General features: G+C 39.8%; 3 protein-coding genes and 1 pseudogene across 4 annotated transcripts; 2 read left to right on the top strand and 2 right to left on the bottom strand.

Annotated features, from left to right (window-relative positions):
• Nucleotides 1-6,850: 6,850 nt before the first annotated feature.
• On the bottom strand, nt 6,851-12,006 carry LOC143888038 (uncharacterized). The gene is made up of 2 exons (XM_077392324.1): nt 7,947-12,006; nt 6,851-7,806 (listed from the first exon to the last, which is right to left on the bottom strand). The coding sequence occupies exons 1-2, from the start codon at nt 10,987-10,989 to the stop codon at nt 7,481-7,483; spliced, it is 3,369 nt and encodes a 1,122-aa protein (XP_077248439.1). The 5' UTR covers nt 10,990-12,006; the 3' UTR covers nt 6,851-7,480.
• A 145-nt stretch (nt 12,007-12,151) lies between these two features.
• LOC143888039 (heterogeneous nuclear ribonucleoprotein Q-like) lies at nt 12,152-25,278 on the bottom strand. 2 transcript variants are annotated; one of them, XM_077392325.1, is made up of 9 exons: nt 25,154-25,278; nt 23,353-23,802; nt 23,141-23,257; nt 22,914-23,054; nt 22,644-22,820; nt 13,133-13,340; nt 12,868-13,016; nt 12,613-12,698; nt 12,152-12,526 (listed from the first exon to the last, which is right to left on the bottom strand). In XM_077392325.1, exons 2-9 carry the CDS (start codon nt 23,749-23,751, stop codon nt 12,400-12,402), a joined length of 1,404 nt encoding a protein of 467 aa, XP_077248440.1. In that variant the 5' UTR covers nt 23,752-23,802; nt 25,154-25,278; the 3' UTR covers nt 12,152-12,399. The 2 variants fall into 2 exon arrangements, with proteins under 2 accessions (XP_077248440.1, XP_077248441.1); XM_077392326.1 differs by lacking the exon at nt 25,154-25,278 and adding an exon at nt 24,893-25,147.
• Nucleotides 25,279-31,432: 6,154 nt separating this feature from the next.
• LOC143888036 (protein CANDIDATE G-PROTEIN COUPLED RECEPTOR 7 pseudogene) lies at nt 31,433-33,249 on the top strand (annotated as a pseudogene).
• Nucleotides 33,250-57,652: 24,403 nt separating this feature from the next.
• On the top strand, nt 57,653-58,923 carry LOC143887281 (protein BRANCHLESS TRICHOME-like). Its single transcript, XM_077391392.1, has one exon. The coding sequence runs from the start codon at nt 57,931-57,933 to the stop codon at nt 58,849-58,851; it is 921 nt and encodes a 306-aa protein (XP_077247507.1). The 5' UTR covers nt 57,653-57,930; the 3' UTR covers nt 58,852-58,923.
• The last annotated feature ends 4,970 nt before the right edge of the window (nt 58,924-63,893 follow it).

The raw sequence follows: 63,893 nt of genomic DNA, 5'->3' as shown, positions 1-63,893 counted from the left end.
AGAGCGACATTCTCCACCTTGTGTTTCGTTCTTTTCCGATCAGCTGCAGCCGCTTCGGAAATTCTGCAAAAAAAAAATTAAAATTAATTTTTTGGGGTTTTCCTTTAGGAAATGTTATCAGCACTACCATATTTTGATGATCGCACTCGTCACTTTATTAAAATGTACAGTATGACCCGCACCATAGGATGATCCAAACTGTTCATTAGATGGGCCACCACCTAAATAGGTTGTGCCCCAAAAATCATTTCCATAGGTTGATCCTAACTCTCCGATCTATAGAGGGACTGAATCTTAGACGGTTGATAAAAACCCTCTATAAATCTTTGGGTTAGGATCAACCTATGGAAATGATTTTTGGCGCACAACCTATTCAGGTTGTGGCCCATCTAATGGACGGTTTGGATCATCCTATGGTGCTGGCCATACGTTATTTTTTAATAAAGTGAATAGTGTGATCATCAAAATATGATAGTACTGATAACATTTGACTTTTTTTTTTACCCCTTTTATGGTCGTTTGGGGGGCATTTGATGTTGTAGAAAACCGACGGACAAAACAGATCAAAAGTCAATAGAAAATAACCACACAAAGAGTGTACACACAAAAAGTGTACACACAATTTAAGTGGTTTAGCACAAAGGCCAACGCCCTTGGGTGTTATCACGATCTTCCCCTCTTAGAAATTGTTACGGTCTTGAGTGGGAGAGGTTTAAAGGGCCTTGCCTAAACCCACTAACCGTAACACGTTTGTGAGTAGAAAATGGAGGCCAATAGGATGTCATTCGACCCACTTTGGATCATATCCACATATGTCATGGTCACAATCACTTTTAGGAGTGCTTTTTAGATCCTACTTTTTTAGCCGGGATCGCATTATATTTTGAATCGGATCTCCTATGGGATTGCACTGGATCCTACTTAAAGTGTTAAGATCATAGTTAGCAAACTTTGGCGGGGTTGGGGGGACACGTTTTGTAGGTTCACCGTTTAATACTTCGTTTGAAACTTTTATGCCAAAAAATTCTTTTCTTAGGGAAACGTAAAAAAAAAAACTGTTTTTTAGGAAGAGGAAAGTGTTGGTGCGTTCGAGCACACTAACCTTATGGTGCGCTCGAGTGCCCATTCACATGTGTACCCACTTTGTTAGGATGATCCAAAGCATTCATTTGAAAGGCCCTTACATAGATGGGGTGTGTACCAAAAATCAGTTCCAGAGGATCATCCTAACCCATCCATTTGTCGAGGTCAAAATGGACAGACACTGTTTTAAACATGTTAAATGATGTCTTTTATAGTTAAGAAAATGACCCTTGGGAAAGAGAGATGAAATAAAAAATGAAGGATATTTTGGTACATTGGCACTCTCTATTAAAATCTGAGACCCTCCATTGTACATTGTGGTCACGGTTCAAAATAATTTCGGATCTTAGCATATGGATCCAGTGGCACAGTTGTAGTATCCAAATTAGGGGTGCAACTGGGGTCGAGCGGGTCGAATTTTCCAAAACCCTACCCTACCCGAGAATCAACTGGGGTCGAGCGGGTCGGACTTTAAACGATTTGGATCGCCAAACATTTATTTCCTTTGCCTTGGCCCCACAAATTCCACCAAATCCCCTAAACTTATCCTAAGGCTATGTTTGGGAAACATGTCATAATTTATGTTTACATTAACATGCACTTTTCGAACTACCGTTTACTTTTAGTAGTTATAATTTTATCCAAGAACACTAAGCCTAGAAGAAAAATGGATTCATCTACACTAGTGAGCATTTCATTTTAGTTTCTGTTCTATATCCCTGCACTGTGTTTGTTTTTGTTTTCGTGTAATTATTTGGCTCTACGTCTACGGTGTCATTTGCATTTCTGCATGCTTCAGGCTTGTGTTTTAGCAATTCGTTTAAAGTCCCAAGGAAGAAGTGCCGTTCCCTCTTCTTCTCAGTCACTAAAATCCAATGCCAGGGGACGAATGACTAGCCCGCGAATTGAATTTTGGAAATTAATTCGACTCTTTGGCATGCCCTCCACATCATACCTTCCCGTTCCGATTAAGTCTCTGAGTCAAACAACTTTATATATTTTTGGATAAAATGAACGGATCAGATTTCTACAGATCTTATAAACAAATAATGAAGAAATGATATGACTTAGTTGAACCAAAAAACAAAAAATCGAAATCAAAACAAGTTTTTCGAACCCAAAACAGGTTACTTGAAGCGAAAACATGTGTACCCGACCTCAAAAGTGCAACTCGAAGCAAAAAGCCATGCACTATAAATCAAATCATAATTGAAATAAAACATGAAAAAAAGATTGCACTTATCTCTTTTGATTAAAACCGTTTTGGAAAAAACCAGATTCGAAGAGAGAAGGCCGAGTCGTGCCACATGGTCACTTTTCTTAAGAATCGTATCCGCCCCCACCAATGCAGCCAGGATCCGTGAATCGACGCTCCAAGATAAAACAGCCAAATATGGCTCAAGTCTACGTGCACTCGCTGACTGGTCCACCCAGAACCACCTTAGAACTGTGCTCAGACACAGGAGGAAGGAGATAAAGCAACATAAAAAAACAGAACCCAATGATAAACTATGATAGGCATGTACTTGTTTCAAATTTATTTCCTAAGACGGATCCAAGTACTGTTTTTCTCAAAATGATGCGGGTTGCAGAATGACTACCAGGGACGTTTTTAGAAATCGCCGGAACATACCCCCGGGAGGTTCTCAATTGTCGGATTTTCGCTGCGTATGCGGTACAAACCTTGAGTGACTTTCAACACCTTATCTGGCATGCTTAGATGGAGGCTACTCTACCATGGAAGTCTTTGAATCCCTCGGGATTTTTAACCTTTGTTGCAGAACATCTCTTTTCACTTGGGCAAGGAGCCGTAGCAGAAAGACCTCTTTGGCCTCATTGGCCCTCACCGCATTTGCATGGCAGCTCTCTGGGGAGTTTGGAAGATTGGGACACAAGGGGGAGAAGGTTGGAGTTTGGAGCTAAGAAAACTCCTGGTCGTAGAGCAGTGGAATCAAATCGAAGACCATTATCGAATGGAAGTAATTGGATGTGCTTAAAATGCAATTACAAAAACTTTGGTTCTCGCACCTTGTGCAGGAAGTGCGCCGAACCTCGACAAAGAGAGAACTCTAACTTAGTTTGGAGACCTAAAAAGATCCAAGTTGCAACTTGTGATGATGATCGATGTTTGGATGTACCAGGTTCTGTAGTGAAAGATAGAAAGAAAAACCTTAAGAGTTGTCTTATCGGATCCTTAAAATCTGGTTCTTGGCTTTTGAAAGATGTTTGGGCTTGAGCTGAACATTTCTGGGGCCTTCCAGAGTTGGAAAAACCATTTGCCATTAGCACAGTGGATATTTTATTCCGGTTCGACTCCAAACTTCAGGCCACCTCTATCTTCGTCGTGGAGGTGAAGCTTTTGGGGCCTATCTTTCTTCCCTCCAGCCCTGGTTCGCTGCTTACAATACGGGTGCTAGATTGGTTCGGTTGAGGTTTTATGATATTCCACTTCATGCCTGGTCTACTACTACGGTGGAGATTCTAGGATCACATCTGGGCCAGGTCCTAGAAATCCAGCTTTTTTGGAATCATCCTCATTGTTTGGCTTTTGCTTCTGCCATGGTTATATACCCTTTGTGGAAATCCATTCCTCAGTCCATTAACTTAAGGGTAGATTCTAACATTTATTCGGTGGGAGTTAAGGTGGTGTCAGAGAATAGTGTAAATTCTTTGGCAATGTCGATGGTGGGAGAGGCATGTAATAAAGACAATTTGCCACTTTTTGAGGGATCCGTTCAGATTCATGCTGATATAGACTCACCGGCGGCAGTTTCTCCACCGAAAAAGGTGGCAGAGGCCACTGGATGTGGAACGGAGCCGGCGGTGGTCCCCAGTTCAAATTTTGAATTCCCCACCTACCCACCTGTCCCCTCTGTGATCGTTCCTGTTTCGTCAGAAAGTAGGGAGGCTAGGGTTAGGGTCCTGCGAGTCTGCCAACTGTAAGGAAATCAGCTTTGGTCACTCCACTTAGCACAGAAAGGAAGGCTGGTAGAAAAGAGGCTGTCGAGACTTGTGGCATAAAGTCGGCAAAGGATTTAAACGCTTAAAATTAAAAAATAGGTTTCTCACAGATGGGAAAACTAATGATTTGAAAAGCACTCGCTCGAGTAAAGGTAATTTCAGGAGAGGCCTTGGGAAGGATGTTCATCTCTTTGCGACACGTGGAGGATTATCAGTACTTAATAGATTATCAGTACTTAATAGAAAGATTAAGTGCCTGTATAGAAAAAAAGAAATTAGAAAGAAGAAACGTGGTTCTGACAGTCAACACTACCCTCGAACCCTTCAAAAATTGCCTAGTCCAAGTATGTCTAGCAGCGATCATCTTGAGGACACAAGCAATGTAGCCAATGGGGTAATTACCCTGGTAAATGAAGATTCAGAGCTTCTAAAAAAGCTCAAATATAACGAGAAGTTGGCAAGGAAAGAATCGCCTACACCGGCTGAGGTTTTGCTCTCCCCTCTTAAGAAAGAATGGATGAAAGAAAGTGTAGCAGGTGCTCGAAGTTCGGGGTTGTCTCCTTCCCAGACCACCTTGAATAGTGAGGAGGAACTTCACACCCCCCTTCGTAATCTGCCCATCTTTAATAAGATCCTAGAAAATGAGAGACAAATTCGAAGGCACCTGTGAGAAGAGGAAAAATAATCGGCGATCTCATGTTTGGAAATTAGGCGTGAATCTCTGGGCTCTGGCTAGGATCGGGAGCGAGGGTCCCCAGTAATGGAAGACAAACTGTGAATAATGCAGCTTAATGATTGCAGTAATCATGCTAAGGGTAAGGGTATTTTGTTACCGCCAGCTTCTGACGAACCTGGGCGCCTAGAACTGGAGGGCTTTAACGATTTCTTAGCGATGGGAGACGTCCTTGGGATCTCTTATCAGGGAGATTTATACAAGACCAGAGAGATGTTCTGGATCACAATCCAGAGTCGCAGAGGAAAAAGCAAACAGAGAAAAGGCGGAGGAAACAGAACCTAAATTGTGAAGCATTAGAGAAATTATTTCGAGATGTTGCTACGATCTGATGCTCTATGTAGCCTACATTGCCCAGTAAAGATCCCAAGTAAGGCTAACCTATAAGTTGTGGATTTGTCTATCTGATGTCTAAGGGAACGTATCTACTCATGAAACTTCTATTTGATATAAGTATTAGAGCCGGGTTGGAAGAAGTGGGCCACAGGAAGCTGGATATTTAGTATCGGGGTAGAACGTACGATGTTGGTACCAGTCTTATAGATTCGGGGAAAGGTAGCTTGCTGTAAGGATTATGGTGCATGGGCTAATTTGGGTGGTATGTAATCCTAGACCCTATGTGTATTGAGAGTAGTCTTAGTCTTTCCATAGCTTGAGAGACCATGGTCTTTCGCTAGTTGAGGTTCTTTGGGCAGGTAGATCTTCATATTGTTTTTACTCAAGAAGGAATAGATGAGGGACCAGAGGGATGATTTAGGGCCAGAATAGAGCCAGGGGTTGCTCTAGAATCGGTTGCTCCAGAATCATCTGTAGTAGAATTGACGAGAGGAATAGTTGGTTCATGTAACTTATTTTCCACTTTATACTAGGTCTAGGAATGCCCAGCCCAGTACAAACTAATATTTTGTATCGCAGAATAGGACGGCTGGTTCCGAATGCTTTATGGATATTAATGAAACTTATTACCTTTCAAAAAAAAAAAAAAAAACAGAACTCTTTTCTGTGTTAATCTCTTTCTTTTTCTGTTGGCAAAAGCCACCCCAAAACGTCTGGCCAGATTCCTTAGCTTCTCCAAAACGTGTTCTCTTTTGAAAAGAGCCACCATTTATGTAATCCTAGACCCTATGTGTATTGAGAGTAGTCTTAGTCTTTCCATAGCTTGAGAGACCATGGTCTTTCGCTAGTTGAGGTTCTTTGGGCAGGTAGATCTTCATATTGTTTTTACTCAAGAAGGAATAGATGAGGGACCAGAGGGATGATTTAGGGCCAGAATAGAGCCAGGGGTTGCTCTAGAATCGGTTGCTCCAGAATCATCTGTAGTAGAATTGACGAGAGGAATAGTTGGTTCATGTAACTTATTTTCCACTTTATACTAGGTCTAGGAATGCCCAGCCCAGTACAAACTAATATTTTGTATCGCAGAATAGGACGGCTGGTTCCGAATGCTTTATGGATATTAATGAAATTTATTACCTTTCAAACAAAAAAAAAAAAACAGAACTCTTTTCTGTGTTAATCTCTTTCTTTTTCTGTTGGCAAAAGCCACCCCAAAACGTCTGGCCAGATTCCTTAGCTTCTCCAAAACGTGTTCTCTTTTGAAAAGAGCCACCATTTATGGGTATGACTGTTGAGAAAAGCCACCATTAAGAGCCTTGAACGTTTCTCTATTTGTGATTGTTGGAGATGAAACGGTTTTGCAACTTAAAAAGATCCTTTTTATCCAAACCCGGGCCTCAGACCACGGCCCGGCGCGTGCATGTGTGTGTTTTACACATGGGCTTGTGCTCTTCTAAAAGCCTAGGATCCAAGAAATTCAAAAGCCCCTTGAAGGCCCAAGCCTTTCTCCAACTCTCCATCTTATATGGATGAGAAGCATTTTCTTCCAAAACAATGTGGGACTATTTGTTTTTGCTTGTAGTTGAGAGCTCACTTCACACACACCAAGGTCTTGGGTTCATGCCCCCAAAAAAGCACTCAAAAGTCACTAGCTTTTGAAATAAGAGGGAAACTAAATTTTGAATCTCTCCATCTAAATTTTAAAAACTAGGCAAAAAGCACTTTTGACTTTTCAAATTCTTTAAAATTTCCAATATATATTCAAGTGTGGAGCAACCTACAAATTATCTTTTACGTACATGTATACATACAGTAGTATACAAATGAGTACATGTATATGAAGGTGTATGCACGCTAAAAAGAAGAAAGTCTATGGCTTACATGTCATCCAGTGACACCAACTCGAACAATAAATTTGTGCAACAAATCTGATCTTTTTGCAGCCAAGTTGGTTGGCAGAAAAGGTGCAGTTCATGGCTTCAAGTACTGCCTTTTCTTTCTATCGCAAGTGTTTTGGCTTGGGGGAGAGTAATGCAGGTGGGAGATCCTTGCATGGATCACCAGTGCTGGGGTCGGCCTGAGGACATGGACACAGCTCCTAATGTTCAAAGTGTCAGTACAAAACCCAGGTTCTGACGTTGCGTGATTCTTCCACCGCATACTCTGCCAAATTACTTCGACCCAGGTTCTGACGTTGCGTGATTCTTCCACCGCATACTCTGCCAAATTACTTCGAACCGCCATGAAAGTAATACCTGCTAGCTAGTGATTCTTTCATCATTAGTTGACTCATTTTTTCATCTGGTTGGATTTTGCTGACCACCACAGAGGAGCTTAAAAAATCATAAGGTCGTTCTGCACATTTGTTTAAGAGTTCAACTTGATAAGGCTATCTACTAATTCTCTCATGGAAGGCCTTGCATCACATGAAAATTGGGTGCACGAGAGTGCCAATCTGAGCAGTTTCAGTGCTTTAGATTTATCAGCATCCTCCCAATAGCTTATCTCCTCATCAAGGAAAGAGAAAGGGCTTTCACCAGCCGTCTGCAAATTATTATTTGTCCAGATGACGATATCATGCCCGTCTTCAAAGCTTGGATCCACTGGCATTTTTCTGCAAAGGAGCTCTAGTAGAATAATTCCATAGCTGTAAACGTCGCATTTCTCATTCAGTCGGGTCGAATGTCCATATTCTAAATTGAAAAACCAAAACAGCCAAGAATCAGAAACAAAAATAATAATCGAAGCACATTTATGTTGTGAACTTTTATAAGATAATTTGTAATTTCACAACAAAAAACAACTGGGCTGAAAGAAATCAACGAGCTATTACCTGGAGCAATGTATCCGAGTGTTCCAACAATGGAAGACATTGTCAAACTTTCATCTGAATCGCTAACCAATTTGGCAATCCCAAAATCTCCAATCTTGGGCTCTAGTTCAGAATCCATTAGAACATTGCTCGTCTTAACATCTCTATGAATGATCTGTGGCACACAGTCATGGTGAAGATATGACAGCCCTTGAGCAACACCCAGAGCAATACGATGGCGAACCTTCCAATCCAATACCTGCTGTGGCTTTTTTCTGTGTAGGACTTCAAACAGGGTCCCACCAGGCATATACTCGTAAACTATCAAGCCAAATCCACCTCTGATGCAGTACCCGGCCTTTCTTAGTATATTTCGGTGTCTCACCAAATTCATAGTCCTCATCTCTTGGGTGAAGCTGACTCCAGACAAATCCATCTTTTTAACAGCCCAACATTTTCCAGTTTCAAACTCTGCACGGTAAACAGTCCCATCCCTGCCACTCCCTATCACATACTTCTCGTTCAAGCCTTCGGTAGCTCGCATTATATCTTCAAAACTCAAGTCTTGAGGAAGGTCTTCAGTTGATTCGATATCATGGAGCGGAAATTGAAGAGGAGCCCATAGATGACGAAATCGGACTAAGAATAAGTAAATTACCAAACACAATCCTACTGCAAAGAAAATACTCCCGACTATGATCGCAGCCAGCACCATTCTTCTAGTTTTGCTGCTACGTATTTTTCCTACTTGCCGGCAATCGGCCTCACTAACTTCCACACATAGTTCTGGGTTTCCCAGGAAAGAACTTGGGGATGAAACCAGTAATTTCTTCCAAGACGCAGGCAACGTGCCAGATAGCTGATTGAATGATAAATTTACAGACGAAAGAGCGAGCATGTTACCTAGTTGTGATGGTATCTCACCAGAAAAATTGTTATTTGAGAGATCCAGAATCTGCAGCTGGTTTAGGTTGCCAAGGCTCCCTGGGAGTCCACCACTCATCCTATTATTGCTCAGGTTCAGAAGCAAAGAGAAATGGCGAAGATTTCCCACGCTGTAAGGAATAGAACCCTCCAACATGTTGCCTCCAAGCTGCAATTCAAAGAGTGTTTGGAGGGATGTAAATGAATCTGGGATTACTCCTGTAAGTTTGTTTTCCTGAAGGAGCATGCTTTGCAATTTCACCAAAGTTGTAATGGGTGTGGGAATGCTTCCTGATAAACGATTATTACTGAGATCCAGTATTAACAGCTTTGTGAAATTACCCAATTCAGGTGGTATGGTTCCTGACAATTGGTTTGAAGAAATCCGTAGAATAGTCAGATTCTTGAGCTTACCAAGCTCGGGAGGTATAGGCCCAGAAAACAGATTATCTGAAATATCAAGCATTGAAAGGTTGCTCCAGAGACCAAGACGTGCTGGTATCGATCCTCTGAGTAAGTTTCCTTTCAGGTCCAAGAATGAAATTCCTTTGTTTTGATTCAAATTTTCTGGCAAAATCCCTTGGAGGAGATTGTTACTAAGGATCACCCTCGTAAGAGACGCACAGTCTGCAATCTCAACAGGGAAACTACCATTGAAATAGTTGTTCCCAAGGACCAACACATCAAGCATATTGGAAGCACAAAGATCAGAAGGGATTGGTCCATAGAGATTATTCCCAGTCAAATCCAATATCTCTAGACCAGGATACGTGTTTTTCCCGAGATCAGAAGGCAACTCTCCTGTAAGATGGTTTTGAGCTAACAACAGAGAGGTCAGATTCCTTAGTCGAGAGATCTCTGCTGGAATTCGACCACTCAAGCTGTTATTGTAAAGGGCCAACTGAGCAAGGCTACTCATTTCCCCTATCTGTGGAGGAATACTCCCCTCTAGACCATTGTTGAACAGTAAAAGCACCTCGAGGTTCTTTAGCGTACAGATTTCTGGAGGAATCAGTCCTTCAACAAAGTTATTCTGAAGCTGAAGGTCAATCAATGAACTAAGGTTCCCTAGTTGGGGAGGCAATGTGCCTACAAGCATGTTATCCGAGATGCGTAAATAGTTCAGGTTCTCTAGATCTCCAATCCATCGAGGAATGCTTCCAGTCAGACGACTCCCAAAAAGGAAAAGACCAGTCAATTGACGACACCTTCTGATCCCTTCTGGTATTGTGCCATTGAGATCATTGCTCGATAGATCAAGCTCTATCAAGTTCTCAAGATTCCCCAGAGTCTCAGGAATTGATCCTACAAGCTTGTTATCTCCAAGATAAAGAATCTCAAGATTAGTAAGATTTCCGAGGATCTCTGGAATAGTTCCTTGGAAACCATTTTGCCAAGCATAGAATCTCGTAAGGTTACGACAATTACTCAAGCTACTAGGCAAAGATCCAGACAGCATGTTTTCACTAATCCAGAGATCAGATATCACACAAAAGGGGGAGAAATCTGGTAAATTCCCGGTGAGATTGTTGGTGTTCAAGTACAAATACTTTAGATCAGGTAAAAGGAAAAGCTTTCTTGGAATCTCTCCGGTCAAAAAATTATTATAAAATCCAAGATATTCAAGCCGGCCGCAGAGACTTACCTCTGTTGGGATTCTACCAGTGAGGGAATTAGCGCCAACATCAAGCCACACTAGACGTCCAGGCCGGAAAAGCTCCGGCTGTAACGACCCATCAAAGAGATTGCCATTGAGAAGGAGGGTGTCGATGTTGCCGCAGTCTCCAAGCTGAGGAGGAATGGGACCAGAAAAAAGGTTGGCACTAAGATCAAGAGAGACTAATCTGTTGAGATTGCAGAGGTGGGAAACAGAGTTGTTTAAGCTTCCTGAGAGTCCAAATGCCGAAAAGTTTAGAGATTTAACTGAAAATTTATCCCCGACGGAGTGACAGGAAACACCGAGCCAGCGGCAAGGGGAAGAAGGGTCGGTTTGGTTCCAAGGGAGGAGCTGCCGAGAAGGTTCCGGAAGCCCATCGCGAAACGCCAGAAGAGAAACCGCAGAGGGAGGCAATGAGGCTGAGAGTGGAGAAATGATGGTGAGGAGTGAAAAGGCTATGCAGAGAAGAAATTTTGGAAACATGGTTTGATCAGTTGATGTGGGAAGGAAGAGAAAGCATCATTTGTTTTAGTTTTGTTCTGGTGTTTGGTCTGAAAATGAAAATGATGTGGGTAGTTGATGAACAGGGTCATGTCATAGTATTTTATAAACAAGCATGTGGGGAAAACCAGGGTCTCGAAGGGGGGGAGGAATGTTATTATTAAAAAGAAGGTGCAAAGGAAGACCGGGAAGGAACGCAAGGTTGGGGACCAAGGCCACCAAATTGAAATTAGTTTAATAGGGGACAAAAATGTGTAGTTTATTTGGGGCTTTTGGACCGAGGCATTTTAATAAACAGTTTGACGCACGAGATGCCATGGACGCGGTTGGGTGTGGGGTTGTCTCTGTCTTTGGCTTTCCAGAGTATACAGCACATGGAAAAGAAAGTTTGACACAGCAACACACAGATTCTTCTTTGTTTGACCAACGGGCGCACTAAGCCACTAATATGGACCCCTCTATCTTTTTCAAGAAACTTTCAAAAGAAAGCCCCAGTTTGTTCAACGGTAAAAATAATGGCCACTTGCACAAGATCATTGAAATCGAGGCACTTTTTTTGTTGTGACTGCGGCCGTAAGATAAAAGCATAGAATGAAAATGACATTTCCACGCCTTTCTGTTTGGCTTTTTCCAAAAAATTTGAGGTGGAAATATGCCTCTTTTTCGAATTTTTTTGTTTTGGCAATAGATACACAAGCTTGATTTTCATTCTTATTGTGCACAACCCTGTATATCTTCTTGGTAACCATGCCTATGTCACTAATCACTTGTATTTTTTTGAAAATTAACGAAAAATTTATTGATAATGAGGGAGAAGGGGTCCCAATACAATATTCCAAAGAAAAGATGCCTACAGAGGAGAGGCCAGAGAATCAATACAAGTGATATTAGTTTCCACAAGGCGGATACCCTCCTTGGCCAATCGATCAGCGTGAGAGTTGGCCGTTCTCTTTCGATGCACCAGAGTTGGATGAATTCGCCGCACTAGGTCTCGAATTTCATCACTGTATTTTCAACATCATGTAAATAATATCCAGGCCCATTATTTGTCCATGACTGAATGTGCTTGCTAACTTTTTGAGAGATTGTAAGTTTGTAACGCCTTCAACAGCTAAATTAGAAAAGTGGAAATAAAGAGAAAAGATGAAAAAGCTATACGATTTTTGCATGTAATGAAATTCAGTAACTTCTTAAGTTCAATACAACCACCTTCCAACTGTGCAATTAATCTGGGTGGTTGCAACAAAAGTCAAAAAAAAAGAAAAAAAAAAGAAGAGATGCCTCAGTTTCTTCTGCTAGAGGTAGGAAGGTTAATGATAAATTATAAGATATCTAATTCTCATTTCTTGTTAGGATGATTATCCAACTACAAGACCACCATCTCACTGCAAATTAGTAAGGCCGGTACCTTCGACGATCCCGATTGTCATCTCCACGTCCTTCTCGTCCGCTTGAACCACTGCCACGGTCACTCCGACGAGCAGGTGGTGGTGATGAAGCTCGTGCGCCAGGCGGCTGTCTGTACATTTTTTTTACAAGGGAACAAAAATAAATAAAAGGCATTTGAAATTGAAATGATCTTGCAAAAGTAATCAAACTACTTACAAGACATAACCAATGCGACCATCTGGCAGGACCATAGGCACCATTTGCATCCCAGCTGGCATCGGTCCTCTACCGTATATCATGGGCTGTTCACAAATAAGATACCCAATTTTTTTATGGTAAGCAAATAGTTGTGCCAGATGCATAAAGGGATTTAGTCGTGACAATCAATCTTTTTTTTTCGAATGATTTTTAGTCATGACAATCATTTTTAGTCATGATAATCATAACAAAAGAGAAATAAGTAAAATAAACCTGTCCATATCTGGCAGCACCATAAGCTCCATACGGATCTCCACCAAAACCATAACCAGAATGTGGAACAGACCCACCGTTGTAGAAATTTGAAGCTGTGTCTAGCTTCCTTTCATGAGGCTTTGCAAGGAAGACCTCCAAAACGTGGCCTGTAATCGACCAAAGATGAAAAATGATCACACTAGAATCCACTAACAATCTCAAGATATCAATTAATCACAAATCCTTCTTTTACGAGTGATGTAGTAGAGAATAAATGGCATACCATCAATTTCATATTTTTCAGTTTCCTTTACTGCCTTCAATGCACTAGATCTTTCTGCAAAATGAATGTATCCAAAATCCCGCTTGTTCTGCCCAAGTTTGCCGGGTGGAAGGACAACTTTCGTCACCTCTCCATGGCATTGAAAGAGTTCTTTCAACTGTTCTGGAGTTGTGTTGTCGGGCAAATTTTTCACATAAAGAGCCTTCACCTGGAAAATTACAGGTAAGTTGGTATACTGTATCTATAGCCCTAAAAGGCACTGATCAGTGGCTTTCTCTTCAGAAAGCTAAGTGAAATTTTCCACATAAAGCAAGATTTGATTCTGAATCCAGAAAACAATACATTCACTAGACAGTAAGGCCATGTTTGGCAACTATCAAAAATTATTTCATGGAGGATTCCTGGGCCCAATTGTGTGAGAGGGAAGGAGGGATGAGGAGAGACTTGAGTTGGTGGGAATGGAGAGAGCATCAGAAATGCCTAAAAATGGAGAAAAAATCCTACTTAAAATTGATTTTCTGTTTTCCTGATTTTTAGGAGACTTGAGTTTGTGGGAGTGGATGTTAACCACTGAATTGAAGAGAATGTTAACCACAAAATAAGCACAGGTTGGTTGAAGTGGAAGCATGCTTTAGGAGTTCTGTGCAACTGTAAAATACCTAACAAATTGAAGGGAAAGTTTTATAAGACATCTGTTGGGCCACCAAGAAGCAGCATGTGCAGAAGATGTGTGTAGCGGAGATGTGAATACTTAGATGGATGTGCGGCCACACAAGGTTAGATCGAATTGAAAATGAAGACACCCGTAAAAACGTAGGGGTGGCACCAATTGAGGAGAAGATGAGAGAGCACCGCTTAAGATGGTTTGGGCATATCCAACGTAGGCCTTTGAATGCTCCAGTGAGAAGAAGTGACTCGTGCCAAGTTGATGGAGGAAAAAGAGATAGGGGCAGACCGAAAACAACTTGCATAGAAACAGTGAGGAAAGATTTAAGGGCTAGGAACATAGCAGAGAACATGACCTTGGATAGGAGAGAATAGAAGAAAATAACCTAATTAGCGTCAGCATTAGACTTTGTCAATTTGAGCCGAGTAGATCCTTTCACCTTCTTCATGAAAATTTTCTAAAGGATTCATTAGCCGACCCCAACTAGTTTGGGACAAAGGCTTAGTTGAGTTGAGTTGAGTTTGTGGGAGTGGACAGAGCATCAAAAGTATTTAAATGCATAAATTACCTCTAGTAACAGAACCAACAAAACCAACTTAAAAGTACCTAATGGCTTAAATTCCTTCCATAATCAAAACAAGTATTTGATATGGTCAGTGTGCCTTCTCTGTTTCTCTTCCTCATACGATTGCAGTCCGAATAATAATGCCTTAGCCTCTTCCTCGATAGCATCATATATCCCAACAGGTCCCGAATAAGTCATTACAGTATTTCCTTCTTCATCCCGAATGATTCCACCCATTCCCGCTCTGCCCGGATTGTGAAATGAGCTTCCGTCGAAGTTCAACTTAAACCAGCCCACAAGCGGTGGTTCCCATCTTGGTGCGACAATTCAAACAACTCTTCTTTCCGTAATGACAGCATTCCAGTTTCAAAGGGTCACTCCCATCGGATACGGGATTCCCCCTTTGGACTGCGCCCATGATATAATCGACAGTTTGTTGTCCAATACAATATATTGCCAAGTCCGAGCCTTTTGTTTTGGAAGATTCTGCAATTGTGTTCCTTCCAAATGTGCATAGAATCGCATAAGGGGTTGCTGTCCACATCGATTGGCCGAGGCACCCCAAGAATGCTCCACCCCAGTTGATCAAAATTTTGTATATTTGATTATGGAGAACCCATTCTATACCGAAAGACCTGAAGATGGACATCCACATCTGAAATGCAAAAGGGCAAACAACAAAGAGATGGTACGGTGTTTCCCAATCATTACGGCACATAACGCACCAGTTGACCATTTCGGAATCCCCTCCGCATGACTCTGTCGTTGGTATTGATACATTGATGTGCGACCGTCCATGCCAAAGTCGCTATGCATGGTGGTACGATAGGGCGCCAAACACGTGCCTTTTTGGATTTTGAACCAAAGCCTTCATTCTGTGAAAGAACGATCGAACTGAAAATTCTCCCTGAGAGTCGGGACACTATGTCCACTCGTCTTCAACATTAGGGGATAGATAATATTCCAACAAGATTTGAATGAGCACCAAAGGTGTCAATCTCCTCTTCTTACAAGTCACGACGAAGTCTAATATCCCAAAAGATATTGCCGTGGTTCTCGGTCCTCATTGCGCAATCCGAAATTCTAGCTTCTGGGTTAGAGGCGATGTGAAGCAATTCTGGGAACTTTTCCTTTAGGATGCAGCTACCAAACCATAGATCCGACCAAAATCGAATTTGATTCCCTTTACCCGCTTTGAATCTTAGGTGTGGTAGAAATGATGTCTTTGTCGTGCAAACCGATTTCTAAACCCCCGAACCCTTGCCGGACGATGGGTTGCAACATTCCCATTCTCCCCAACCACATCCGTGTCTATCGTGAATGATTTGATGCCATAACGCATTCTTCTCTGTTCCGAACCTCCATAACCATTTACCCAACAGAGCTTTATTACAAATTCGAATCTTCCTGATGCCCAGCCCCCTCTTTTGCGCCCCCTACTAACTTTTTCCATTTAAGCAAATTTTTTATCTTTTTACTTTGCTCTCTTCCCTCCCATAAAAAATCTCGCTGAATCTTCTCATCACATAAAAGTTATTTTCTATTAAATGACTAAAATGCACTATAAGCAAATCTCATTTCTGTCTCATCCTCTTCTCAGTTCTCGCTATCAGTTCCCTCTCTTGTCCCTTCACGCAACCAATGGGTGTGTGTGTTTGCATGTGTGTGTGTGTGTGTGTGTGTGTGTGTGTGTGTGAGAGAGAGAGAGAGAGAGAGAGAGAGAGAGAGAGAGAGGTTGTGAGTGGCCTCTCTCTCTCTCTCTCTCTCTCTCTCTCTCTCTCTCTCTCTTCTTGTTTTAGTTTTATGATCTCCAAAATCAAAACAATTGCTTAACGAGCAGCACAATAAGTATTACTTGCTTCTGTAGATCTCATCAAATGAGCTCCGTTTTCTTCGATCTTTGTCAATGATCGAGCTCTAGTATAAAATTGAAACATGAACAGCAATTGCCAAAGCACTTCAAAGCTTCTAGCACCAAAATCCCATTTTTTTTCTCTACTGCAATGTGTTAAAGAACCATCAGGAGAACAGACCAAATTTCCTTTTCTTTTGAATTTAACATGTTTGATGATCTCTCTTAACAATTTTTTTCTTTGAAAGAAGGAAAACTTATTGAAACATAAGAGCGATAAGGAAAAGGAGTCTTTGTCTACAATCTGGTCACAGAAAAAGCAAAAACAACAAGGATAGAAACTTGTAGAATATGGCAGCTGTTAGAAACTATCCCCCTAACCAAACGAGATTTGAAGAAAAAAATTAGAACTTCAATAAAAGAAAGGATAGGAGTTAGGGCATCACACCACTAACAAACCAGAGGCATCGCACCAATGGCTACGACATGAGCATCACACCCATGCTAAGAACAGTGGGAGTCACAATCACGCAAGAGCAAAAGTTTCAAAAAAAAAATTCATTCCATCTTTCAAAAATATACAAGGCTTTCTCTTTTAAGAGATGGAAGGCTCTGGCAGTTACATAACTACCTGGGGCTCAAAAGAAAGAGTGACATATGACAATTTGTGGTTTTGGTAGGACATAACTACCTTGATTCTCTCTTTAAACGAGAGAATGACACATGGCAATTGGTGGTTTTTCTAATACATAACTACTTGGGGCTCTCTCCTTAAAAGAGAGAGTAACACGCATCCTAAATTGTCTCGATACAATATTATAAATTTACAACATAAATAAACACAAGATTCATAAAAAACATTGCCCACATGGTGTCCTAGACTCCTAGTAGTAACCTAGGAGGTTAGCACAAAATAACTAACAATTTAACGATCTCTGAAACTTAGGACAATCAGTGCTGTGGAGTTCGGAGCCATCTCGATCAAAGCTGGGAAATCTGTCATCGAATCAAATGGAGGTGATGGCAGGTTGTTGGTGCCCCTATCTACGTTCGTATACTCGAAGTCCTGGTTGGATGTCCTCATCAATGGTTCCCCATCATCTTGTTTATCTCTATTAGTGTTTCAAGACGCAGATGCAGATCAAAATAGAGCAAAAGCAAATCCCAGTTGGCTTGGCATGGCGTAGTCGAATAGTTGGTTGATGTGGCTGGGTACTCAGTTGATGTAGTCATAACTCGAGAGAGTCAAAGGAGTTTTGATTGATTTTATAGGGCAAAACAAGGACTCGGACAAGATTGCAACCAAGGTAATAGGGAGTCGAGTCGGAGGAGTCAATGATTACACGAGGGAGTTTTGAAACTATGATCTCTATTAACAATTTTCAAGTTATTTTGTTCATCTTTCTACCTTTAGACTTTTAGTTTTCAGTCCACTTATCATCTAGGACTGTTCTTATTATTTTTTCAACCTACGGCCTGTTTACAAGCCTTTCAAACTCTATGATCACTTCACAAACCTGAATTTATTTCTTTGCTATAAAATCTCCACGAAATCCAGTCATGTTGTGTCAAAATTCTGATTCTTTAGGTCAGTTCCTATTGCATCCTAACCATATAGGTGACCTCATTCCAATATTTATGTGGAATGGGGTCACCTATCTCAAGAAAGCCGAGTCCAGCAAGCCTAAGTCTTACATTTTTTAAATCCTACAAAAACTTAACCTAATCATTTGCTCGGATTATTGCCCACGACCAGTTTGTGCGCTGAGTTTCAAACCCTGCAATTTTAGATTAGATTTTTTTCCTTCCTTGTGATCATACATCACCATACTATTTAATGATTTTGATTCAATACACAGTCGTGTGATTTTGACAACACTAATCAGGGATCTATGACTACATTAACAGCGAGACCGATAGATTAACTAATGAAGGGGTATCGTGTCCTGAACTGATTATTTAATTACATGCCTGAGTAGTGACTAGAAAAATCCTAATAGCATTTTGAGTGGGTATCATGATGTGACACGGCCCACTTGAGGGTCTTATTTCTCTTTCAGTTAGGTGAGACAATTAAGATTAGGTTTCATTTCTATTTTTTAGCTATGTATTTATTTCTATTTTTGATAATTTATTCTCCTAGATGTTGGGGTTATCCACATCACCTATGCCCCACACATCACGTACCCCTTATTCCTTTTTATCTCACTCATATCATAGCCCCAAAGTTATAAAATTCGGTTAAGGTTTCAGTTTTGGTAGCCACGAAAAATGGAAACCTTTTGGTTTCAGTTGGACATTTTGGTGGAAATACTGTAAAATGAAGGAAACATGAGCAAATGATAGAATTTAAAGACGAAACTTCAGGAGATGCTAGAATAAGCACAAATATACACTGAGAAATCATCATATAAGCAAGACAACCAGCAATAATGGTTTAAAAACATCAAACACCTAGTTACATGCAGTTGTGCATGTCTGATAATTTAGTACAAACTACAAACCAAATGTCACAAGTAATTCATATAAATAATTTTACATGATACATGCACCACATTTCACATGCAATTCATAAAATTATAATTATTTAACACATACTCATATATTATACAACTAACAAACTTACAATTGTTGTTTACGCATCTCAGTCATTTTGGTTCCGGTTTCAACAAGGATGAAAGAACAGAAACATTTCAGTCGTTCCGTGTCGGTTTCAGTGGAAATTTAAAAACATGCATAGCCCACATGCATTCTTTTAAGTCATTTAAATGACTTAAGGGTTTCTTATAACCTCATTGGTGGCCAACATGGCCCACCACTTAAAGCTTCAACTCTCCCTTCTTCTTCTTCTTTTTGAATGGCTTCAACTCTCCCTTATAAACCCCCAAAAAGGAAGAGTTACATGCATGAGTGCCCTAGCAGAGCTTTGGACACACATGTGTGGTAATTTAGTACATACCAAATCTCACATGTAATTCATATAAATATTTTTACATAATACATGCACCACGTTTCGCATGCAATTATATAAATATAATTATTTAGCACATACACATATATTACACAACTATTACACTTACAATTCTGGTTTATGCATTTCAGTTGTTTTGGTTTCGGTTTCAACAAGGATGAAAACAAAAAAAATTAAGTCGTTTCGAGTTAGTTTCGGTGGAAATTAAAACCATGCATGACCCACATGCATTCTTTTAAGTCACTTAAATGACTTAAGGGTTTTGTTATAACCTCATTGGTGGCCAACATGGCCCACCGCTTAAAGCTCTCTCTCTCTCTCTCTCTCTCTCTCTCTCTCTCTCTCTCTCTCTCTCTCTCTCTCTCCATGTTACATAGATTCCTCTAAATGGGCGAAGAATCCTTGTCAGACACATCTCGGATTCCAATACTTCAGGAATTTCTAAGACACTTCTAGATCTCTTTTATCTGTTTTTTTCTACATACCACTACCACAACTTTACAACCAAGGTTTAAAATTTCAGTTTCGGAATGCGTTTCGGTCCTCACTGAAACCGAAATTTCGAACGAAATCAGACGAAACCACTAAATCAATATTTTATCTAGTCCTAAAATTTCAGCTGAAATTGGAAATTTCGCCAGAAATTTCGGGAGAACATTAAAAATGTTGAAATTCCAGATTTTATGGGATTTTCCTAAAATTTCAGACTGAAATTTCGGGAAAAATGAAATTTCGCTCGAAATTTTGTAACATTTCTACTTTACACCATTTCGGTTCAGTTCTCCACCAAAACCCGAAATTTAAAACCTTGTTTACAACTACATCCCGTTTTGATTTTTACGCATCCTACTAGTAAGTTTCGTAAATACTCAATTCAACTCAACTCAACTCAACTAAGCCTTTGTCCCAAACTAGAAAATTTTCATGAAGAAGGTGAAAGAGTCTACCCGGCTCAAATTGACCAAGTCTAATCCCAACACTAGTTGGGTTCGTCTACATGGATCATTTTCTTCCATTCTCTCCTACTCGTAAGTTTCGTAAATAGTTAACCGATTAAATTTTTTTCAATATATTTCTTGTTATAACCATATTATAATGTTAGAAAACAAATTTTGAAAGTTGATTAAAATATTTTGGCAAATCCACGAATCTCTCTCTCTCTCTCTCTCTCTCTCTCTCTCTCTCTCTCTCTCTCTCTATATATATATATATATATATATATATATATATATATATATATATATATATATGAGTGAAGGGTTCCTGTGCTCGAGCACAGAAACAAGAGTGGGCCACATTGGTGGGTGGGTGGGGGGGTGGGGGATCCAAAGCATTCATTTGATGGGCCCTTTCATGGATTAGGTGTCCACCAAAAATCAGCTCCATTGGATCACCAAGGGTGTCCATTTGTGGGGTGGAAAATGGGCAGATTTGTGGACAAACAGTATCTGTTCATTTTCTCCCCCACAAATGGACACCCTAAGAGGGTCCAATGGAGCTGATTTTTGGTACCCACCCCCCGCGGCCAACCCCCAAATCCATGATGGGGCCGTGTCAAATGAATGCTTAGGATCACCCCCCCCCCCCCCCCAATGTGGCCCCACCCCTGTTTCCAGCACTCGAGCACAAATAAGCTATCTGCGCTCGAGCGCAGGAACCCTTCTCTCTCTCTCTCTCTCTCTCTCTCTCTCTCTCTCTCTCTCTCTCTCTCTCTCTCTCTCTCTATATATATATATATATATATATATATATATATATATAGTAGGAGAGAAAAGAAGAGAATTATTTGAATTTCTCCCAAAATTCTATGAGAATTACACATCACTTTTTTTGACTTTTTTTAACAAAGGCACCCATTCAACCCACATATTTTCAATCCTACCCCCTCCTTTATGCTTTTTAACAAAGGCACCCATTAAAGCCACATAATTTCAATCCTACCCCCCCCCTCCTTTATGCTTTTTTAATTATGGAAACCTCTATAGATTGGAGGGCTAGGATCAACCTATGGAAATGATCTTACGGGCACAACTTATTGATGTTGCGTTCCATCACATGGACGGTTTGGATCAACTGATGATGTGGTCCGTACAGTTATTTGTAAAAAAAACCACGTGCGGTACGGACCACATCATCAGTTCATCCAAAACGTCCATGTGATGGAACGCAACATCAATAGGTTGTGCCCGTAAGATCATTTCCATAGGCTGATCCTAGCCCTCCAATCTATAAAGGTTTCCATAATTAAAAAAGCATAAAGGAGGGGGGTAGGATTGAAATTATGTGGCTTTAATGGGTGCCTTTGTTAAAAAGCATAAAGGAGGGGGAAGGATTGAAAATATGTCGGTTGAATGGGTGCCTTTGTTAAAAAAAGTCAAAAAAAAGTGATGTGTAATTCTCTTAGAATTTTGGGAGAAATTCAAATAATTCTCTCCTTCTCCCTTCTGCTATATATATATATATATATATATATATATATATATATATATATAGCAGAGAGAGAGAGAGAGAGAGAGAGGAAAAGGATTGTACGCTCGAGTGTACCTAACCTTAGGTACGCTCGAGTGCCAAATCACATGGGTCCCACATTTTTTGTGGTCATCTAAACCATTCATTTGCAAGGCCCCATCATAGATAGGGTGTGTACCAAAAATCAGCTCCATTGAATCATCCTAACCCCTCCAAAACTGGAGGGCAAAATGGGCAGATTTGTGGACAAACAGTGTCTGTCCATTTTTACCTCCACAAATGGATGGGTTAGGATGATCCTATGGAGCTGATTTTTGGTACGCACCCTATCTATGATGGGGCCTTGCAAATGAATGATTTAGATGACCACAAAAAATGTGGGACCCATGTGATTTGGCACTCGAGCGTACCTAAGGTTAGGTACACTCGAGCGTACAATCCTTTTCCTCATATATATATATATATATATATATATATATATATGTGTGTGTGTGTGTGTGTGTGTGTGTGTGTGTGTGTGTTTGTGTGTGTGTGCATAGGGATTTACTAGATAATTTCGTGGAAAGCCATTTCGCGGCTGACTTTTGAATGATAGAACAGCCTCCTCAGATGAATAAAATGAATAAGACAAAATCTTTGAAAAGTGAGCATGTGTGGCTGTTCTCTCATGCAAAGGGCAGCCACAAAATGACTTTCCGTGAAATTGCCTAGCAAATCCCATATATGTATTGTACAAAAGCACATCCATAGGTGATGCAGCAGGTGAAGAAGAGATTAGTTGTGTTTTAAAACAACAATAAAACTGCACGGACTTTTCTTTCCCTTAGGCCCTGTTCGTTTTAGATTATAACAACCGATTGACAGCCCTATACCTATTATTGGACTCAAATTTAAACGTAATTTTGAGCCCAATAATAGGTTTGGGGCTCACAATCAGTTTGTCATAATCTCAAATAAACAAGGCCTTAAAATATATTTGTCTATTACCTGAGCAAGGGCAGCCGGATCAGGTGCATTCTTAGGTTCAGCCCAGCGGATGGTGGGAGTGTTATCCTCCAGCTTAAAGTCCGTGCCTGACATTTTCTCTCTAGCATAATCAGCACATGCATGGTTGTAGTATTCAACAAAAGCAAAACCACGGTTACGGCCTTGATTTGCTGGATCCTGTAATTACCAACACAAAATAACTACTGCGATAAGGAGTCGGACTATTGCTGACATAAGCACCACCATTTTAGTTCACCAAGATTACTCCACCTTTAAAAGTTCAATATTTTCAACTCCAGGACCATTCTCCTCAATCACTCTTCTAAAATCTTCCTCTGTCCAGCTCTTTGGTATATTTCCAATAAACAGCCTGTGTTTAACTTGAGAAAGGGAACACCTTAATGTCTTTCCCTAAAAGCACAGAAATACGAATAATCACACGATAGAAATTAAAAGGTAGAGTACAAAGACAAACAGATAATAAGCATCAGAGCTACCTTAAATTCTTTATTGTGGACGTCTTCAATGGCCTGTTGTGCCGACTCCTTCGTTTTAAATGTTATGAAAGCATGACCCTTGTTGTCACCAGTGTCCTTATCTTTCGCAAGCCTTATCTGCCACCAGCAGCAAAAGAAATTTAAAAAAAAAATTGCATAATATTCACGATGTAGCAAATGCAGAAGTCACAATAAGCAATGGCGGTTTTCACCTCGGCAATGCCACCAATTGGTTCACAGAGTCCTCGTAAATCATCTTCCGCGGTATCTCGAGGAAGACCTCCAATGAAAATTTCAGACCCATGAGGAGGAAGAGCAAGCAGTTCAGCACGTTTCTCACTGCCCTCATCCTTTGGGGCAGGCAGCTTCTCTTGATCTCTCATAGGGCTATCGGGGTCGTCAGCTCCGTCAGCCACCAAAGTTTTTTCATGCTCCTCGCCTTTGGAGACCTGTTCTTCTTCTCCATGTTTATCTTCCACGGTAATTTTGACTTCTTCTTGGGAATCCTCCTCTAGTGCTTCTTCAATGTCTTCATCCAGCATCTCTTCAATTTCATTGTCTCCATCAAGGTCCACCTGCTCCTCAGGTTCCACTGGCGCGTTCTCTGCCATTACTTGGGTTCTGGTTATTGTCACCGGCCTTCAGCCTTTGACCTAGACCACCTGCAAGCTTGCACGGCAGCGGTGAAGAAAGCACAGAAGCCAGGAGCATTTTCAGAGCAAATAAATACACATGCGTTGGGAGAACAAGCGAAAGGCCAACCGGATTCACAGAGTGAGAATGTTGATGGAATTTGGGCCATAAGATATGCTTTCAGAGTTAAAATTGACAGATTCCTTTAAAAGCATGATAAAAATTTATCTAAACAGTGATAGGCATGAACTGAACAGGCATTTTTTAACAGATGAAAACTAACTAATCTAAGAACCCATAAGCATTCAAGAGGGAAAAAAAGAATTTCTCACAGTTTGGACAGCATCAAAAATTTAAACACATTACAATTCTAATAATTGAAGCATAAGTAATGTGTGTGGGCAATGACATAGTGCTCTTGAGTGCACAATATGTAGGGTATTCTTGAACAGCATGTTATGCATGTTGTAGATTTGTAGGAAACCTAGACCCATCAATTGAAGGGTCCCAACCATTCAAAAAAATCAATTGAAGGGTCCCACCATGAAAGAGACATTGCCAAAAATTTGCAAAGAAACGATAATTATAAATATTCAATCAGTTGAAAACGGGAAATTGTCCACATTTGAACAATTCAAAATCAATTGATTGGAGGGTTAGGATCATCCAATCAGTGCAATTTCCTGACTACATCCTATCGAAGTTGAAACCGACAATGTGGATCTGTATTGACCAGTCAGAACAAGTTACGTATGATCCAGTGTTCCCAAAAGCAGTACAATATTTCCCTAATGTATGCTACTCATCAGGTATAACTCGACAAACCAATTACTTACATTACAACAAACCCTAAATATGGAAAAAAATTCAACAGATTTATTGCAAAAACGCACCCATATTAGAATCGAGACTTAATCTAACACCATCGTCGACAAGCATGCTCAAAGATGCGTATCAGATAGATATCATGGATAACCCAAATAAAATAAAATAAAAACCCAGAATCTTATTTCTGATAAAGAAATAGCATGTGCGTATATAAACAGAGAGAGAGAGAGAGAGAGGAAAGATTAGAAGAAGAAGACAAGAATACAGAGACATCAAAGCAGAGAGGATTACATTAAAAAAATTAATTCGATCCTAAGAAACTTTAAACCTTCATCGCTATGAGGAAACAACGAGAAACAACAGGGGAAAACAAAGCCCAAAGCCCTAAGAAAGGAATCGTCATGAAAATCAAAGGTTAGACGAAACCCTAGAAATGTTGTCAACACAAACTCAATAAGAAGGATTTTAAGTGGAAAAGGGAGAGAAAAGTGCAGCATGTTTCTGAGCAGATATGCAAGAGAAGAGGAGATGAAATGGGAGGGGTTTGCTTACCAGCTTTTGATCTTGGGATAGTTTTCCTCGGCCTATTCCTTTCTCCTCACTTACCAGTTTTGGGTCATTTCACTGTTCCACCCTTTCTGTCTCTGTCTTTTATCCGACAGAAGAAAGGATTTCCTTTGGGATGGGTCCCACCCCATGCATTACATCTGTTGGGTCCTACTTGATCAGAACCGCTCATCCTACTTTTGTTTCTTTGTCCTTTGAAAATTAGAACTTTTGTGAGTGTGCCATAGCCCATGGGTGTTATTATTGTTAACAGGGCATTGCTAGCGTCCATCGCAGAAGGCATTTCGCGGCTGTTGTCTCCATTCACGAGGTGGCTGGTCTGACATGCAACGGCCACCTCGTGAATGGAGACAACAGCCTCAAAATGCCTTCTGCGATGGACCCTAGCAAATCCAAGATAAAAACTGGTCACTGATGTTGGCACTACCATGTTTTGATAATTACACTAACTTATCTTGTCTTTTACTATTTAAGGAGTTGTCAGTGGTTATTACAATTCCGAGAAATATTTCAAGAGCCTATTAAATAAGAACATACAAGCTGAGCTTGTGCAATTATCAAAACATGGAAGTGCCAATATCAGTAGCCTAAAAATCTTCAATACTGCACTTCGAGGAACACAATCACACAACATTGAACGGAGATGGAACACATACGTAGAGAGAGACTATTTCGTTTGATTTGATTCATTCAAATGACATCCGTACCTGAATCTTGGGCAAGCGTTGTAGCCGAACTCGAATGCTTAGGATGGCCTATGCCGAAAGAAGATGGTGTTAGAGGGCCCCGGAGTGTGGACTCCGGGGGCACCCTCCAACGCTCAAGTCAGCGATCGGCATCAAAGAGCATGTGGGCAAGACTAGTTTATGGAGAAAGAGAGATTGAGCATGATAATTGGGTAGAAGAAGACGCATACCTTTGAGTGTGGGGGTACTTTTTATGAACTTGGAGTCTTTTGCAGCTTATGAAGCTTGCCTTTCTTAGACTCTTTCTTTATTGGATGATTTTCCCATGAAGTCAGTTCCCATGTTTATCTTTGAGATTTTGGAGTCTCCTTAGGGCCCGTTTGGATACCTCCCATTTTGTATTTGGATTTGGAATTGAGTTTTGAATACAAGTTTAATAGATCCGGCAGCTCATGTAGAGGGAGACAAAGCGAAGGGGGTACTTCCTAGTAGAGGGGAGAGATTGAGGAGCAAAGAGGGTGAAGGAAACTGCCAGATCTGTGGATTTCCAATTTCTTATTTCCACGGCAAATTTAGAAATCTGATTTTTTCCACTGTCAGTTGTTGAATTAGAAATCCAAAAATTTGATCCAATCCAATTGTTTACAATGCAAAAATGCCTGCAAATGTGAGAAATCCAAATCAAAATCTTCTCGGCATCCAAACGGACCCTTGGAATTTGGTTTCGAAGTTTATTCATGCCTTCTAGGAAGTTGCCGTGTAGAGTTCAGAGTCCAATCTCAGGCACTTTTCTCTTTGGTCGGTTCTGTTGAGTAAGGGGTGAATATTCACCTCAACAGTCCTAGAAAGCCCTGACAAGCCAATTAGAGCTTTGAGTCCAATCTTAGGCTGTGCTGATATCATTTCCTTGAATATTATATACAGGAAATATCCCTTGTGATTAGTCCGTAATTTAAAAAAATACATGTAGGCTTATACCATGACAAGATATATTTGGATCTAAAACACTGCATCAGACTTTTCGACAATGTACAGGTCGCACCGTCCTAATTAAGAGTATCCATCTATGTTAATTTAGTGTCAAATCCAAATTATTTGTTGAGACGGTCCATTGAGGGGCCTATACGCAACATTTGGTAGCGGCAAAAGCATGGTAGATGTATGGCTTGACTCACCCCCCTCATGCAAATCATTTTTGGCTAACATCATTATGCCTCCCCACTATAAAGACTTTGAGAGAATTTTTATTATTCTTGGATGATCTACATTAAGCACAAGGAGTGTTTTTATAGAACACTCAAATGAAAATCATAGCAAGAGAATAAGACAATTATGGAAAGACACTATCCTAATCTAATTCACTTGCCAACCAATATAGCCTAATCAAATCAAATCTTTTAATATCAGAATATTTGATTTTGATTTGATTTCATTATCTAATATGCCCAAACAAAGGGGGATACACGTTACACCACGATTTTGAATCAGAAGAGAGATTTCAAGAAATGGCGGATCTATTCACTCTATCAATAACCGAGCCGGATCTGGTGTATCAGAAGGGATTTGCCTTTTCTATTGATTCCTATGGATTGGATCAATAAAATTTCTTGAATGAGGTATTCAACTCCAGGGATGAATCGAAAGAGAAATCTTTATTAGTAACTCTCAGATGGAGTATTCGAACGGAAGGATCCATTAGATAATGAACTATTGATTCTAAGCCATCTTTGGCGATGAATCAACAATTCGAAGTGCTTTTCTTGCGTATTCTCGATGAACCAATGACAAAAAAGGAAAAGGGGAATTATGTACCATTTCTTTTCGATACTGATTGAAACTTCGTTGCTGTGTCAGAGGAAGGATAGCTATACTGATTCGGTATACTCTAAATACACCTTGATCAGGATCCATATTCTATTCGTTAATAGACTAAATCATGATACATACTTATCCATCTAGGGATATATCTATATCCCCCATTTTTTTTTTTGGATGGGTAAAGAAAAGAATTAGATTCTGTTCCCTGTTCTTTTTTGTTTGTTCATACAAAAGTTTCGTATAGGAATCCACAAAGAAACAATACAATTGATCAAAATGCACAATGAATATCATATCCATATCATTTTGGATTTCTCGGCAAATATAATATGTTTCGCTATTCTAAGCAGTTATTCTATTATGGGTATTGAAGAACTTCTCATTTTGAATTCTTGGGTTCAGGAATTTCTCTATAACTTAAGTGACACAATAAAAGCTCCTCAAACGTATATGGATTGAAAATCAATATACGTTTGATTACAATAGCTATCCCCCAAAAGAAATATAAAAAATTGTAAATTTTGATGCACACTACCATGATTAATTTCCATTTGATGTATGTTGTCGATATTGCTGAAGATGATTGTCCCATGTCGTTGAAAAATGTGCCGCATGAAATATGAGCCACGAAGAGCTTCAATGAACTGGATTTGACTCAAGTCTGAATGAGTGAGTCATATTTAGGCCGATTTTGAATATCGAACCTTATAAAAAAATGGGTCGCTATGGACAATCGTCGGAATGGGCGAGAAATGGGTCACTATGGACTAATGCCATAATGGGCAAGAGATGGGTCACTATGAACCAATGCCATAATGGGCAACAAAAAAAACAACTAGCGGCAAAGATGGTGACAACAAATATTGGCAATCTTGAAAATATGCTTCAAGTCGGATTTTGACAGTGTAAGAATTTCTTCTTCTTCCTATCAAATTTGCATACAATATTTTTCAAAACACAAAGGGGGCATATTTCTCCAGCGGAAGGCCGATCAACCCGTCCACCCGGCCACTAACCCATAGGTTTCTTTTACTTGTCTTGCTTTGAATTTCCAACAGCCTAGCTAGTCACAAGTTTGGCCTCCATGCATCACTTTGTCTACCCGAATCCAATCGTCTTCTTCCAAAGCCCCACCCTTTATCCCACATTTTTTCTTCAGTCTCCAGAACAATCTAGATGTCGGATTCACCGACTGCAAATCATCCATTATCGTCCCCATCAGTACCTTCTCACGCTCTTCGTATCTACTTCTTGTCCTTGAACGGGCCATTGACCTCTCTACCGCCTTAAGTTGGAAGTTTTACAAGACAATAATCAAACTAATGATCTTTATCATCCTAATTGGTGACTACTCGAGCAGTGCTATAATCATTTCAGAGGAAACCTAAGGCTAATGATGTTTAGTTTATCTCATTTTTAAAACTTTAGTTTACTCTATTTCAAAATACTCCTCCAAATTAACCCTTCAAATGGTGCAAAATACTATTAGAAGAATATCCCCCATAAGCTATTGTGGGCTTTCAAATATGGTATTCCAAAGCAATTTCAAAATATTAACCCCTTTATTGAAGTATAAAACTTTCCAAAGGATTAGGATTTGGACATATGAGGATTGTAGCATTGTCGAAAGATCGAACTTGGAATGGCCATATCTCCCTCGCATAAGGCGATGCTTAAATCGTTGAAAAGATCTTGACAAGCATTATGATATAAATCTGTTGATGCTCAAATATGTCTGAGTGTACGGATGGCTCTGATGCGCCACCTTTTGTCCGACTTTGGGGGAGGGAACGTCATCTTGCCTAGCGGCCTGCATTCACAGGCAAACACTTAAGGACACTTAGAGTTTGGAACTCTAGGAAACCCTTCGACACCCAAGTCAGACAAGAGGCAACATAATACAGCTGAATACGAAGGTGAGAGAGTGATGTACTCAATGGTTTGACGGGGAATACTCGTACCGCGGGGGGGGGGGGGGGGGAATGAATGGACAATTGTGTATTACCTCTGGAGTGGAATGGAGGATTTCCTTTTATTGGCAGATGTTCCATGTCTCGCGAGTGCGATTTGACAACTATGTAACGCTGTGTGATTGCTGGTACGGGCGCTGACATGACGACACTGGACAAGTATGGCTACCGGAGATGTCAGGTCCATGATATGACATATCATGAGACAATTTATCGCTGATAGTGATGGGTTTTATGATTGAGATGCTCAGGAATTAGCAATTATGGGATCGTACGGTCTCGGATGGAGATGGGGGTGAATGACACAACCTTGTTCGGCTCGGGAGGGGGGGTGGAGATGGGATTGGATGACAGTTGGGAAGGTATTGTATGATCCTCGGAAGAGGTGAACAAGTAGGTTGGCAGGCTCCATAGTGCCATGCGGTCCTTGGGGGTTCTAGCTTGGCCGCACGGGCCTCGACGGGACCTAGCCTTCAGACCTGTCGCGTAGGAGCGATCGGCTATAGGTGGTCACCCATTCGCCGGCTGAGGGTTCTCCTCTGGGCCAAGGTGGCGGTGAGGTTATGTGGCGGCTCTCGGCTGTGGACCTTACCCTTGAGGGCGATCTCGCTTGGTCTCTTGTGGTTTCGAACTTTGTTGGATGGAGTGACTGGTGGCACTCGGCTAGGGGCGCAAGACGACCTGATTGGCTTAGCCGTCACGGGCCTCCCATCACGTGGCATCGATATGTTGCATATTTGACTTTACCCCAACAAAAAATTAACATACTATTGATCAATGTCCATATTTATCAATAAACTTGTTTAATATAGATCAATGACCCTGGCCTTTCAATCCATAGCAGAGCCTCAAAGTTACAAACTCATTAAAAAGCCCTCTAAATTGCCTTCGAAATTATTTTTCTACTTATGTTTCTCTTAAACATCATTATTATTAAAATAAATATCTTGGAACATATAAATTTGTGCAAAATCCTAACTTTAATTCCCACCAATTCAAGCTTACTAAAAAACAGGTTCTATTGCCCAAAACCCAACTCAACCATTCAAATATTTCTAAATCAGTTTCAAAACTTAATAAACTAGCCTATGCACAAATTTTAGTCCCAAATTGTTTAGAAGCACAAATTCTCTACACCCTAGATAATATAAAAACGGTTGTAAGGCCCTTTCTTACTTTAGCACCCTTAGATTTTAGTTGACTTCAATAGTTTTTCATGATTTACAGTTTATATATTCTTTGTCTAAGAGTACTTAGTCAAAAATAGTTTTTTCAGTATCAAAATATTTTATAAACCAAGTTCAATTAGATATTTTAGAGTTTGATCCAGGTTGGATCCGTTAACACTCTATAACAATGGATTTAGAAAGGAGTCTAACAACCACCCTCTTTCTAATTTAACCTATGATTGCTACTTGCTAGCAGAATAGGAATCCCGTTTTGGTAAAAAGGACGATGCCCGCTCGTCCTGACACGTTCACAAGAAAACAAAAAGAGGGCGCGTCTCCCAACAAATGCAAGAAATGAGCGAAAATCAAGGGTTTCGGAAGTGATACACTCGCCCCATTTTTTACCTGGGACAGCCCTCTCTATAGAGCTTGATGATTGGATGAAACCGATTAAGGCACGCTGACGCGACGAGAAAAGTCTGGAAAGTTCCAGAAGGGTGGGTCAATACTTACGATGAAAGTAATGCCCAGAGGCTCTCTATTTACTAAAATAACACCGACTGTATTACAAATTTACCATAATGCCATCACCTTCAAACATAACTCTTCTATAAAGATAAACAACGGGCGCCTGTGTTATTCTCCCCCGGAAACAGAGCGTTTCATTGCGAAAGCCGAAAGCCAAATAGATCTTCCCGTCTTCCCTCACAGAATTTAAGGAAAGAAGAGGAGTTGAAATTAGGGTTTAGTTTCTCGTTCCCCTTCTATTGTAGCCATGGCGATCTCTTCTTTTCTACGTTCTCATCTCTTCCTTACCCTAATTCTCTCTCTCCTCTCTTTCCCCTTCTCCTCAGCCGAGATCCGATTCTCAGAAATCCGATCCGACGGTCGATCTATCATCCCCTTCGATGAATTCGGCTTCACCCCAACCGGCCACCTCGAGCTCAATCTCTCCCACATCTCCCTCTCAAACCCTAGCCCAGACGTAGATCTTTCCCAAATGGGTTTCTTCTTAAGCACAAGAGATTCATGGATCCACGTCCTCAATCAGATCCAAGACCTAGACATAACCTGCGCTCTCCAATCCGATCTCATCAAACTCGTCTACACCTTCGATCGTCTCTCCGGCAACACCTCCGTCAATATTCTCTTCCAAGAGTCCGATTCCGGCCAATTCACCCTCGTTCTCGCCAATTGCCTCCCGCAGATCCAGGTTTCGATGAACATTCGTTCCGCGATGTACAATCTCGATGGAAAAAATGGTCGCAAAGACTACCTCTCTGCAGGAGAAACAATCCTTCCTAGAGTTTATACCCTCTTCTTCCTCATCTACTCCATCCTCGCTGGCCTTTGGATCTATGTCATCTACACAAAGCGCCTCACTGTATTCCGAATCCATTTCTTTATGCTCGCGGTTGTTCTACTCAAAGCCCTAAATCTCCTCTGTGAAGCTGAGGATAAATCCTACATCAAACGCACTGGTACCGCCCATGGTTGGGATGTTCTGTTCTACATCTTTAGCTTCTTGAAAGGGATCACCCTTTTTACGCTAATTGTCCTTATTGGAACTGGGTGGTCTTTCATCAAACCCTACTTACAAAATAAGGAGAAGAAGGTGCTCATGATCGTGATCCCTCTCCAGGTTGTGGCTAACATTGCCCAGGTTGTTATTGATGAGAGCGGGCCCTATGCGCAGGATTGGCTCACCTGGAAACAGGTCTTCCTACTCGTTGATGTTATATGCTGTTGCGCTGTGTTATTCCCCATTGTATGGTCTATAAAGAACCTCCGGGAGGCTGCACGAACTGATGGGAAGGCCGCGGTGAATCTGATGAAGCTCACACTATTTCGTCAGTACTACATTGTTGTCATTTGCTATATCTACTTTACGCGGGTTGTTGTGTATGCGTTGGTTACAATTACCTCGTACCGGTACCTATGGACTAGTGTTGTTGCTGGTGAATTGGCAACTCTTGCTTTCTATGTGTTCACTGGGTATAAGTTTAGGCCTGAGGTGCACAACCCGTATTTTGTGATTGATGATGATGATGAGGAAGCTGCGGTGGAAGCTCTGAAGCTCGAAGATGAGTTTGAATTGTGATGGGTTCCTTGTATTCTTTATGCTTGGAGGGATTGATTCTTATCGATGGTAATAATTCCAGGGCCATGGTGATACATGACAATTCTGTTTGGCGAGAGACCATACAGTGTTTGAGCTCAGAAGCTTGAGGTAGGAATCCGGTTCGTAACATTGGATGTTCTAATATTCAATATTGTAAGATTCATAGAGCTCTTGTTCATCCTATAACTTGTTATCTTCTTTACCATTTTCTGCCCATGTATTGTATTTCAGCAATTTAGTTGCATAGGCTTGGATATTTTGCCTGTGCTATTGATACTTAGCGAATTGAATTGCCAATTTCGGATACTTTGATTTATTTTGGGTGAATGAGTTGCATTTATTTGTTCATAGTTCATGCACATGTATTGGGACCGTAGTCTCTTTCTCTTGCTTGTTTTGGCTGTTAAGATTTATCTCTTTAAACCTACTGCAACTATATAATAGTATGGAATTGATGTGCATGAATGCATGGAACATCCCAGTGAGAAGGAATGTCTGTGTGGAATTCCCTAATTTTGGCAAGCTTCCGTGAATGTTGATTTAGTTTATCCGTTATAAAAGGAACTTGGTTGGCGTAAGTAAGTTTGAGTAGTGCATTTGATTTTGCTCCTTGATTAGCTGATGGAGTCTTTTGTTGCCTGTTGATGCTTTTGCTGTGGGCTTATTATCATTGAGGTATTTGACTTTAGTGTGTGTAAGAAATAAATGGCTCCTGGATATTTAAAGCCCAAATGGCCATGTTTTGGGGTGGGAGGATTAACTCCTTTGGAGTTTTTGTTACCTAGGACGCTTCGTAATGATGTAACATCCATTTGTTTTGAGTGGTAATGTAACGTCCATCTTATTACTCCAACTAAAATTGTTTTTTTATATATAAAAATGGTGGCCAATTTTATTTGAAAATAAGGAGACCGAGATGGTCAGTACAAGATAGAAGTGACAAACAGTACAATATCATTAATCAATGCGACAAGAGAAAGATTAAGGAGGAAGGGAATAATATAAAGGTAAATACTCCTTAGACACTCCATCTCTAGCTAGACTATCCACTTCTCTGTTGGTCGATTGGTGGACATGCCGAAAGCTATGGCTTGTGATCTCATCCAATCGAACGTCTCCTCATACAATCTGTCAAATCTCCAAGGTGGCTTTTGCAACCCATAATTGTTATGAAGACATTTCAATTGCTGGATAACGTGGCCTAGAATATGGATGTTGATATGGTTCCACACTCCATTGGCATATTATATATCATTAACCTTTCAGTGCATAGTTTGGATGCAAAGCATGGTTTTAAATTTTGGCCGAAATATACCGAAAATTTTAAATTTCGGCCGAAATTATAAGATTTACACCGAAATTTCTACCGAAACCGATATTGCCACCAAAATTTCCACCGAAATTTCATTTTCGCTCAGGCTGAAACTGAAACTGAAACTGAAATTTGAAACCTTGGTTGTGTGGGCCTTCTGATTCGTGGATCAACCTCATTGTTAGCAGTATGATTCGACCACATCTTGGGATTCCAACGAGTTTACTGATCTAGTCCATGCTGAACTGAGTGCAATGCCAGATCCAATCCCAAAATAGAGGTCTTACCTTGCAAGAATGATAGCTGCCCTCACTTGCATTATGCTCACTTTGATGCAGTTAAGGCCCTAAGGGCCTGATAAGAGACCAGTCTTTGAAATTCTTGGGTTTTGAATGCACACCTAGCGCTCCAAATCGGATTGCATTGCCAACAACCTTGTTAAGGAAATGTAAAGAGAATCCAAAGTGGGGTCCACATAAGAAAGGGTGATTTGCCAACTGACCTTTTCATTGAGGAAATATTAACATGGTGGGAAAAGAATTTTGGAACATTCACCAACTTCCATAATGGATAGAGAAAAGTTTATCATCTGAAACATGGAAAAGATGTAGGCGATTGAAGAGATTCAGGTGAACCAGCAGGGTTTTCTTCCCTCGACAGATCATTTTGGGAGGCTGGTGTAGACAACAGATGTTGATCAAAGGTGGGATGTGCTAAGGGTAGAAAAGGTCAGCGGCTCGAAAAGGCAATAAAGGAGACGGAGAAATCTAGGGGATTGGAAATGCAATCGTTGCAAGTTCGTCAATTTCTGGAGGGGGTTGCATGTTGGAGCTGTGGAAAAGTATGGTCTTCCCTGGACCAGAACTTCTCCTTTGTCTCCTATCCGAGGCAGGAGCATCCTCCTCTCCCATTGGACAACTTCTTTTGATCTCCGGTTCCTCAATCCTTGGACCATCCGACGGCTAGTTAAGAAAGAAGACCCTTGCCAGTGCCTGGTGGTGGGGATGTTGCCCTTCTGCTTAAGCTGTCTTCAGTTCCTAAAGCTGATTGACGTGTGTGGGTGAATCTGGCTGCTTGGTGGAATGGCTCACTCCAAAGTTTAGAATCGTGGATGATTTCATCCACAGGTGTATTTGGTAGATTGCAGAGGTTCCTGATTGCTCCCTCTGAGATTACCATTGTTCCACCAATTTCTATCGCCTTGTTGAGATTGATACTTGCTTGGAGATTGAGTGGAGGATCCCCCTTTATGAAACTAGCCTTATGGAAGGAGAAATGTGCATGGAGTTTATCAACTGCTTGGTGGGAGTTCGAGGGTCTCCCTCCCCACGCTTGATGTGAAGAAAGTTACCGAGCTCCGAGAGGAAGAATTGGCGTCGTTAAAACGGTGGATGCGTTTTGTTTCCAAGGTTCTTGGAATTGCATGGGCCGTCTTATTCTCCAAGTCTCCCCACTTGTTCTGTCTCCTATCCAATTGTCAGCGGTGTCTAAAGGTGGTATATGGTGGATTAGGGCGAAGAAATCTTCTCTGGGACCTCAGTCGGTGTTGGTCGAGAGATCGGCATCCTATTGGTCTCATTCGAGCTTCAGAGAGAACCATGTTCAGAGGCCATCGGTCAGTCGGCTGGTCCCGGTTGGAAGGTCAGACCGGTAACGGGTCGAATCTGGTCAGGTCATCTTGAGACTTGTGAATGCCAGGGGGAACCTCAGGGGAGGTGGAGTGCAGCTGGCACCTGTCAGTCTTTCAGATTTGAATTTCAAATTTCAAAATGGCAATCTTAGCTTGTGGCAAGAACCTAGTGGGCTAGGAGGGGCAGTTTCCCAGGGTCCCCAGGTGGCCGCATCAGGTTGGTACGCGTGTAACTCAGCCCCTGCCCCGCAGATAGGTGGGTCCCAAGCGGGGTCTTTGTCCAATTTTCGCGAGGCATCAATCGATTTTTCATTGAACATTGGACAAGTGTCAATTGGTTCTAGGCCCAAGAGCTTCAGAAGTTCCATCCCTTAGCTTTGCATTAGGTCGAGCATGGGAGTTGATCGTGGAAGGTGATCCTAGCATGATGTAGCAGGTGGAAGGAGAGGTCATAGCTGCTGGATCCCTTAGGGAATCTTGGCTCTCTCCGAATCAATAGGAGTCATTGGTTTTGTTTGGAGGAGCGATCTCTCTACCTAGGGGCATGGTTGATGGAGCTGGGTTCGTTCGTCTTGCTTCATCAGAAGGTGGCCAGCGGGAGGATCTGGTTGGCGGGGTTGATGGACTATTCAGGGTGTGAATGTTGTCGAGGCATAAATAGGGAAGTGATGAATTGTGGGATCGAGCGGGAGGGTGCGGAGGTATTCGCTTGTGTCCGATCTACTATGGTTTCGAGGCTGTCGCCAAAGGAGGTGATGAAGCCCTCTTTTCGGATGCCGGATTTCTCAACTGTAGTCATGATTGTTTCTCGCCCAGGGAGTTATCTCCCCAAGGCACGCATATTGACTCTAGTTTCGTGTTAGTTGGTGTGTGTTCTTCTTCTGTTCTTATGCAGGATGCAGGGAACAGAGGGAATGTGTTGGAACATTTGTCAAGGGAGCAGAGAGGGAATGTGTTGGAACCTTTGTCAAGGGAGCAGAGAACCAGATCCAAACTTCGGTAGTGACCTATAGTGTTCCGGGGCAGAGGATCAATTTCTGAATCAGGGAGAAAAAGGGGATCAAGCTTCCAGAACTCGAAGGAAAAGGGTTTGTTTTGGGGTCTACTTCTGAAGAAGGGCAATATCAGCTAGCTATCATTCCTACAGTAGACGGCATCCACTGTTATCCTCTGAATCAGGGAGAAAAAGGGGATCAAGCTTCCAGAACTCGAAGGAAAAGGATTGTTTTGGGGTCTGCTTCTGAAGAAGGTCAATATCAGCTAGTTATCATTCCTACAGTCGATGACATCCACTGTTAACCTTTGGACTGCCAATCCCCAGAGGAGGACCTAAGCGAACTGTTAGTGAGTCATTTCATTGAAACCAACGAAGTAATGGGACCATATTTTCATGGGATGGACGGTGACTCAAGAAGAATGTTTCGGATGACTGAAATGAGAGATCTTTAAATGAGGGATCCTTTGGAGGAGGCCAGATTGGAGAAGTCCAAGAGAATGCTTAGCGAATTGGTCTGTTTGCAATTGAATGTTAATTATGATGGCCCGTCCTCTAGTAAAGGGAGAGGGAGAGGCAGGGGGAGATGGGGAGGAAGTGGCTTGCAGGGAGATTTTTCTCTTCAAACGGTTAAAGAAACCCCATGTTAAACGGTTATGAATAAGCACAAGTCTGATATTCTCTGTTTTCAGGAAACAGAGAATTGGTTATAAATGGAATAGGTTTGTGAATAAGCACATTAGGTTAGAAATGGAATGAGTTTTCAGGAAACAGAGAATAGGTCTATCAGTTTATGATTAAGCACAATCCAAAATGCTTGTAGGCTCATCGTCATGGCTGTCAAGTCAGATTTTAATAGGTTAGGAATGGAAATCCTAAGTTGGTTTAGATGTCATGCTTCATAGCCCCATTAGAAAGATAGCTCTCATTGTGCATTCGGGTCACCTAGAGGATTTAAACTTAACATGGACAGTGCATCGAAGGGCAACCGGGGTCCATCTAGTGGGGAAGGAATTTTAAGGGATGAAAAAGCAAAGCTGCCATGGATCTAATATGCAGGCTGAGTGCAGGGCACACCTTGATGGCTTAAGATTGTGTAGAAACCTTAATGTAAAATACATACTAGGCGAATCAGGAAACAAGGTGATGCTTGATTTGGGACTGGAAAAGCTCGCCCCGCATGAATCTTGTATTCTTGTAGTAGTACTTTGGAAAGAAATATTGAGACTCATATGAGAACTTCATGTTCATATTTCTCATGTCTATCGTGAAGGAAATAGTGTTGCAGATGCTATAGCAAATGAAGCCCACCATGCTCAAAGAAATCAGCAAATTATCATGTGGAACGACCTTCTGAAAGAAGCCGAAGAGGCAGTCACATGTGAGTGCTAGGGGATTGATCATCTCCGCCTTAGGGGATTTTGAGTATATTTTCATGCTAGGGTATTGTAGCCTATGGGCGCTTTATTTGGTCTCAAAAGATCTACACAACCATTGTGTCTTTCCTCATTTATCGATCTTTTGGTTCCTCCTTGGGGCCTCTAACAAAATTTCGGAATAAAAAATGAGCCTAAAGTGTTGATGATGAAGTGTGGGATCAAGCTGTACATTATGTTGAACCTCAATATTAAGTCAAATATAAAGAAGAGGAAAATGAAGTCTGTAACAGTTCTATGCTTTCATTAATTACAAAATGATGTTTGTGTTGACTTTTATATTGGTCATGGTCAAATGAACAAAATACGCTTACGTAGACCATTCAAATAATTCAACAATATCCCCCTCAAGCTGATGTGGTCTGTAGAGCGTGTATATCCTGTCAACCAGATAATGATCAGCTTCTATGAGGCCCTTTGTGAATGTATTTGCTACTTGTTCAGTATTGGAAATATAATTGGGGTAGATCTCACCATACTATGCCTTCACACACAAAATGATAGTCTATCTCAACGTGTCTATCGCAGTAAAGCTCATATACTTTTGATCTCAAGCACGAGTCCTGTGATAGAATCATAGAAGCCTCAATCATGAAAGTTGTATTGGATGCCATATACCTGTACTTCAACTTGGGACTTAGACCTGGCTAGAGTCATTTATTTTTTACTACCCCAATAGATTACCCAATCATTAAGAAAAGTGCAATATCTTGACACTAATCTGTGTATTTAGATCAACGGCCTATTCTGCGTATGAATAACCACACACGCTGACTGTCTTATCTTTTTGTGTCCTGTAGAGTAGTCTATGATGTAAGGTGCTTCTTATGTTCCTTATAACTCTCTTGGTAGCGCATAAATGCTCCTCACTGGATCGTTTAGATACTGCTGTCAAGAATCATTTTCTTGTTGTATAGTGCAGGTGTAGTAAACGACTCTCTTGGATTGTTCTATTCCAAATCCAAGAAAGTACTTCAACTCACATGGTCCTTCATATCAAAGCTACTCTTTAGGTCATGCTTGAGCCTTTGGATCTTACTTCTTTCACTCTTCTGTTATGATGTCATCTTCATAGATCAATACTAAAACCATGCCAGAGTGATATTGCAAGTCTGAAATAATCTTTATAGTTAAATTTCTTTACAGCATATTCGCAACCTCCGTATGAAGTTTATAAATCTGGGCGCTAGATCCTCCCATTATGAATGAGTTCGGGCCAGTGTGCCCCATATATTTGTTGCCTTAAAAAAAGGCTTCTACTGTTGCTTGGCTCCATTGAATGCAAGAGACAAACCCTCACAGCGAGATTATCACTTTCCCAGTCACTGTGGGATGAATCCTGTTCTTTTGCTTCTATAACCTTTCTGGTTATGTAACCCAACTTTCGTTGGCAAAAGAAATTCTGATGCATTCTGGTCGTCTTGAGCTAATACAATCAGTATGACCAGCTATCACTTGTTCCGGTTTGGAGCATTTTACATACAGCGAAAGGCATACTTGAAAGAAATTGACAGTATGTATATTCAGAGATTTCCTGTGGTCTGGCATAAAATGAAAGGAAAAAAATACCCGATGAATTGGGGTAATCAAATGATTTTTTCCAAGTTAGAATGTTGATGGTAATTCAGAAATTGGAGGAATTGAAAAATGCTGGTTTAATATTGTAGTTGTGGAATGTGGTCTCCAATGAAGATGTCCTTTGGGTCAGATGGGTGAGTAAAATTCCTAAGAAATGCTCTTTGGAATGTTCTGTCCGCAGCAAATTATTTTTAGGCTTCGTTAGGTGTTCTTGCGTAAGCAGGCTTTCAAAACCATTTGTAAGGCACATAATTGGAACTGGTGAAAACCCAAGTTGTGGTTCAATCCATGGATTGCTGCATGTTAGAATTACTGTCATACATGGTGAGGGTGATATTTGATACAGGATAGAATAGAGCAATGGTTTCAAAAGTGCTTTAGGGGATGATTGGCTTCTACCAAAAAGAGGCATCTATGCATTGCATGGTTTTGTGGACCAGACTTACAATTAATAGTACACAATTAATAGTACACAATACAAATGATCTGGTTGTATGGGCAAATTGGCTTTTTTATTTATTTTAAAGATTACAGTTTATTTTATTCCTGGATGGAAATTACACGAAGAAGGGACAAGATGTCCCTGTGTAATACACTGAATTACAAGAGATTCGCTCCCGGAGCATTAAATACAACATTCGGAACCGATAATCCCACTCTCTCCTTTGCTAAACAATCGGCCAGAGTGTTAGCCGTACGCCTTCGATGCGTTATCAACGGACATATGATACCCATGAGATCTCGTATATCATCAATCTCGTTTGCAAGCTGCCAAGGGCCAGGACTTGATTCCTCGCCCATGCAATGACGTTGGTTGAATCACCTTCCACGATTAAGGGCCCCAAATTATGATTCCTAAACCAACGAAGCCCGAATAATAATGCTCTAGCTTCCGCCTCGTTCACATCACATACACCCGCCGGTCCAGAAAATGTCATAATGGTGTTTCCATTAAAGTCACGAATTGCTCTCCCAGGTCCTGGATTTCCCATCATGCTTCTATCAAAATCGAGTTTAAGAGTGCCTCCGGCGGTGGTAACCAAATCGGCTTGATGGCCTTTACACCCTACTTTTCCGTCATGATTGTGAATCCATTCCACAATATATGTGATATTGAACATGGTATGCCCCATTTACAGATTGCCCATGTGAGAATTGCGATAATAATGGAGAGGCATAAAAATCTAGGAGCCCTTGCTCCGATATTGAAAATTCTGTTGTTATGTTCTATCCATAAAAACCATATTTTTGCTAACGGAATAGCATTCCACATCTTCTGCCCCAAGCAGCCATGAAAAGCTCCCGTCCAGTTCATGAGCAACTCTGAAATGTTATTTGGGAGCACCCAACACATTCCGAAGAATCTAAGAATCCCCATCCATACCTCATAGGAGTAAGGGCATAACAACAGCAGATGACCAATTGATTCAGTGCTTTTACAACATAGAGCACATCTGCTTACCAACCGAACACTCCTCCTTTGAAGCCTTTTCACAAGTATTAATACATCTGTACGCAACCAACCAAGCAAAAGCCGCTATCATCGGGGGTATATAGGGTGGCCATAAGCGTTTCCATTTGCTGTCCCGCCTATCTCCCATTGTTAATTTCAGGGAAAAACTTTTTACAATAAAGCCCCCTTCAGAATCAGGTGTCCATATCCACTTGTCCGATAAAGTAGGGGATAGATAGGTGTTAGTTAAAAGATTGAGGATAGATGTGAAAGATTCAATCTCCTCATCCTTTAAATTCTGCTGAAACCTGATATCCCAAAAAGAAACCCCTCCATCTTTACCACGGATAACATAATCCAAAATTGTTGCTTCCCTTTTTAGGACCACTCTGAATATATCCGGAAAAGCTTCGGATAGAGGAGAGTCTCCTATCCATAGATCAATCTAAAATCGAGTTTCGTTGCCCTTGCCCGGTCTAAATTTTACAAATGGTTTGAAAAGCTCCCGTGTAGAGTGAATAGAACACCACACACCGGAACCATTCCTGTTTGACGGTGTTCCACATTCCCAATCCCCTCAATCCGCCCATATTTCCTTGCGATAGTATTATGCCATAGAGCATCCTTCTCAACCCCAAAACTCCATAGTCATTTCCCCAATAGAGCTTCGTTGCGCAAGCGGATTCTTCCAAAAAGGGCAAATTGGCTCTGAGTCTTAAAATCTTGGTTAGTCACCAGAAATAAGTAGTCAATAGTAGTTCAGTTGTTCAACTGGATCTTTTTTGGTTCCTAGGGCATATTCTATGGCACTACTTTGCTCTTTGAAGGCTGTAAAGTGTAAACATGTGATAATTTAATTCAAATCGGTGTGAGCAAACACTGCATGTTCCTTGTGTTAGGTCAAGTCAGAAAATCAGTATTATTATTCTAATCATGCTTTCAAGCAGCCTGGGCTTTCGCCTTTCCCATGATACATGTTTCTCAGATTAAAAACAAATATAGTAGCTACCCTGAGCAAACGAAGTCTAAACAAAAGATAAGCTAAAGAGGGGCTTTAGAATAAAATAACTACGCTAATGCAGAAAGGGATGTTAGGCCCAAAGAACAGATGGGGGCTAAAGATTGATGTAACTACAAGTTTGAAGGAACACAAATAAACACCATTGGCAGACATACAGAAAGGTCCTGAATGTATGTAGAAAGAACGAAGATGCCCTAATAGAAGCTCGGCAAACTGTCGCTCAAGAAGGCACAACCCAATGCAGGGAAAAAAAAGGAGGGGTTTGGATATCTCCCCCCCCCCCCCCCCCCCCCGCATTATGCATGCGCTCTCCTTATAATGTGATTTGACGTGAAAAGTGGGCAACTTTAACGCTCTCTGACGCCTAGAATCAAAACCATTATTTCGGGGTGCTTAATGTTAGTAAATTTCGGGGTAAATGTGGGGCCATGATTTGTCTTTAGATTTCTTTTGTTTTCTGGGTTTTTTTTCGTTAGCTGGACTAGCTGCTATGTTGTATGTTTTGGTTTTATGATGCAACAGACCATCCGCGAAATGCCTTTTGCGATGGACGCTAACAAATCCCTTTGGTTTTATGACCGGGGAAAAAGGATCTTTAGGAAGAAGCTTCAAGTGCTGGGGTTCTAGCTTAATCATGTTTGATCGAGGGGATTAAGACTGAAAGGAGATTGGGGGTGTGTGCCTTCATAGCATGTCTTAGGGAGAAAGATTTCTTTACATTATATTCCTTAAATGATTTAAGTTTGGAGTCATTGAGAAATTTTGTCAAAAAAAGATTAAGTTATAATGTATGTTTAACAGTGTATCTACGGATTTATCTGAAAATATTTTTAAAAAGTTAAACCTTCTAAATTAAGAATCTGATATGGGAAACTCCTAAATATCTTAAGAATTTGATAGGATTGAGTTTGAAATCTAATGAGCAAAGGTGCAAATTGTTATCAATGGCAGGGGAAAATGATATGAAGACACACTAGTGTCAGAGGTTGTCCCAAACATCCTTCCTAATGTTGTCACATGTACCGAAATTGGGTTATGTTAATCATAAATTACAAAGATGGGATTTGCTAGGCAATTTCAAGGTAAGTCATTTCGCGGCTCACTTTTGTACGGGAGAACCACCACCTCAGATGGATTATATGAAAAGACAAAATATGCTAAGAAGTTTTCCTGTGGGGCTGTTCCCTCCTGCAAAAGTGAGCCGTGAAAATGGCTTTCCACCATATTGCCTGGCAAATCCCTAAAAAAGATAGGGAGCACCTTGTAACTACAAGTGAACTTACTCATTGTACATGTATGAATATTAGGAGCATTGTTTGAAATAAACCTGATATGAACGTGTCATTTCAAAAATCAGGGCATTGGATACATCGAGGGCCGAATAAGCTATAAAAGATGAGAAATACTTCACACTCAACTTATATTTTCAAAAGGTTTCAACCATTTTCACCCTCATTTCATTTGTTTCTCCTTCCGTAAAAATGCATACAATTCCACCCCTTTTGGTTCTCTTGTACGAATGACGTCATTTTCAGGAGAACCATAAACCAAAGGTGAAGTGGTATATTTGCCCCTTTTTTTTAAACTTGGGACAGCTCTCTATACCGTATGTGTAGGCTGTGTAGCAATAAATACACCAGAGGGAGCTGTCCCAAGTGAAAAAAAAGGGGCCAATATATCATTTCCCAAAGAAGTGGCCATGCTGGATTGGGGGGAAGGAAATATTGTTGGATATTTTAGTCATTTAAAGCTTTTTATGACTTTTGACCTTTTGAATCCAAATTCAAACGTTTTTGCTAGCTTTTAGGGAAAATTCTAAAAAAAATGTGATTTTTATAAGAAAATCTCATAAAAGGGTTAAGTTGGCTAATTTCTCAAAAAGGGGTGAAAAGCATCCTAAGGTGTGTTTTAGGACAAAAATGCCCTTGTGTTGGTTTTCCCTCTAAGAAAGTAAACAACGGATCCCAATGCATTTCACCTAACATTTTGACCTTCTCTCTCTCTCTCTCTCTCTCTCTCTCTCTCTCTCTCTCTCTCCACAACAGGTACAATTGAGGGGCCCCCAAAATTCTCCTCCTTGGTGAGTTGGTGCCCAAATCCAACCCACTATGACGGTGTATCGTCCAGACCATAGGATGATCTAAGCAGTCCATTTGATAGGCCACATCGTAAATAGGTTGTGTCCCAAAAAACCATTTCCATATGATGATCCTAGCCCTCATATATAAAGAGAAATTGCTTATTATGGAAACCTCTATACATTGGAGGGTTGTGATCATCCTATGCAAATGTTTTTGGGGCACAAGCCATTAATGTTATGGCCCATCCAATGGACGGCTCGGATCATCCTATGGTCTGGACGGTACACTTCATTTCAAAAATATGGGTGGGGCCTAAATTGGGTTAATGTTACTGTACGAACCACACCATAGGATGATCCATACCATGGACAACTTGGATCATCCTATGTTGTGGACGGTACGCTTCAATTTGAAACATATATGTGAGGCCAACGATTGGGCCTTAGTGTTACTGTACGACCAACTCTATACGATTATCCAAACCAATCATCCTATATTGTGGACGGGCCTTAATGTTACTGTACGACCAACTCCATAGGATGATCCAAACCATTCATTTGATGGGCCACAATGTAAATAGGTTGTGCCCCAAATATCATTTCCATAGGATGATCACAACCCTACAATCTATACAGGTTGCATAAGATGTAGTTTCTATTTAGATCGAAGGGCTAGGATCAGCCTATCGAAATGATATTTTCGGACGCAACCTATTTACGTTTATGGCCCATCTAATGGATGGTTTGGATCATCCTATGGTGTGGTATGGGTGGGGCCTATGTTGTGCAAAGATGGGCCCACCATTCCACCAACGGTTTCTGTTGGGCCCACCATCTTTGAACAACGTAGGCCCCACCCATACCACACTATAGGATGATCCAAACCGTCCATTAGATAAGCCACAATGCAAATAGGTTGTGCCTAAAAAATCATTTCCACAGGGTGATCTAATGAAATACAATGCAAATAGTATTGTATGGGTCACACCTGAAGGTCGACCTTTTTACATTCTTCGCAAACAAGTGCAAATTTGCAATAATAGGTCGGTCGACCTTTATAACATATGTACAAACATGTGGGAGTTTGCCTTGATAGGCCGACCTACAGATCGACCTTTTCACCATTTGACCAAACAGGTAGGAAGACCAATTACAGGTCGACCTTTCCACCATTCCGTCAGACAGGTGTAAAACATGTGAAAATGTATAATTAGTGGTTCCAAGTGATTAAAATCCAATAATACAGTCATTCTCACTTTTTATAGTGGTTTTGACTGGATAACTATTTCAATCTCACAATTTAAACTCTAGGAACAGAACAAGTATTAGACCATCTAAATTATGAACTACTATAAGATCTAACTGTTTAGACAACTATTTAACCCATTGTTCATACATTCATTTCAACTTTGACATCCACTGAAGTAATATTAGATTGTGTGAAGCAATATTTCTACCTTGGAACCACTATTTATACCTTGGAATCACTAAATACTAGTAAATAGTGGTTCATAGGTAAAATTAGTGGTTCCTAGGTCTAATTAGTGGTTCCGAGTGTTTAAAATCCAATAATTACAGTCATTCTCACTTTTTTATAGTGGTTTTGACTGCATAACTATTTCAATCTCACAATTTAAACTCTCAGAACGGAACAAGTATTAGGCCATCTCAACTATGAACCACTATAAGATCTGACTGTTTAGACAACTATTTAGCCCATTGTTCATACATTCATTGCAACTTTACCATTGAAGTAATATTAGATTGTGTGAAGCAATATTTCTATCTTGGAACCACTATTTATACCTTGGAACTACTAGATACTAGTAAATAGTGGTTCCTAGGTAAAATTAGTGGTTCCGAGTGTTTAAAATCCAATAAATACAGTCATTCTCACTTTTTATAGTGGTTTTGATTGCATGACTATTTCAATCTCATAATTTAAACTCTCGGAACCGAACAAGTATTAGGCCATCTAAACTATGAACCATGATAAGATCTGACTATTTAGACAACTATTTAACCCACTGTTCATACATTCATTGCAACTTTGACATCCATTGAAGTAATATTAGATTGTCTGAAGCAATATTTCTACCTTGGAACCACTATTTATACCTTGGAACCACTAAATACTGGTAAATAGTGGTTCCTAGGTAAAATTAGTGATTCCTAGGTAGAATTAGTGGTTCGTAGGTCTAATTAGTGGTCCCGAGTTTTTAAAATCAAATAAATACAGTCATTCTCACTTTTTATAGTGGTTTTGACTGCATAATTATTTCAATCTCACAATTTAAACTCTCGGAACAGAACAAGTATTAGGCCATCTAAACTATGAACCACGATAAAATCTGACTGTTTAGACAACTATTTAACCCATTGTTCATAAATTCATTGCAACTTTGACATCCACTAAAGTAATATTAGATTGTCTGAAGCAATATTTCTACTTTGGAACCACTATTTATACCTTGGAACCACTACATGGTTCCACTATGTACATGGTTCTAAGGTATATTGTGTGAAGCAATATTTCTACTCTTGAACCACTATCTATACCTCGAAAACCACTATTTATACCTCGAAACCACTATATAGTGGTAAATAGTGGTTCCTAGGTATAATTGCTGCTTCTGAGTGTTTAAATACTGGTTCCCAGATATCAACAGTGGTTCCGAGAATAAAATATTGCTTCTACACATTTAAATAGTGGTTGTAATTATATAGACATGAGTTTCATCCTGGTTTACTCTAAATAGAAATATAGAGGGCAATAGAGAGATAGAGAAATTATGACAATACATCATAGCATTGGAAAGAGGATGATGACAATAACAAATGCCTAACACAACCATAACAAATCCTTAACAAGTAAACAAGATGATGACAATACACCATAGCAGTGTTAGGAACATGTTAAATGTATCACAATGGACCTACTTGAGAAGCTTAGGTTTGAAAGCCAAAGAAAAATAAAAGATGCAATAAAATCTACATTTTAGGAGAGGGGAGTTTCACCTTTCTGCAATGGAATTTCGTTTGGGATTTTTACAACAGCCAATGGAGTTTGATTTTTGGATGGGAAGAAGGTAAAAAAGTCAAATTGGTAGGTGAAATGCATTGGGATTTGTTGCTTACTTTCTTGGGGGGAAAGGCAACATAAGGGCATTTTTGTCCTAAAACAATCCTTGGGATGCTTTTCACCCCTTTTTTAGAAATTAGCCAACTCTACCCTTTTTTGGATGGGAAGAAGAAGGTAAAAAAGTCAAATTGGTAGGTGAAATGCATTGGGATTTGTTGCTTACTTTCTTGGGGGGAAAGGCAACATAAGGGCATTTTTGTCCTAAAACACTCATTGCGATGCTTTTCACCCCTTTTTTTAGAAATTAGCCAACTCTACCCTTTTTTGAGATTTTCAGATAAAAATCACAATTTTTTGAGAATTTTTCCTTAATACAATGGTAAGGGCCGTACCTATATAAAAAAGGAAAAATTCTCAAAAAATTATGATTTTTATCTGGAAATCTCAATAAAGGGTAGAGTTGGCTAATTTCTCAAAAGGGGTGAAACGCAAGGGGTGTTTAAGGACAAAAATGCCCTTATGTTGCCTTTCTCTCCAAGAAAGTAAGCAACAAATCCTAATGCATTTCACCTACCATTTTGACTTTTTTACCTTCTTCTTCCCATGCCAAAATCAAACTCCATTGGTTGTTGTAAAAATTCCAAACGAAATTCCATTGCAGAGAGGTGAAACTCCCCTCTCCTAAAATGTAGATTTTATTGCATCTTTTATTTTTCTTTGGCTATCAAACCTAAGCTTCTCAAGTAGGTTCATTGTGATACATTTGCATACATTTAACATGTTCCTTACACTGCTATGGTGTATTGTCATCAACTTGTTTACTTGTTAGGGATTTGTTATGGTTGTGTTAGGCATTTGTTATTGTCATCATCATCTTTCCAATGCTATGGTGTATTGTCATAATCTCTCTATCTCTCTATTGCCCTCGATGTTTCTATGTGGAGTAAACCAGGATGAAACTCATGTTTATACAATTACAACCACTATTTAAATATGTAAGAGCAATATTTTGTTCTAGGAACCACTGTTGATATCTGGGAACCAGTATTTAAACACTCAGAAACAGCAATTATACCTAGGAACCACTATTTACCACTATGTAGTGGTTCCGAGGTATAGATAGTGGTTCTAGATAGGGCTGCACATGGTTCGGTCCGGTTCGGTTTAAGGGAATTTCTTAAACCGAACCGATCCCATCGGTTTGGATTTTTTCCAAACCGTAACCGAACCGATTAGCAGTTGAACCGAACCAAACCGAACCTGTTTTGGTTTGGTTCGGTTCACGGTTTATTTGTATTTTACCTATAAGTAATGGGCAGTCATAAATAGAAAAAGACATAATGGATTAATATTGGACGAACCGTTAGATTTTGGGGAAAATGGACAACTTTGGACCGTTTGATTTTGGGGATAATGGACGAGCCGTTTGAAGTTTGAAGTTGAACGAAAAAAAATACTAAGAAGAGATATCTGAACCGGTTCGGTTCGATTTTGTGGATTAATATTTTCTAAACCGTGAACCGAACTGATTGGATTGGTTTTGTGAAAATCGTAACCGCGACCGAACCGGTAGATAGAAAATCCGAACCGAACCGAACCGAATGGCCCAATTCGGTTCAGTTTATCGGTTTGAGCGGTTTTGTTGTGCAGCCCTAGTTCCAGAGTAGAAATATTGCTTCACACAATATACCTTGGAACCATGTAGTGGTTCCAAGGCATAAATAGTGGTTCCAGAGTAGAAATATTACTTCAGACAATCTAATATTACTTCAGTAGATGTCAAAGTTGCAATGAATTTATGAACAATGGGTTAAATAGTTGTCTAAACAGTAAGATCTTATCGTGGTTCATAGTTTAGATGGCCTAATACTTGTTTCGTTCCGAGAGTTTAAATTGTGAGATTGAAATAGTCATGCAGTCAAAACCACTATAAAAAGTGAGAATGACTGTATTTATTGGATTTTAAATACTCGGAACCACTAATTAGACCTAGGAACCACTAATTATACATAGGAACCACTAATTTTACCTAGGAACCACTATTTACCAGATGTAGTGGTTCCAAGGTATAAATAGTGGTTCCAAGTAAGAACTATTGCTTCACACAATCTAATATTACTTCAGTGGATGTCAAAGTTGCAATGAATGTATGAACAATGAGTTAAGTAGTTGTATAAACAGCCAGATCTTATCGTGGTTCATAGTTTAGATTTCCTGATACTTGTTCCGTTCCGAGAGTTTAAATTGTGAGATTGAAATAATTATGCAGTCAAAACCACTATAAAAAGTGAGAATGACTGTATTTATTGGATTTTAAACACTCGGAACCACTAATTAGACCTAGGAATCACTAATTATACATAGGAACCACTAATTTTACTTAGGAATCACTATTTACCAGTATGTAGTGGTTCGAAGGTATAAATAGTGGTTCCAAGGTATAAATAGTGGTTCCAAGGTATAAATATTGCTTCACACAATCTAATATTACTTTAGTGGATGTCAAAGTTGCAATGAATGTATGAACAATGGGTTAAATAGTTGTCTAAACAGTCAGATCTTATCGTGGTTCATAGTTTAGATGGCCTAATACTTGTTCCGTTCCGAGAGTTTAAATTGTGAGATTGAAATAGTTATGCAGTCAAAACCACTATAAAAAGTGAGAATGACTGTATTAATTGGATTTTAAACACTCGGAACCACTAATTATACCTATGAACCACTAATTTTACCTAGGAACCACTATTTACCAGTATTTAGTGGTTCCAAGGTATAAATAGTGGTTCCAAGGTAGAAATATTGCTTTACACAATCTAATATTACTTCAGTGGATGTCAAAGTTGCAATGAATATATGAACAATAGGTTAAATAGTTGTCTAAACAGTTAGATCTTATAGTGGTTCATAGTTTAGATGGCCTAATACTTGTGAGAATGACTGTATTTATAGGGTTTTAAACACTCATAAACACTCATTATATCTAGGAACCAATAATTATACTTAGGAACCACTATTTACCATTATGTAGTGGTTCCAAGCTATAAATAGTGGTTCCAAAGTAGAAATATTGCTTCACACAATCTAATAGTACTTCATTGGGTGTCCATGTTGCAATGAATTTATGAACAATGGGTTAAATAGCTTTCTAAACACTCGGATGTTATGGTGGGTTATAGTTTAGATGGCCTAATATTTGTGAGAATGACTGTATTTATAGGATTTTAAACACTCAGAAGCACTCACTGTACCTAGGAACTACTAATTATACATAGGAACCACTAATTATACGTAGGAACCACTATTTACCTTTATGTAGTGGTTCCAAGGTATAAATAGTGGTTCCAGAGTAGAAATTGGAGGTGTGTGGGGGGGGGGGGGGAGGTGTGGAAGTGGTCTTGATGGGGAGTGGTTTCCGCAAATGACGTTTGGATTTTTTTTTTATAAAATCGCATCGAACCGGTCGACCTGTTTTCACTTGTTTTACACCTGTCTGACGGAATGATGGAAAGGTCGACCTGTAATTAGTCTTCCTACCTGTTTGGTCAAATGGTGAAAAGGTCGAACCTACCTGTTTGGTCAAATGGTGAAAAGGTCGACCTGCAGGTCGACCCATTAAGCCAATTTGGCACCTATTTGCGAAGAATGGAAAATGAACGACCTTCCGGCGAAAATCTCGTCTTCTCCGGCCAAGAGCTCGTCTTTTCAAGAGGAAGGAGATTTCAATTTCAAAAAATAGTAAAAAACAAGAGAGATAAGGGAGAAGGTAAGAAGATGGTAGGTGAAAAGTGCCCAAAGGGCATTTTCGTCCAAAAACACTCATGGGGATGCGTTTCCGCCTTTTTTGAGAAATTAGCCAACTTAACCCTTTTTTGAGAATTTCGGATAAAAATCACAATTTTTTGAGAATTTTCCCTAGCTTTTATTATTCTTTAATATTTTATAGTTTTGCATTTTGTTGTTATTCATTGCAATGAATTGGCTTTAATGAGAGAGACGTTGAGGTGTTGATTGGCCATATACACTTCTTTGGTGTATACGAAGCAAGAAATTCTTCCTCTTGTGATATATACAGTCTCTTCTCCTTAAAAAAAAAAAAAACCACTGTTCACTTCTTCTTGATTAGTAATTTTAAAAGTTTTAAGCTTTCAAGCCTCTGCGAGCTTTGTTTTCATTTGGGCAATTTGTTCGGCATAGATTGTGTTCGCAAGGTCAGAGCCAGTGCATGCACACCGTCAATGACAAAGATAGTGGTGTTGTATCCTGGAGATAGGTCGTAAGAGAACCCGATTACATACCAAGCGTGGTGGGGGCGATAATCTATCTTAAGGGTAGCGTTATTCCGTAACGTGCATCTACCACTAAACTCTTTTAAATTTCTTACATATTTGCTTTGATCTTTGCGTACATATTTACGGGTTCCTTACAAGATCATCAAAGGTAATTTGGTACTTTCATTTCAATTATAAGTTATATCACTAGTTTTGTTGAACAAATCTACTTGACCCCAAGATTTTATCCAACAATCTTAAGATAGATTATTTGGATTAGTTCAACATGGCCGATGAAGATTACACCCGTCCCGAGAAGTTTGACGGATTGAACTTCAAGCGTTGGCAATAACGTTTATTCTTTTGGCTTTCAACTCTTAAAGTTACCTATGTCTTGAGCACACTAAAACCTAGTCCCGAAGAACATGAACCCGCTCAATCCGAGGTTACACAAAAATGGAAAAATAATGACCTTTTGTGTCGTGGTTACATTCTTAGTGCCATGACAAATTCCTTGTATGATGTGTATTGTGGAATGAAGACCTCAAAAGAAATGTGGAAGGCTTTAGATAAAAGGTACAAGACTGAGGATGCCGGAGTGAAAAAATATGTAGTTGGAAACTATCTTAGATTTGAGATGGTAGATAGAAAATCCGTCTTAGGGCAAGTTCATGAATTCCAACTCCTTTTAAATGAAATCCTAGCGGAAGGAATCAAAATGGATGACCGTTTCCATTCGGCGGCCATTATTGATAAACTTCCACCTTCATGGAAGGAATTTGGGAAAAGTCTTAAACATCGGAAAGAGGAATTATCTTTAGAAGATCTCCTAGTGACACTCTGAATAGAAGAACATAGGAATCGTGATCAAAATGATAAAGAATCGGAACTCCTTTCTAAGGCCAATCTTGTTGAGACTAGTGAGAAGAAAACAACTAAAAACTTTGGGTCTCATCAAAACAAGAAGAAGATGGAGAACCGAAACCACTTCAAAAGTAACAAAAGGATAGAAAAAATAATAAGAAAGAGGGTTGTTTCAATTGCGGAAGACTTGGACACTATGCTAGACAATGTCGACATCGAAAGGGGAAAGACACTTCCCAAAATGTAGGAAACTCTCAAGCGTAACCCGCTCCTCAAGCCAATATGATGGAATCCGCGACCGTTATTCACGGAACCGAAGTGAAGAAGCTTATAACCATAGACTCTGAAGTGAACATGGTGTTCAATGTGAGTGATTGGTGGGTAAACACTGGAGCCACTGTATATGTCTGTTGTGACAGAAGTGCGTTCGTCATCTATCATCAAGTAGATGAAAACAAAATGCTTTTCATGGGTAACTCCTCAACGGCTAAGGTCATGGGGAAAGTGAATGTTGATCTCAAACTTACTTCCGGCAAGATTCTCACACTGCACCAAGTTCTCTATGTTCCAGAAGTCAGGAAGAACTTAATTTCTGGCTACTTATTAAACAAGCACAGTTACAAGCTCGTCTTCGAATCTGATAAATTTATTCTCACCAAGCGTGGGATGTTTGTGGGAAAGGGTTATACTTGTGGGGGTTTATTCAAGCTCAATGTATCCATGAATGAAATCAATAAAATTTCTGATTTTTCTGCTTATATTGTTGAATCTTATGATATGTGGCATGATAGATTAGGACATGTAAATTCACAATCTATCAAAATGATGATGAACTTAGATATGATTCCAAATATTTCTATTGAACAAAAACCAAAGTGTCAAATATGTGTTCAATCAAAATTTAGCAAAAAACCATTTAAATCAATAGAAAGAAATTTAGAAATCCTAGGACTAGTACATATTGATGTATGTGGCCTAAATGACACTAGTACTAGAGGAGGAAATAAATATTTTATTATCTTCATAGATGATAAAACAAAATTTGCAATGGTATATCTTCTTAAATCTAAGGATGAAGCTTTAGAAAAATTTATAGCTTATAAAACTGAAGTAGAAAATCAGTTAGAAAAATGATTAAAATACTTAGATCAGATCGAGTCGGTGAATACACCTCAAATGAATTTTCCGAATATTGTAGAAAATATGAAATTATTCATGAGGTGACGACACCTTATTCTCCACAACAAAATGGAGTTGCAGAAAGAAAAAATAGAACTCTAATTGACGTGGTAAATGCCATGCTAACTAGTTCAGGGCTACCAATCAACATGTGGGGGGAAGCCTTGTTATCGGCTTGACATATACTAAACAAAATACCCTATAAAAATGAAAATGGAACTCTATTCGAGTTATGGAAACGTAGAAAACTAAGTCTTAAATACTTTACAGTGTGGGGGTGTTTAGCTAAAGTGAGCATACCTCCTAAGAAAACAAAGTTAGGATCTAAAACAGTGGATTGTGTGTTTATAGGATATGCACAAAATAGTGCAGCTTATAGATTTCTAATGGTGAAATCTGAACATAATTCCATAGATGTAAACACCATATTAGAGTCTAGAGATGCAAATTTTTTTGAGGATGTGTTTCCTCTTAAACAAACTAGTGTGAGTCAAAATCTAATACCTCAAACAGAAGTTACATCTAGTAGTCATGGTATTCCTCGTATAGAAAACCAAGAACCTAAAGGAAGAAAAAGAGGTAGAGAAGAAGGTAACCTAGAAGAAGTCTAAGAGCAAAGAAAGCTACTAACTTTGGCTCTGACTTTTATACCTTCTTGGTAGAGGATGATCCACTTACTTTTAAGGAAGCTATGTCTTCTTTAGATGCAAACTTCTGGAAAGAAGCTATAAACAGTGAAATAGAATTGTCAAATAACACATGGGAGTTAACTGATTTACGTCCAGGGTGTAAACCAATAGGTTGTAAATGAATTTTTAAAAAGAAACTTAGAACCGATGGATCCATAGAAAGATTTAAGGCTAGATTAGTAGCCAAAGGTTTTAAACAAAAAGAAGGGATAGACTTTTTTGACACATATTATCCTGTAACTATGATTACTACAATAAGAATGTTGATAGCTATAACGGCTATCTATAACTTAGAAATCCATCAAATGAATGTTAAAACCGCTTTCCTAAATGGAGAATTAAAAAAAGAAATTTACATGGAACAACCTGAGGGATTTGTTGTCCCTGGTCAAGAACATAAAGTGTGTAAACTTATAAAATCCCTTTATGGTTTAAAACAAGCGCCAAAACAATGGTATGGGAAATTTGATAAAGTAGTGTTATCAAATGGTTTCACCATAAATGATTCTGATAAATGTGTATACAGTAGATTTGAAGGTAATTCTGGAATTTTGATCTGCCTGTATGTCAATGATATGATAATCATCGGTACGAGTCTAGATGTTATAAATGACACAAAGAATCTTTTGTCAAAGAACTTTGACATGAAAGATCTTGGCTTGGCAGATGTAATCTTAGGGATTAAGATAATTAGAAATTCAGAAGGGATTGTTTTGACACAATCTCATTATGTTGAAAAGATCCTTAGAAAATTTAACAAATTTGATAGTACTCCCTTGAGTGTACCATATGATCCTAGTTTAGAACTTAAGAAAAATAAAGAAAAAAGTATATCCCAATTAGAATACTCCAGAATTACAGGTAGTTTAATGTATCTAATGAACTGCACTAGACCAGATATAGCTTATGCAGTTGGTAGGCTAAGTAGATACACTAGTAACCCTAGTCAAGAATACTGGAATGCACTTATCAGAATTTTAAGATATCTAAAAGCACAATGGAGTTTGGACACCACTATGGTTGTTATCCCGCTGTATTAGAAGGATATGGCGATGCAAATTGGATTTCAGATTCAGAAGAAACTAAATCCACAAGTGGATATGTTTTCACTTTGGGTGGTGGTGCTGTTGCTTGGAAATCTACCAAGCAGACTTGTAGAGCATGTTCCACCATGGAATATGAATTTATTGCTTTAGATAAAGTAGGTGAAGAAGCGAAATGGCTTAGGAATCTGTTAGCAGATATTCCTCTGTGGTGCAAGCCAATTCCAGCTATCTCTATTCATTGTGATAGCCAAGCTACAATAGCAAGGGCTAAGAGTAGAACATATAATGGTAAATCTAAACATATACGTCTGAGGCACAATAATGTGAGGCAATTACTTTCAGATGGGGTAATTGCAATTGACTTTATCAGGTCAGAGAGAAACTTGGCAGATCCACTGACCAAAGGATTAGCTAAAAAGCTAGTGGCCGAAACATCAAGAGGGATGGGGTTAAATCCTATCAAATAGAATCACCAATAACAGCAACCCAACCTATATGATTGGAGATTCCAAGAACTAGGTTCAATGGGAAAAATAAGTTATTCGAGTGATGTGTGAAAGCACTATACTTAAATTTTAAGAGAATGAAAGACTTCTCTTGGCCTATCCCTATGATGTAAATAGTGCTAACTGTAACGATATGGAGGAAGAGCTTTGCTCTGAATGGGTCTATAGCTGTTTATAAGCGGGGTGCGTAGTTACAGGTACCTTTGATGGACTTACCTATATGAGTGTGGAAGTGGGGCCGCTTCCTATGAGAATTAAGGCTTATTCTCTAGAGCGCTCATGAAACAGGATCAGCGCATGGCCGAAATGTGCTACCCTGATAGAACACAATCACATTGCCGGTATCATGTGTGTAATATGTAAAGGTCTATCACTCAAGGTTCTTATTTCAAGACGTAGTTCACTTGGAATCTTTATAGACTAGAATATATGAACACTAAGTGACGGTTCAAGTCCACAAGACACCTTCGCCCATTGCATGATAATACAAATTTGCCCATATTTGATTTGATTTGAATTTTGATTCATGTGGGGGATTCTTGGATATTTTAATCATTTAAAGCTTTTATGACTTTTGACTTTTTGAATCAAAATTCAAACGTTTTTGCTAGCTTTTATTATTCTTTAATATTTTATAGTTTTGCATTTTGTTGTTATTCATTGCAATGAATTGGCTTTAATGAGAGAGACGTTGAGGTGTTGATTGGCCATATACACTTCTTTGGTGTATACAAAGCAAGAAATTCTTCCTCTTGTGATATATACACAGTCTCTTGTCCTTAAAAAAAAAAAAAACCACTGTTCACTTCTTCTTGATTAGTAATTTTAAAAGTTTTAAGCTTTCAAGCCTTTGCAAGCTTTGTTTTCATTTGGGCAATTTGTTCGGCATAGATCGCAAGGTCCGAGCAGGTGTGTGCACACCGTCAACGACAAAGATAGTGGTGTTGTATCCTGGAGATAGGTCGTAAGAGAACCCGATTGCATACCAAGCGTGGTTGGGGCGATAATCTATCTTAAGGGTAGCGTTATTCCGTAACGTGCCTCTACCACTAAACTCTTTTAAATTTCTTACATATTTGCTTTGATCTTTGCGTACATATTTACGGGTTCCTTACAAGATCATCAAAGGTAATTTGGTATTTTCATTTCAATTATAAGTTATATCACTAGTTTTCTGAACTAATCTACTTGACCCCAAGATTTTATCCAACAAATATCATCTCTCAATTTTATTGTTTTAAATATGGCTATATATATATATATATATATATATATATATATATATATATATATAAAATCTGAGGTATCGATTTAGGGGAATGATACTTCCCCCCTCTGATGGATAAAATCACCCCCTTTAACGTTATTCGTTAAGTTTTAAAGGCAAAGAAAAACATTAAAGGAGGTGACAAATTGCTCCTACTTAATTATCTTCAGTAATATCTTAATTTCATTCGTTACTCCGAAGATAAAATCATTTGATTCTCGAATTGCTCCTACTTTTTTCCTTTCAATAATATCTCAAGTTCATTTCTACTCAATAACATCTCAAGTTCATTTCTACTCAAAATCAGACCAACCACTGTTCGGTGAATGGCTAAGATTATTAAATAAAAAAAGAAAAGGCAAAAAGAGTGACATGGACTGATGAATAAGGGGGTCTACAACGACAAGCATGTTTAATGGGTGATGATGATGTGAAGGAGGGTGCATGTGATCCCAAGTGCCCACTTCCCTTTTTCTTCTCTTTGTTCCCAACTCAACCCAAATCTTAATGGTGTGTGAGAGAGATGGTCCACTTGCAGTTGCTTTCGTTGAGAAATAAATGAAAGAAAAAGCAGAAAGGAGTAAGAAAGGAAATGGAGGAGATGATGATGGTAGGAAGAGGAGGAATGCAAGAACAATTCATAAACCCCACATTGCCTTTACCAACCTGGAAGCTTTATTACAACCCATTTTATACTTCTCAACACCAACAACACCAATATCATCGTATACACCTCGCTCTCTCAGCTCGAAAACTCGCCGCAACCCTTTGGGATCTCACCTTCTTTCATCATCCACCCATGCATTCAGACCAACCCTCTCCTTCTCTATCCCACCGCCGCGTACAATCGGAGCTTGATTTAGCCCGGGCCCGAATCCAGAATCTGAAGTCCGAGATCGAATTCGAACGCAAAATGCGTAAGAAGGCCGAGTCTCTAAACAAGAGGCTGGCCAAGGAGCTCGCGGAGGAGAAGAAGGGAAGAGAGGAAACGGGTCGGGTTTGCGAAGAGCTTGCAAATGAGATTGTAACGAACAAGGCGGAGATCGATACGATGAAGAGAGAGATGGAAGAAGAGAGAAAGATGCTGAGAATTGCTGAGGTTTGGAGGGAAGAGAGAGTGCAAATGAAGCTTGCGGAAGCAAAGCTTTTGATGGAGAAAAATCTGTCTGAATCTAAGGGAAGAGAGCTCCAACCCAAAACGAATTCAAATTCGAATTCAAAGAGAGGGGAAGAGTTATTGGGCATTAGTGATTCGAATTTGGATTCGTGTTCAAATAATAATTTAAGGATAATGAGTCATCGGAAGGCGTCGCCGGAACCGGAGAATCCACATATAAAGAGAGGGATTAAAGGGTTTGTTGAGTTTCAAAGGGTGCTTCGAGCAGTGGGCTCGAGAGGGAGGCAATCGGGTTCGAAACTCGAGTGTCAGAAGGCTCAGCTAAGGCTTCTATTGAGACACAAGAGCTCAGCCGGTCTGGGCGCGGCCGGAACAGATGGCCTCTTTGTTGGATGATTGATTCCTTGTTTTGGGTATTATTTTTTGTTCTCTATTTATCATTTCTATCAATTGAATCTCTCTTGTCTCTGTTTGTTTTTCTTTTCTGTTCTCTCTGTCTGTCTATTATTTTGATTTGGTTTTTGACAGCTAATTTTTGTAAATGGACCCTGATGTGCAAACCCAATATTGGAAGAGAGTAGATACTTGTTTACATCTGCCATTATACATCATAAATGTGCAGAAGGGTCGGTTTTTAGATCTTTATATTCCTTTTCTTTTTCTGTGTCAGCGTGGAAGCCTACTAGATATTTCTCTTTTGCAAAGGTTATCCCTTTGAATTTCAATTTGGAAAATGGATGGACAAGAACCATAGGAATAGGGGTGGCAATGGTTCGGTTTCGGTTCGGTTCGACCCCCAAACCGAACCGAACCGAAATTTGAATCGGTTTGGTTTTACCAAACTGAAACCGAACCGAAACTGAATTTTCGGTTCGGTTCCGCAATTTTGCCACCCCTTACTCATAATAATTGGAAATATTCGGCTTCGGTTCGGTTTGATCCCCAAACCGAAACCAAATTTTCGGTTTGGTTTCGGCTCAGTTCCGGTTCGGTTCGGCCAATTTTGCCACTCCTACATAGGAAGGATATAGTTGCGAGAGTAACGATCCATTGATGTGTGCCAGCGATATAGAGTAGTGGTTGCACTTGTGTTGCTTATGTGGGCCTTTCCTTTGGTCTATTCAATCAAAATCATCAGACTGCCTATGTAATATTTTGTTACCTTCTGTTCACACCCTCAAATTCAAAATTTGAAAAAGGGTAAACATAAGGCGACGCACAACTCTAAAGTTTAATTTTATAATTAGATATTGATTAAGTCGCAAAGATTTATAATTAGTTGCATAAATCACAAGACTATATTTTTTATTAAATAACTCTCATCTCAAATATGGCAGTTTAATATGAATGTATTCCATGTGTACTATTCCAATGCTATAACCATCAGTGATTCAAATTTGAATCTTCATAGAGGCACATGCACTATTCGAACATCATTAAAAACATGTGTTATTCAAATGCTTGGATGCCAGTTAGTGAGAGGTGGAACTATAGAACACTTATAGACGGTTGATCAACAACTATCAAGATCGAAGCATATAAATAGGGTAGTTTCTAAAGGATCTCAACATCAAAATGAAACTTATACTTTTTTTTGGTTTTCTAGGAGTAGTCTGTAACTTAGATTTCTTTTCCTTATCTTCTGTTTATTGTTTCTCTTTACACTAGACGAATTATTAAGTATTTGTTCACTAGGCGATTGAATCGATACTTGTTTGTTTGATTGCAGTACGCCTAATACTTGAATTCGAGTCACATCTATTAGTTGGAAATGCATTTGATCCTTCGATTAAGTGTTCTTCTCTTATACAAATAGTGTGTAGGATATTTGCACCAACACCATCCCCATTTAAAGTTATAGGCCAAACAATGTAATTTTATTATCCAAAAGTGAAAACAGAACACGGATTTGGATAGACATAAGAGGGGCTTACATATGCAATCCAATTGTCTCTCACTATATTACAGTAAGGTCGGCTTCAATATCTTATGGACACTGTTAGTTGAGATTTTATATGGTATGTTCGTGTGAAGTCTAGTATTTGGTGTTGGGCATGTAGTTTAATGGTTGAGGCTTGATTTCTCGACCTTGAGGTTGCAGGTTCGATCCCAGCTTATTACCTACCGAAAAAAAAGTCCAGAACTTTTCGGGCTTACTTCATAGGATGATTCAAACGCTGGGATACAGCCTATTATGTTGTGGCCCAAGAAATGAACAGTTTCAATCATACTGCTAAGTCCCTTCATCTATGCTTCAGCTACAAAGTTTGCTACTTTCTTGATTGTTCACTTTTGATGGCTGAGAGCCGGATTTCTAACTTTTGCAGTTATTATTATAAAGTCCTCTTGCTCAATAGATAAAAAGAGTGTAAAATTTAGAGAATATTTCACTAAACTTGATTATTTTATAATGACATTAAATCGGTGCTTTGCTTAATTATAACGAGCACTTACATGATAAACATAGAATCAAATCTAGATAACTATGGAAATATATTATTCCAACTCAATCTAGTTTCCTAATCTATCTAGATTACCCAAAATAACTACCTTGCTTAATCTACCTCCAAGATGATCCAATGGTTAGACTTTCCCATATCAGATCTGACAAATCTTAACATGCCCCCTCAAACGTATATAGATTGAATTGCTTACAATAAAAATTCACAAATTGATTGCAATAAAATGTCCCCAACACATATAGTGGGCATAATGCGAAATCTTCTTGTGTAATGCACACCAAGCAGATGAAGGTCTTGATTGATGCTTCTTGCCAAATGCACGCCAAAACCGGTTGCCAAAAGGAAGCCACAATGGACTAGATGAGACTCAAGGCCTCCAAGGGCGAGTCTACATAAAATGTTAAAGTAAAAAAGATTAATAACGCCTTTCTCCAACAGCTTAAGCTTTTGGAGTTACTAGTTGTTTCTCCAAAAGCTTAAGCTGTTGGAGAAATGCGTTATTTATCTTTTATACTTTAACACTTCCCCGCACGTGTGGCCCACTTGACAAACACGTGGCACATGTGGTCCTACTTTAGGCTGACCATCGCATGTGAATTTTTTTTTACTATCCGGGAGGTTTGAATTCGAGACCTTTGGCTCTGATACCTTGTTAACTAACCAACTTCTCCAAAAGCTTAAGTTTGTGGAGAAGTTGGTAAGTTAACAATATAACTCAACGGACTATAGCACCTGAAATAGTTTGGGAAAAATGGAAGAAAAAGAACATATGGAAGAACGACACCCAGCGGCTTAAGGACAACAATTAGCGGCAAACATCAAAGAACTTACGAAACCTTGAGAAATTAGATGGTGTAAAAAATATAGGGGTGTGAGCATCAATAATGTGGTGATAAAATGAAGAGGGGTGCCAATAACAATACCAAGATATGTGATTTCTCTAAAGCTTGAAAGGGAAAATCTAAAAATGGAAAGATGAGTGCTGATATCAATTCAAGGGTAGATAATTTCTAAAAGGCAAACAGTGGCGTACAAATTCCAATTTCCTCCTTCCACGTGTAAGAAAGCACTAGGCTAGGGCTGGACATGGTTCCGGTTTTAACCGAAGAACCGAACCGAACCGGCTGCTTCGGTTCGGTTCGGTTCGGTTCTGGAACTTCACGGTTCGGTTCTGGGTCCCGAATCTGGGAACCGATGGCTTTCGGTTCGGTTCTGGGTTTGGGGACCTGGAACCGAGAACCGAACCGAACCGACAATTATATTAACTATTAGTATTAAGTGGGGGGGTGTTGATATCATTTTTAACTTTATAACAAATTCGTATGACAAAAGGGGCTGCTGATATCATTTTTAAGACAAAAGAAATTAAGAAAAAAGAAACAAGAAAAGATAAGAAACCAGATCTTTTTTGCTTCCACTGTTCTAACTTAACGAAACCCTAGATCGTTTCTGCCTCCACTCCGGCATCGATTGCTGCCGTGAGAAGATGAAGAAGAAAAAAAAGAAGAAGAAGAAGAAGAAAAAGAAGAAGGTATGTATTAATCCCTCTTTATCCCTCTTTCAATTTCTGTTTTCTCTTTCTTCTTCAAGAACTTTTTCAAAGAATCAAGGTAAGTTTCATAGTCCTCTGCTTTTTTACTCGATTTTTCACATCTAGTACTTGTTTCCTGGCTGATAAATGGATCTTGTACTCTGATTTTTATTTGTGGTTTTTTTTTTTTTTTTTTTTTGTAATTCCTTTTTTTTTACTGTTCAACATTCATATTTCTGGTTTTGATTACATTTGGAGGACTCTGATTTGGTTTGTGTACTAGCAGAACTGTTCATTCATGGATTTGAGATATATTTTAGTCGAATTTGCTCCGAAAATGTCTTTTTGGTAGTGTCTCATGTTTGTTCTACCTAGGGTTTCTGGTTTTGATAGCATTTGGAGGACACTGATTTGGTTCAGTGTTTAGTATGAGGATGTATTTCAGAATTTTCAGGTTCACTTGGTTTAAAAACCAACCATTTTTTTTTACTGTTGCAAACCCAGAACCGAACCGAACCAGAACCGAATAATTCGGTTCTGGTTCGGTTCGGTTCCAGGTTCACATGGTTCGGTTCTGGTTCCAGAACCTGGGAACCCATGTCCACCCCTACACTAGGCAGTGATTACCAGAAGGTAAAAGAAAAGGGGTGTATGGACTAAAAATGAGGGATGATAAATTTTCACCCTTTTGTTTTTTTTTGGGCAAACTGAACCAACAAATCTCTGCTTTAAAGGCATTAAATGCCTTCTTGACCAAAGGCCTCATTCACTTTCTTTTCCTCGGCTGGGAAAGAGGTTTGGGCATGACCAGGAACGAGATAGGAGAAGGGTATGGCTCCCGTTACCGGCACTCCGAAACCTACGCCGCCGGATTCCATAGCTGGCGACACTAATGACGATGGCGATTTCTCATGCACACAGTACTGAACCTAACATAGATAGCACCACGGGTAAGGATGGGCTGCAGCCTAACGTGCATCGTTGCTACAGTTTCATAAGAAGAACACGGAGAGAAAGAGAAGACAAAGGGAGCTTGGTCTGGGATGAAGAGAAGAGATTGGCGTGAGACGCCACAAGGTATTTGTAGGCGGGTCTAAGAAAGAAGTACACATGGAAAAAGGGGTTGAGTTTGCAGCAGGAAACAATGGATTCCTAGATCTAATGGGACCGGGCGGACGGCTAAATCTGCCGTCCACCGGAGAACAGAATTGCTAGGGTTTTCTCAGGCCCAAGGGGATCGCTTGCTCTGATACCATGCAAAATTTAGAAAGTATTTCACTAAACTTGATTATTTTACAATGACAGTCAATCGGTGCTTATAAAGAGCACTTACATTAGGGCTGCAACTTACCCGACCCGCATCCACCCGACCCGAAAATAGCTTGGGTTGGGTTCATGTTTCTCGGGTTCGGGTCGAGCCGGGTCCATGATCCAAAAGCCCGCAT

Source organism: Tasmannia lanceolata, unplaced genomic scaffold, assembly GCF_043159265.1.
Source record: "Tasmannia lanceolata isolate RefF3 unplaced genomic scaffold, GAP_Taslan_0.1 ptg000012l, whole genome shotgun sequence".
In the NCBI taxonomy this organism is placed as follows: Eukaryota; Viridiplantae; Streptophyta; class Magnoliopsida; order Canellales; family Winteraceae; genus Tasmannia; species Tasmannia lanceolata.
This window is presented reverse-complemented; position numbering and strand designations above follow the sequence as displayed.

What these genes read in the sequence shown, in the direction of transcription:
- LOC143888038 (XM_077392324.1), bottom strand. Translation starts at nt 10,989, where the DNA reads ATGTTTCCAAAATTTCTTCTCTGCATAGCCTTTTCACTCCTCACCATC. An exon ending in ACTCGGATACATTGCTCCAG is followed by an intron (nt 7,807 to 7,946) that starts GTAATAGCTCGT and finishes TTTTCAATTTAG; the next exon opens with AATATGGACATTCGACCCGA.
- LOC143888039 (XM_077392325.1), bottom strand. Translation starts at nt 23,751, where the DNA reads ATGGCAGAGAACGCGCCAGTGGAACCTGAGGAGCAGGTGGACCTTGAT. An exon ending in TGAAAAATATGAAATTGATG is followed by an intron (nt 13,017 to 13,132) that starts GTATGCCATTTA and finishes GGTCGATTACAG; the next exon opens with GCCACGTTTTGGAGGTCTTC. An exon ending in GTGCTGCCAGATATGGACAG is followed by an intron (nt 12,699 to 12,867) that starts GTTTATTTTACT and finishes ATTTGTGAACAG; the next exon opens with CCCATGATATACGGTAGAGG.
- LOC143887281 (XM_077391392.1), top strand. Translation starts at nt 57,931, where the DNA reads ATGGAGGAGATGATGATGGTAGGAAGAGGAGGAATGCAAGAACAATTC.